The 56,334-nt window shown below is 42.9% G+C and overlaps 1 protein-coding gene across 4 annotated transcripts; it reads left to right on the top strand.

The window, feature by feature from the left end:
• Nucleotides 1–19,881: 19,881 nt before the first annotated feature.
• LOC113450851 (cholinesterase-like) lies at nucleotides 19,882–55,493 on the top strand. 4 transcript variants are annotated; one of them, XM_026722160.2, is made up of 5 exons: nucleotides 19,928–19,985; nucleotides 21,640–22,405; nucleotides 26,832–28,359; nucleotides 28,859–29,013; nucleotides 29,659–30,107. In XM_026722160.2, the coding sequence occupies exons 2-5, from the start codon at nucleotides 22,330–22,332 to the stop codon at nucleotides 29,691–29,693; spliced, it is 1,794 nt and encodes a 597-aa protein (XP_026577945.2). In that variant the 5' UTR covers nucleotides 19,928–19,985; nucleotides 21,640–22,329; the 3' UTR covers nucleotides 29,694–30,107. The 4 variants fall into 4 exon arrangements, with proteins under 4 accessions (XP_087779511.1, XP_026577945.2, XP_087779512.1 ...); XM_087923385.1 differs by lacking the exon at nucleotides 21,640–22,405 and having other exon boundaries at nucleotides 19,882–19,985; XM_087923386.1 differs by lacking the exons at nucleotides 21,640–22,405; nucleotides 26,832–28,359; nucleotides 28,859–29,013; nucleotides 29,659–30,107 and adding exons at nucleotides 51,066–52,593; nucleotides 54,245–54,399; nucleotides 55,045–55,493 and having other exon boundaries at nucleotides 19,971–19,985.
• Nucleotides 55,494–56,334: the final 841 nt, after the last annotated feature.

Here is a 56,334-nt window from a genome sequence, read left to right as displayed (position 1 = left end):
GATTATGCTCCTGCATATGTGCCCAGATCTGAGAGTGCTGTTCTTTGCGCCAGACAGCCAGTTCATGTTCGGGTACCCTGGTCTGTAGCCGCTTGGCCGTTTCCCCTACGTAATTGCTTGCACAATCACTACAGTTGATGCGGTAAACCACCGAAGATGTCTCCTCCTTGGGTAGTGCTTCTTTTGGGCTCATCACTCTCATTCTTAGAGTTTGGTCTGGTTTGTGCACCACCTTGACTCCATGCCCCAGGAGAATGCATGCAGCACTTTTAGATATATACGGGAGCACCCTCCATGTAGCTGTTCCACTGGCACCTTCAATGGGTTGTCGGGCCCCGGGCCTCTGTAATGGTAGCTTAATACTCTGACGATGTCAGCAGAGGCTGATGAAAGCTTAGTAAGTACATTCAATGTAATTTTAAGTTCCAGAGATTGCAGGATGTCTGTTTCTTCTTTTACAAGTATACCTGGAACTCGGGCTTAGTTGTTGGGGAGAAATATGAGAAAAAAAATCTGCCACTGCCTACCAGAATCCATCGGTATTCATCTGGCTGGCGTCCTGTAAGTGTGTGAGAGAGTTGAGGGCTGTTTGGAAACTGAAGCAGTATTTGCTGTGTGAGCAAGAAGGAGACAGCAAGGAGCTTGGGCATGGCTTAGGTCAACTGTTCTGTTTACTGTTTGTTCAAGCTGCTTGCTGCTGTGAAACTAAAAATAAAACTGAAACTCTCCTCTCCTCTGCTTGTGTTTTGCAGGTGGGGAGGGGGAGTAGCATTCCTTAGCATCAGAGGGTGTTAATAATAATAATATACAAAATACTAATGATCTGATGGTCATTTCAAAAAATCCTTTCTTAGTGAGCACCTAGAAGCCAAGAGGAACATACGTACCAAATCTCAAGTTTGTAGGCTTTATGGTTCTGAAGATTTTGTGATGATGCGTGAGTGGTATTTCACTTTTACACACACACAGAGAGAGAGAGAGAGAGAGAGAAAGAGAGAGAGAGAGAGAGGGAGAAGATAGATAGATAGATAGATAGATAGATAGATAGATAGATAGATAGATAGATAGATAGATAGAGATACACACACATATCTAGGTAGAAGATAGATAGAAGATATAGAATAGAATAGATAGAAGATAGAATAGATAGAAGATACATACACACATACACACACTTTTGAGAGCAGCCATTCAAATTTCATTTTTAATGTGTGCCATTGTGTGCACAGAAAAAGTGAAAATAAAGGTTATCTTATCTATGTGCAATCAGGTCTTTAATCCATAGAGTGAAAGGGGCTATACATTTATCTTTCCAGTGCTGCAACATCATCTTTTAGCCATAATAAGGGCAAAAAGAATCCTGTTATCAAATTCCAAGTACTAAATATATATTAAATTCAAAGTATGTAATTAAAAGTTATGTAGTTAAAAACATAAACTTTCTCGTTCACAATCCAAGCTGCTTGCCAAATTATGCCCTTTTTGAACCCAGCAATATTTAACAGATATCTTACAGTGAGAAGGCAGGAATTCTAATATCCATCAATGCTGCTATAAACCTACTGATTGGAGCATTTGTTTAAGCTTTTTAATCCTCATATACACCTGTCAAATCATTGTTTTAACTGATTGTGAACGAGAAGTTTCTGTGGAAGAGAAGAACTATTGATTTAGCTCTTGCCTTACTGTCCATTGGGCAAATAAGCTAATAGGCTTTCAGAGCTACTCCTAGTACAAAAATCCAATGTAAAATTATCTCTGGGCTTTCACTCCACAATTGTCTCAATTGTGCCATCTGCTGGCAATCTCCAGAAAGTTTTATTACCGCTAAATCAATGTTTTCAATCTTGTCAATTTCTCAAAAATTTACATCAATGGCCATTGGCTGTGGAATTTTAGGATTGACACTCCATATTGCTGAACTGTCAATAAAATTGCCAAGAATTGGAAACAGTACTCTAAATTAAGCTATGAAAAATGGAATCAAAAATGAGTTTTGGAGAAAGGAGGACCATAAGGAGTTTTGTGTGTTAAAAAAAATATAGAGATGGTTTTCATGCTGATTATTAACTCCTGAGCTGAATTTGTCTGTTCTGGGAAATCTTGTCCTGAACTTACAGCATGTGACCAACTGTCTGGGTCGCTATTTTGCTTTCAGCTTTACCTGCTGGTCTTCAAAGTTCTTCAAAACAAAACAAAACAGCAGAGCAGTTCCTGCAAGCCATCTTAACCCTATCCCAGTTATCTGAATAAAAGGGCACATTCAGCCACACTTATTAATAACACATCAATGTCTCCTAAATCTTCCTGAAAAGAAAATTGAGAATTCTGATTTACCACATGTAGAGAATAAAATATTGTACCAAAAGTAAAGGGCTCACTGGTCCTTCAGTAATTGTTGCTTTGGCACTGGGATGATAGTAGAGCGTTTGAAGCAAGAAGGAACATAACACATCTCTAGTGATTTATTAAAGATGCGGGTGAAGATGGAGGCTAGTTGTTTAACACAATCTTTCAAGCAAGAAGGAGTTATCTTATTTGGCCTGGAGCTTTTCCAGGCTTTTGTCTGTGACGTAGACTTTGCAGAGGTGGTATTCTACTGGTTCGGACTGGTTCAAGCGAACCGGATGTTAAATTTGCATCTGGTTTGCCAAACTGGTATTTGAACTGACTGGATGACTCCACCCATCCCTCCCCTCCCCTCCTTGGAGTCTCCATGTGGCCCATTTTCGATGCAGGTAAGTGCAGGGTCCGCACGGAGGCTCTGAGAGGGGAAAAAGTGGGCCTTCCGGAAGTCCAGAAATGGGCCTGTTTCTGGCTTCTGGAGGGTCTCCAGAGCCCAGGGGAGGCCATTTTCATTCTCCCAGAGGCAGAGGAAAGCCTCTGGACCCTTGGGAAGGCAAAAAATGGCCCTACCAGAATACAGGAAGTTGCAAAAATGGGCCTGTTTCTGGCTTCCGGAGGACCTCCAGAGCGCGGGGGAGGCCATTTTCACCCTCCCAGAGGCCCGAGGGAAATGTACAGACCCCTGGGAAGGCAAAAAACAGCCCTACTAGAAGTACTGGTAGGCCACGCCCACCATGGCCACGCTCACCCAGCAACTGGGCAGCGAAGCGGTTGCTGGGATTTTTGAATCCCACCCCTAAGACCTTGCACATCATTTTCTGTGATCACCAGAGGTGGTGGTGCCCAAAGATATGAGGTCAGTTGTAGGAGTCCTGTCTGTTGTTGGTTTTGTATTTGATGCACGGGAATAAGAGACAGAGGCAAGAGTAAAGGCTAACAGGCTTTATTTCACAATTTAAAGATTGCCATAGCTTGCCGCTAACAGGCAGCTGGCTGACAGGGCAACAGCTGATTCCATTTGACAGCTCCTTTTATACTCAGCTGTCAAATGGAATCAGCCAATCAGGGACGCTCCTGGCTCCCGCTCAAAGAGCGGACTGGAGTGAAGACTTCAGCTGAATGCTACACTCTTTCCCCCTGGTTAGGAGCATGCATAGTTCCTGAGATAGGCAGAACATCACCTGATTCACCCAGATCTTCTTAGTTTGCCCGGAGCAGTTGATGGGAGAGGACCTGTTGCAGGACTGGAGCTCTCTGCTGGGGGCGGCACTGGAACTTCACCCAGGAGCACTTCAGGAGATGGCAAGGATTCTTCTAAAGGCAGGCCGGCCTTGAGACACTGCTTGTTGGGATTCAGCTCCAGTTCATGTTCGTTGGTCTCTGGGGCATTCGCGTTGCTTTCTCTGGCCTCGGCTTCTTCCAGGGTCAGACCTGTAGGGACACTGCAACAACTTCTCAGTTGGTCAACATGCCTTTGCCAAATTCTCCCATCAGCCAATCTTATTCTATAAGATTTTGGGCCTGTAACCTCCTCTATCCACCCCAGTAGCCATAATGGGTTTTCCACATAATTCTTAGCATAGACCAGGTCATTTAAACTAAAAGTTCTAATTTTACTGCTCAAATCTAATGGGGCCACTGGGGTGTATGCTGGGTGTAGACAGTCAAAGTTAGTCCTCAATCGCCTGCCCTTAGTAGTTCTGCTGGTGATAGGTTAGTTGCAGAACTGGGGGTAGTGTGTTGTATTAGGAGGTATTGAGCAAACCCGGTAGGCCAATCCCCCTTGGTTATTCTCCCTAAAGCCTCTTTGGCTGATCTAACAGCTCGTTCAGCCAAGCCATTCGAAGCTGGGTGAAATGAAGAGATAAGGGCAATGTCTGATTCCCCTTTGGGCTAGAAATACACTGCTCAAAAAAATAAAAGGAACACAAAAAGAAGACATCCTAGATCTGAATGAATGAAATATTCTTATTAAATACTTTGTTCATTACATAGTTGAATGTGCTGACAACAAAATCACACAAAAATTATCAATGGAAATCAAATTTAGCAACTCATGGAGGTCTGGATTTGGAGTTACACTCAAAATTAAAGTGGAAAAAAACACTACAGGCTGATCCAACTTTAATGTCATGTCCTTAAAACAAGTCAAAATGAGGCCCAGTAGTGTGTGTGGCCTCCACGTGCCTGTATGACCTCCCTACAACGCCTGGGCATGCTCCTGATGAGGTGGCGGATGGTCTCCTGAGGGATCTCCTCCCACACCTGGACTAAAGCATCCCCCAACTCCTGGACAGTCTGTGGTGCAACGTGGCATTGGTGGATGGAGCAAGACATGATGTCCCAGATGTACTCAATTGGATTCAGGTCTGGGGAACAGACGGGCAAGTCCATAGCATCAATGCCTTCATCTTGCAGGAACTGCTGACACACTCCAGCCACACGAGGTCTAGCATTTGACAGAGTTCAAAGCTGCGTCTGCCGTATATTCTGATGCAGCTATAACTTTGTTAAAGTCTAAGTGGGCTCTTATAATGTCTGTTGGTACCTGCTGCTGCATTTGTCTTAGCCGTATCACAGAGGCCCTATTGAAAAAGGAAGCTGCTGTAGCAGGTTTGACTGCCCATGCAGCTTCCCGGTGTGTCTTTCACCACATTAAATCAGCCTTTTTCTCCTTTCCTTTTAGGACATCATCTTCATCGTTGAGATTAGTTGAAGAAGATGCTAAAGCTAGCACTAGGTCATCAACCTCGGGTAGCTGCAAAGTTGCTGCTAATGGTGTGTCAAAGACCCCAGGACCCAAACTGGGGACATCCAGCTGTCTCTGCACCATATTAAAGAATATTTTGTAGGAAGGGAAAACCTCTGCTTCCATTTTTTGGGTCCATGAAAAGAGCTTCATTGTCCCCTGTTTTGTGAGTAACACAAGGTGTCTCTTTGTTCAATTCTAGGCTGGCTGCACTCTTGGCCCTGGCTAATAATGTTTAAATAAACGTGGTTTAAACAAGCCTTTGGTATCAAATATCTCTGTTTCGGTTTCCTCTACAGAAAGAGATTCTATTTTGCCTTCCTCTACTGAATACTCAGATTGTTTATCCTCTGAAGTATCAGGAGACCATGCTTTGGTCATAAATGTTTGTCTAAGGGAGTGGGAATGCCTCCTACACTGGGAGGGACCTACTCTAGGGTAGGCTTGATTTGGACTGTTAGTCTGAAGTCCTCCCATCATTCCCTGACCAATAAGTTACGTAAAGCACTGCTGAACCACCAGTGGCATTAACTGCCCTCCTGTTTCAGTGTGTTGCATTTGCCCTTATCTAGTTAAAGGAGGAGCCATTGGTCTTGGATTTCTCAAGTAAAAACACCCTAGAGGTTCAGAATCCTGCATGTTAGAAACTACTTGGCTCAAATTGTCCATGTCTGATCCCACTTGGGATAGAATAGATTGACTTGTGTTATTCCTCCTTGGGAGTACTTAATTGCAGTTATTTCATTTGTTCTTTTGAATTCTCCTCTACTTACTTTACCAACTCATTGTGTAGTCTACGCTTGGCCTGCTTATCAGCTTTGGTTTTCCTAGTAGCTCTGGACTTGGCCCTGATTTTGTCAGCTGCCTCCTGAACTGATCCTCTGGTCTTACAGGTTCTTTTACCCCTGCCTTTCTGTTGATTGGAAGCAATCAGATGTGAAGACAGTGTGTTGGAAGATACCTCCATAATGTCTATAACTGACTGTAACATTACTCTGACTGTAACAAATAAAAATAGAAACAATAATTAATTGTCTTATTAAATTCTTTAAGAAAATCTTTTTCTGAGACTTTGACCCTGAGGAAAGAGTTTCACCAATTTCAAGACAATTAAATAGCTCAATAATCACAATCTTTCAAGGTTAACCATCTATAAGCAGTATAGCTCTAGTCGTGAGGCACACAGCACACAGGGGGTAGAAAAGCTGAAGAAAAATGCCTCTTGTCTTTTTTCTGAGGCTTTGCCCCTGAGGACAGAATTCCGCCAATTTGAAGTCAAATAGCCCAATAACCAGAATCTTTCAAGGTTAACTGTCTATGAGAGGTATAAATCAGGTCGTGAGGCACACTAGAGCTGGCTAGAAAATGGCTCCTTCTACAAAATGGCATTCCCGCCAATTTAAACCGTCACCAAGTTGATTTTACCTTTGCTGGAACCTCGTTGCGACTAACTCAGCAACTCTGCTTAGACTGCGCTCCCTTATTTGGGCAGGCTGTCTGACAGGCTTTTCATTTTCAGGCTGCGCGGTCTCTCCGTCAGCTGTTCGTCATGAACAAACCGCTCGGCGTTAAAGTTGAATAAAGGTACTGTTAAGTTTGAGCAATGAGAGGCTGAACCAGAGCATGAGTGCAACAGTACTTTATTTACAAATAAAGGGCTGACCGTGCTTGCCAAGCCTGGAACTGGCTCGCAGCAATCAGCAGCCAGTTGGACCCCGCAGCCTGCTTTTATAGCTGGCTGCTGGGGAGAACTGACCAATGGGAATGGGGGAAATAACGCCCACACAAGTGAGTGGACCTGAGTGAGAACTCCTTGAGTCCTCAGGACATAACACCCCTTCCCCCAGATGCGAACACGCATAGTCCTTGAGGTAGATGGGGGTTTGTGTTGATGCCGGAGCGGCGCAACTCGGGAACATTGTCTGACTGTTCGGTATCAGTCTGTGACGGTTGAGCTGGCATAGTGTCGCCAACACCCTCTCTGGACTGGGCATCCTCGGGAACCACCAGGTTGGTTTCTGGAGTCAAACTCTCGTGGGTTGGATCCGGTTGATCAACTCTCTGGGCGCTGTTGTCCGGGTTTGGGCTGACCGGAACGACTGCTGGTGTAGACTGGTCACTGGGTGCGATGTGGCTGGGTGGCGGATGGGACGGTTCCCCTTCGACTGGAGACTCTGGATCCTTGTTTGCGAGGTTGCTGAGGCGCCTTCTGAGTTGGTCTATGTGTCTCCTCCAGACGCGACCATCCTCCAGCCTGACTCTATATGATCTCGGCCCGGTGACGGCGATGACTTCGCCCGGAATCCAAAGTGGGTCCCCAGCGAAATTCCTTGCGAATATCGGCTCCTGTAACATAAAATGTCTAACCCCCGAAGTGGAAGCGAGGGGAGAGTCAGGGCAGTATTGCGGGTGCAGTCTATCCAATACAGTCCTCAGGCGCCGGCCCATCAGAAGTTCCGCTGGGGACTTATTGGTGACTGCACAGGGGTTGAGTGCTGGCTCATCAGGAACCGTGAGAGTTTGTGGTGCCAGTCATCTCTGCCAAACCTAGCGAGGGGCTCTTTGGTGGTCCTGACGGCCCTTTCAGCCAACCCATTACTCGCAGGGTGAAATGGGGCTGTTAAAATGTGGCGGATGCCTAGGTTGGCTGCAAAACGGCTGAATTCTACTGATGCGAACTGTGGGCCATTATCGGAGACCAAGGAGTCGGGTAGTCCATGGGTAACGCTAACAGGCGCGCATAACACGTTGGTGATTGCTAGTGTGGTTGTCGGGATAGCTGCGCCACGCTCTATCCACTTGGAATAAGCGGACCACTAGAACATCTTTCCATGCACGGGCCGGCCAGATCGAGCATATGGATTCTAGACCAAGCGGGGCGCTGGCGCTCATCCCATCTGGTAGGGGTGGCGATGGGGGAGCAGGACGGATTCCTGGCAAATGCTGCAGGAACTTACCCAATTGACAATGTCCTCGTCTAGACCCGGCCACCACACGTAGCTGCGTGCCAACGCCTTCATTCTCACAATGCCGGGTGTCCTCGTGGCAACGCTCCAGGACTCGGGCACGCAGCGAGGTCGGAATGATCACTCAGTGCCCCACAGTAGACAACCCTGCAAACTGGATAGCTCCTGCATGCGAGTCTTAAAGGGTGCGAATTTGTTATCAACATTGCCTCCTTGGCCACCCTCCTCACCCAGTCGAGCACCTGGGCGAGCTTTGGTCTGCCTTTGGTTTTGGCGGCGTATGTCAAGGGCAGTGATGGGCAGGTCCAACTGGGTGATTTCAAAAATGGCATTGACAGGAGCTGGGTCTTCAGCCGGAGGCGGGTAAGGCAGCGACTGAGTGCGCTCAGCGTGGGATAGAGTTTTGCCCGGGCGGTGGATAAGTTTGTATGAGTAGGCCGCTGAGAAAAAGCGCCCACCGTGTCATCCGAGGGAGAGGACTTGAGGTGTCTGTTTGTCGCCGGCCAGTAAGCCCAGGAGGGGTTTATGGTCGGTGACCAGTTCAAGAAGTGGCCAAAAAGGAATTCGTGAAACTTTTCACGGCTGCAACAGCTGCTAGGGCTTCCTTGTCTATTTGGCTGTACTTTCGCCTCCGTGGCCGAGAGCGTCCTGGAGAAAAAGGCGATGGGGGCCTCGGCGCCATTGGCCGGAGTCGGTGACTAAGGACCGCCCCAATTCCAAAAGGGGATGCGCTGCTGCCAGTACTAAAGGAAGGTTGGGGTCGAATTGGATGAGCACTGCCTCTGACGTAAGTAGTGATTTGACGGCGTTAAACGCCTGGTCTTCTTTGTGCCCCCAGTGCCACGGTGACTTTTTGTCTAGTAATCGGTGTAGGGGTTCGGCTATTGAGGCTTTATGGGGCAAAAAGGAGGCATAAAAGTTTAGGAGTCCCAAGAAAGCTTGTAGCTCCGTTTTGGAGGTCGGTGTGGGGGCTTCGTGGATCGCCCTGACCTTGGACTCCAGGGGGTGAATGCCAGAGGCGTCAATTTTATAACCCAGAAAGTCCACCTGTCTAGTGGCAATGGCGCATTTTTCTTTTTTTTTTTTAACTTGAGGCCATGCTGTCTGAACCTCTCTAACACTGCTCGCACTCTCTGGAAGAGTTGGGGTCTGTCCCTGGCCGAGACCAAAATGTCGCCGAAGTAGGGTACTACACCAGGGAGGCCCTGTAAAATCCGCTCCATAAGGGATTGAAAAATGCCCGGGCAACACTTACGCCAAATTGGAGACGCTTGCATCGAAGGCACCCCTGTGAGTGACAATGGTCTGAAGTTCCATTCATTTGGTTATCAACAGGGAACTGTTGATATGCTTGAGACATGTCCAATTTAGCAAAAATACTGCCCGGTTCGAATGTATGCAATAAATGCTGAATGGACGGGCACGGATAGGCGCTAACTTGTAAATATTTATTGATTGTTGTCTTGTAGTCCGAGCAAATTCTCAGGCTACCATCTTTTTAGGGGTGTGACAATGGGCGTCTCCCACTTGGCGAAATCTGTTGGCTCAATGACCCTTGTTTTAGTAGTTTATCTAATTCAGCGTCTAGTTTTGGTCGAATAGCAAATGGAACTCTCACGTGGTTTTAATCTGATTGGGGCTGCCTGGGGGTCAACGGTGAACGAGATGGGGTTCCATTATAACATGCCCAGCTCCTCGCTGAATACATCTGCGTAGTCAGCGAATAAGGAGTCAGTGTCTGAGGTTGGAGACAGCATGGACTCCTCGTTAACCCTAGGCCGAGGTGGGGAAACCAATCGAGCCCCAATAAGGTGGGTAGATTGCCGTTAACTACCACTAGAGGTAGGTGGCCTTTAAAAGCTCTAAAACTGACAAAGAACTTGCCTCTGCCGATCACGGGAATGGCCTTCCCTGGTAGTCCTTCAGACCGAACTGGCATCTCTGAAGCCGGGTAGTAGATAGGCTGGGGTGGAGTCTCTTGAGGGTGTTCCACGAGATGTATTGAGAGCGCTGACCCTGTGTCAACCTCCATGTGGCACTGTTTACCTTCTAGGGAAACGGAGAGAGAAATTTTACTAACAGAGTGGCAAGTACGCCTGGCAAGGCGGTGCGTGCGACAGTTTAATACTTGCCTCTGTGGTCCCGAAAAGTGCGCAGGACGGGGTCTTTGTACAGCGCTTTGGGGGCTTGGCAGACTCTCGCAATGTGCCCCCCTCTTATGGCAGTTGTTGCAAACGGCTCCTTTAAATTTGCAGGTGGCCCTTTGATGCGATCCCCACAGGCTAGGCACAGGGTGATGTGCTTGGGTGGACCGGTGTATTCTTGTTTGGCCCCTACCTGGGACCGTCTGTCATTGGTGAGGCGATGGACATCGTTCTCCTCGCTGTGGCCTTCCTCCGCTTCCACCTCTTCGGAATGGACTGGGAACGCTGTCAGCTTGGCGCTTGGGCCCTGAATTTCGTGGCTGAGTTCGCAGCTAGCTCGGCTGCTAGGGCCTCCCTCTACAGCTTTCTGCCGAGGTTGAGGTCTTTTTAGCTAGCAGTCGCCTCTGTAGGTTGAGATCCTTGACCCCACAAACCAATTGATCGAGGAGCATGTCCTCCAGGTATGTTCCAAACCCGCAGTGCAGGGCTGCTGTTCTGAGGGCGGCCATATATTGGTTGATGGTCTCCTTACTTGATTGCTTCCTCATTCGGAACGTGGGAACCTCCTGGCGATTTGTGAAGGTCTCAGGAGCGTAGTGGTTTGTGAGGATCTCAAGCAGCTCGGACCACGGAACATTTTTTAATTCTCTCGGCGCCACGAGTGCTGCAGCGGTATTGTAAACGGTGGCTCCGCAGTAGATTAGGAAATAGGATTTTTTCCGATGCTCTCCCGCATCCGACAGGCCGACTGCATCGATGTAATGATTGAAACGGTTCTTATACGATTCCCACTTCTCCTTGTCTGGTTTAAACTTTACCGGGAATACTGGATTGGAACTCATGGTGCTGGAACGGCTGGGCTACCTGCGGGAGAAATCTCTCTGGGACTACGAACGCCGTGGAGTTACAAGTGATATCAGCTCTGGAGGGTTTTTGCTACCCTCTCTTTCTCTCTCTCTCTAGTTACCACGTTGGCTCTGCTAGCCATTGGAGGTGTCATTGATTCGCGCCAAAAAAGTGGGCGTTAGTGACTCTCTACAGCGCTGTGCTGTGATTCTACCTGGGTCCGTAAAACCAAATGACACCCGCTTTGAATTTCATCGCCAAATGCAGAGCGTGCTGCTCGCAGCGCTTTCACTTTCCTCGTAGAGCGAGGCTAACAAACTGCCAGACGCTTAACTATTTGACTCAGACCGCTTTTTCTCCTTTCCTTTTAGGATCATCATCTTCATCTCTAGTTGAGATTAGCTTGAAGATCAGCTGATGCTAAGCTAGCCCACTAGGTCATCTTCCGGGCTGAGATGTTGCTAAAGCTAGCACTCAGGTCATCAACCTCGGTTGCACTGCTAATGGTGTGTCAAAGACACAAGGACTAAGCTTCAAGGACATCCAGCTGTCTCTGCACCATACCTTACAAGAATATTTTGTAGGAAGGAAAACCTCTGCTTCATTTTTGGGTCCATGAAAAGAGCTTCATTGTCCCCTGTTTTGTGAGTAACACAAGGTGTCTCTTTGTTCAATTCTAGGCTGGCTGCACTCTTGGCCCTGGCTAATAATGTTTAAATAAACGTGGTTTAAACAAGCCTTTGGTATCAAATATCTCTGTTTCGGGTTTCCTCTACAGAAAGAGATTCTGATTTTGCCTTCCTCTACTGAATACTCAGATTGTTTATCCTCTGAAGTATCAGGGAGACCATGCTTTGGTCATAAATGTTTGTCTAAGGGAGTGGGAATGCACTCCTACACCATAGGAGGGACCTACTCTAGGGTGAGCTTGATTTGGACTGTTAGTCTGAAGTCCTCCCATCATTCCCTGACCAATAAGTTACGTAAAGCACTGCTGAGCCACCAGTGGCATTAACTGCCCTCCTGTTTCAGTGTGTTGCATTTGCCCCTTATCTAGTTAAAGGAGGAGCCATTGGTCTTGGATTTCTCAAGTAAAAACACCCTAGAGGTTCAGAATCCTGCATGTTAGAAACTACTTGGCTCAAATTATCCATGTCTGATCCCACTTGGGATAGAATAGATTGACTTGTGTTATTCCTCCTGCAGGGTACTTAATTGCAGTTATTTCATTTGTTCTTTTGAATTCTCCTCTACTTACTTTACCAACTCATTGTGTAGTCTACGCTTGGCCTGTAGCTTATCAGCTTTGGTTTTCCTAGTAGCTCTGGACTTGGCCCTGATTTTGTCAGCTGCCTCCTGAACTGATCCTCTGGTCTTACAAGTTCTTTTACCCCACTGCCTTTCTGTTGATTGGAAGCAATCAGATGTGAAGACAGTGTGTTGGAAGATACCTCCATAATGTCTATAACTGACTGTAACATTACTCTGACTGTAACAAATAAAAATAGAAACAATAATTAATTGTCTTATTAAATTCTTTAAGAAAATCTTTTTCTGAGACTTTGACCCTGAGGAAAGAGTTTCACCAATTTCAAGACAATTAAATAGCTCAATAATCACAATCTTTCAAGGTTAACCATCTATAAGCAGTATAGCTCTAGTCGTGAGGCACACAGCACACAGGGGTAGAAAAGCTGAAGAAAAATGCCTCTTGTCTTTTTCTGAGGCTTTGCCCTGAGGACAGAATTCCGCCAATTTGAAGTCAAATAGCCCAATAACCAGAATCTTTCAAGGTTAACTGTCTATGAGAGGTATAAATCAGGTCGTGAGGCACACTAGAGCTGGCTGAAAATGGCTCCTTCTACAAAATGGCATTCCCGCCAATTTAAACCGTTAAGTTTGAGCAATGAGAGGCTGAACCAGAGCATGAGTGCAACAGTACTTTGAGTGCATTTACAAATAAAGGGCTGACCGTGCTTGCCAAGCCTGGAACTGGCTCGCAGCAATCAGCAGCCAGTTGGACCCCGCAGCCTGCTTTTATAGCTGGCTGCTGGGGAAGAAAACGACCAATGGGAATGGGGAAATAACGCCCACACAAGTGAGTGGACCTGGTGAGAACTCCTTGAGTCCTCAGGACATAACACCCCTTCCCCCAGATGCGAACACGCATAGTCCTTGAGGTAGAGATGGGGGTTTGTGTTGGCGCCCGGAGCGGCGCAACTCGGGAACATTGTCTGACTGTTCGGTATCAGTCTGTGACGGTTGAGCTGGCATAGTGTCGCCAACACCCTCTCTGGACTGGGCATCCTCGGGAACCACCGGGTTGGTTTCTGGAGTCAAACTCTCGTGGGTTGGATCCGGTTGATCAACTCTCTGGGCGCTGTTGTCCGGGTTTGGGCTGACCGGGCGACTGCTGGCGTAGACTGGTCACTGGGTGCGATGTGGCTGGGTGGCGGATGGGACGGTTCCCCTTCGACTGGAGACTCTGGATCCTTGTTTGCGAGGTTGCTGAGGCGCCTTCTGGGTTGGTCTATGTGTCTCCTCCAGGCGCGACCATCCTCCAGCCTGACTCTATATGATCTCGGCCCGGTGGCGGCGATGACTTCGCCCGGAATCCAAAGTGGGTCCCCAGCGAAATTCCTTGCGAATATCGGCTCCTGTAACATAAAATGTCTAACCCCGAAGTGGAAGCGAGGGAGAGTCAGGGCAGTATTGTGGGTGCAGTCTATCCAATACAGTCCTCAGGCGCCGGCCCATCAGAAGTTCCGCTGGGGACTTATTGGTGACTGCACAGGGGTTGAGTGCTGGCTCATCAGGAACCGTGAGAGTTTGTGGTGCCAGTCATCTCTGCCAAACCTAGCGAGGGCCTCTTTGGTGGTCCTGGCGGCCCTTTCAGCCAACCCATTACTCGCAGGGTGAAATGGGGCTGTTAAAATGTGGCGGATGCCTAGGTTGGCTGCAAAACGGCTGAATTCTACTGATGCGAACTGTGGGCCATTATCGGAGACCAAGGAGTCGGGTAGTCCATGGGTACGAACAGGCGCGTTAACACGTTGGTGATTGCTAGTGTGGTTGTCGTGGATAGCTGCGCCCACGTCTATCCACTTGGAATAAGCGTCCCACGACCACTAGGAACATCTTTCCATGCAGGGCGGCCAGATCGATATGGATTCTAGACCAAGGGCGCTGGCGCTCTCCCATCTGGTAGGGGTGGCGATGGGGGAGCAGGGCGGGATTCCTGGCAAATGCTGCAGGAACTTACCCAATTGACAATGTCCTCGTCTGAACCCGGCCACCACACGTAGCTGCGTGCCAGCGCCTTCATTCTCACAATGCCGGGGTGTCCTCGTGCAGCGCCTCCAGGACTCGGAGTGCATGCGAGGTCGGAATGATCACTCGAGTGCCCCACAGTAGACAACCCTGCAAACTGGACAGCTCCTGCATGCGAGTCTTAAAGGGTGCGAATTTGTTATCAACATTGCCTCCCGGCCACCCCTCCTCACCCAGTCGAGCACCTGGGCGGCGTTTGGTCTTGCCTTGGTTTTGGCGGCGATGTCAAGGGCGGTGATGGGCAGGTCCAACTGGGTGATTTCAAAAATGGCATTGACAGGAGCTGGGTCTTCAGCCGGAGCGGGTAAGGGGCAGCGACTGAGTGCGTCAGCGTGGGATAGAGTTTTGCCGGGCGGTGGATAAGTTTGTATGGTAGGCCGCGAGAAAAGCGTCCACCGTGTCATCCGAGGGAGAGGACTTGAGGTGTCTGTTTGTCGCCGGCCAGTAAGCCCAGGAGGGGTTTATGGTCGGTGACCAGTTCGAAGAAGTGGCCAAAAGGAATTCGTGAAACTTTTTCACGGCTGCAACAACTGCTAGGGCTTCCTTGTCTATTTGGCTGTAATTTCGCTCCGTGGCCGAGAGCGTCCTGGAGAAAAAAGCGATGGGGGCCTCGGCGCCATTGGCGAGTCGGTGACTAAGGACCGCCCCAATTCCAAAAGGGATGCGTCTGCTGCCAGTACTAAAGGAAGGTTGGGGTCGGTGGATGAGCACTGCCTCTGGCGTAAGTAGTGATTTGACGGCGTTAAACGCCTGGTCTTCTTTGTGCCCCCAGTGCCACGGTGACTTTTTGTCTAGTAATCGGTGTAGGGGTTCGGCTATTGAGGCTTTATGGGGCAAAAGGAGGCATAAAAGTTTAGGAGTCCCAAGAAAGCTTGTAGCTCCGTTTTGGAGGTCGGTGTGGGAGCTTCGTGGATCGCCCTGACCTTGGACTCCAGGGGTGAATGCCAGAGCGTCAATTTTATAACCCAGAAAGTCCACCTGTCTAGTGGCAATGGCGCATTTTCTTTTTTTAACTTGAGGCCATGCTGTCTGAACCTCTCTAACACTGCTCGCACTCTCTGGAAGAGTTGGGGTCTGTCCCTGGCCGAGACCAAAATGTCGTCAGTAGGGTACTACACCAGGGAGGCCCTGTAAAATCCGCTCCATAAGGGATTGAAAAATGCCGGGGCAACACTTACGCCAAATTGGAGACGCTTGCATCGGAAGGCACCCCTGTGAGTGACAATGGTCTGAAGTTCCGCTGTTTGGTTATCAACAGGGAACTGTTGATATGCTTGAGACATGTCCAATTTAGCAAAAATACTGCCCGGTTCGAATGTATGCAATAAATGCTGAATGACGGAGCGCAGGATAGGCGCTAACTTGTAAATATTTATTGATTGTTGTCTTGTAGTCCGAGCAAATTCTCAGGCTACCATCTTTTTAGGGGTGTGACAATGGGCGTCTCCCACTTGGCGAAATCTGTTGGCTCAATGACCCCTTGTTTTAGTAGTTTATCTAATTCAGCGTCTAGTTTTGGTCGAATAGCAAATGGAACTCTACGTGGTTTTAATCTGATTGGGGCTGCCTGGGGGTCAACGGTGAGCGAGATGGGGGTTCCATTATAACACCCCAGCTCCTCGCTGAATACATCTGCGTAGTCAGCGAATAAGGAGTCAGTGTCTGAGGTTGAGACAGCATGGACTCCTGTTAACCCTAGGCCGAGGTGGGGAAACCAATCGAGCCCCAATAAGGTGGGTAGATTGCCGTTAACTACCACTAGAGGTAGGTGGCCTTTAAAAGCTCTAAAACTGACAAAGAACTTGCCTCTGCCGATCACGGGAATGGCCTTCCCCTGGTAGTCCTTCAGACCGAACTGGCATCTCTGAAGCCGGGTAGTAGATAGGCTGGGGTGGAGTCTCTTGAGGGTGTTCCACGAGATTATTGAGAGCGCTGACCCTGTGTCAACCTCCATGTGGCACGGTTTACCTTCTAGGGAAACGGAGAGAGAATTTTACTAACAGAGTGGCAAGTGCGCCTGGCAAGGCGGTGCGTGCGACAGTTTAATACTTGCCTCTGTGGTCCCGAGTGCGAGGACGGGGGTCTTTGTGCAGCGCTTTGGGGGGCTTGGCAGACTCTCGCAATGTGCCCCCCTCTTATGGCAGTTGTTGCAAACGGCTCCTTTAAACTTGCAGGTGGCCCTTTGATGTGATCCCCCACAGGCTAGGCACAGGGTGATGTGCTTGGGTGGACGGTGTATTCTTGTTTGGCCCCTACCTGCGACCGTCTGTCATTGGTGAGGCGATGGACATCGTTCTCCTCGCTGTGGCCTTCCTCCGCTTCCACCTCTTGAATGGACTGGGAACGCTGCTAGCTTGGCGCTTGGGCCCTGAATTTCGGTGGCTGAGTTAAGTAGCTAGCTCGGCTGCTAGGGCCTCCTCTACCGCTTGCGCGAGGTTGAGGTCTTTTTAGCTAGCAGTCGCCTCTGTAGGTTGAGATCCTTGACCCCACAAACCAATTGATCGAGGAGCATGTCCTCCAGGTATGTTCCAAACCCGCAGTGCAGGGCTGCTGTTCTGAGGGCGGCCATATATTGGTTGATGGTCTCCTTACTTGATTGCTTCCTCATTCGGAGCGTGAACCTCCTGGCGATTTGTGAAGGTCTGGGAGCGTAGTGGTTTGTGAGGATCTCAAGCAGCTCGGACCACGGAACATTTTTAATTCTCTCGGCGCCACGAGTGCTGCAGCGGTATTGTAAACGGTGGCTCCGCAGTAGATTAGGAAATAGGATTTTTCCGATGCTCTCCGCATCCGACAGGCCGACTGCATCGATGTAATGATTGAAACGGTTCTTATCGATTCCCACTTCTCCTTGTCTGGTTTAAACGCCGGGAATACTGGATTGGAACTCATGGTGCTGGAACGGCTGGGCTACCTGCGGGAGAAATCTCTCTGGGACTACGAACGCTCGTGAGTTACAAGTGATATCAGCTCTGGAGGGTTTTTGCTACCCTCTCTTTCTCTCTCTCTGGGTTACCACGTTGGCTGCTAGCCATTGGAGGTGTCTTGATTCGCGCCAAAAAAAAGTGGGCGTTAGTGACTCTCTACAGCGCTGTGCTGTGATTCCTACTGGCCCGAAATTCAAATGACACCCGTTTGAATTTCGCGCCAAATGCAGAGCGGCTGCGGCTGCAGCGCTTCACTTTCCCGTGGCGAGGCTAACAAGCGGCTACAGACGCTTCTAACTATTTGACTCAGACCGCTTTCTCTGGCTGCGGATCTGCGTTTGCTCTTTTGATCGCTCGTTTAGCTAGCTGACCGCTCTCTCTAGGCTGCGGATCAGCGTTTCCCTTGTTGCCAGCCGATCGCTCTCTCTGGGCTGTAGATCGGTGGCTAGTGACTCAGCGGTTGCAAGGTGCTTCTGGTAGCCATCCCACCTTCGTCGCCAGTGTTAAGTTTGAGCAATGAGAGGCTGAACCAGAGCATGAGTGCAACAGTACTTTATTTACAAATAAAGGGCTGACCGTGCTTGCCAAGCCTGGAACTGGCTCGCAGCAATCAGCAGCCAGTTGGACCCCGCAGCCTGCTTTTATAGCTGGCTGCTGGGGAGAACTGACCAATGGGAATGGGGGAAATAACGCCCACACAAGTGAGTGGACCTGAGTGAGAACTCCTTGAGTCCTCAGGACATAACAGGTACCTTCTGTGCTCGGACTGCTTAGTGCTCCCTTATACAGGCAGGCTGCTCAGCTGGCAAAAGGTGCATCTTCAATGCCCCCCAAACCCTATTCCAGGTTTTTGGAAGCGATCTCTGCAAACTCTATGGAAGTCTGTTTGCTTGAAAAAACTGATGGAACAGAGGCTTGTGATCGTAAAAAGCACTGAGGCTTTTGAAAAGCCTAAGGTGCTATTAGTCCATTAAGGACTGTTGTGTGGTTAGTCCAAAATAACAAATCTAAATTAAAAATACTACAAACACCCCTCTATGATAAAGTATAGAGGAGCAAGATTAAAAACGTCTATCTCCACTGAGACTGAATAGAAGAACTGGAGACAGTGGCCCGGAAGGGGTGTATCTTCAGTTTTTCTATTCAGTCTATAGCTGAACAGAGCTGAATACATCCCATGCGTGGATCCTGTCGAAACTATTTTGGAGAAGACGAGGTGACATGATAGTTTTCCAAAGATCCTGAGTTGTATAAACAGAGGCATAGAATCAACATCATATGAAGCATTAGTGCTGCTTTACAAAACCCTAATAAGACCACACCTGGAATACTGCAACCAATTTTGGTCACCATACTACAAAAAAGATGTTGAGACTTTGGGAAAAGTTCAGCGAGAGCAACTAAGATGATCAAAGGCCTGAATATTAAAACATATGAAGAACGGCTGCAGATTTGGGTCTGGCTAGTGATACGAGATTCACCTGTTTGAGCAGAGGGCTGGACTAGAAGACCTCCAAGGTCCCTTTCCAGCTCTATTTTCTTCTCTTCTATTCAGTCTGAGAGGCTGTCAAGAGAAGAGGGGATCGACCTATTCTCCAATGCACCTGAGGGCAAATAACAGATGGAACCTTATCAAAGAGAGATCCAACCCAGAATTAAGGAGAAATTTCCTGTCAGAACTGTTAGGGATACACCCTAGCAAGGATCTGCAGGGCAGTCAGGCAGGCAGGCAGAATATGTGAGATATCGTTTTTTAGTAGCTTACACTCAGTAAAACAGAGGCACAGTGCTAATTAAATAGTTTTATTCCAGCAAGAGTTAAAGCATAGTCAAAACAGTCCATATATCATTCACTTAGTTCAGTCCGTCCAGGGATTATTCATTTGCAAATTCCAGTGTCGAAAAAGAGAGGTCAGTACACTTACAAATAACAGTCCGGTGATATATCTCCTCGCAGTAGAGAGATATGAAGAACTCAAAAACTCCTCTCTTCCTTATCAGCAACTCTTCAGTAGGGGAATGACGCAGCTAACAAACCATCAATGTAATCCAATCCAGTAATTGCCAGGGAATCGTCAGGGAATCGTCAGCGTCTCTTGTTCCCTCTTATGGTGGTTTCACACCACACCCAAAATTACATGCTTTGCAGTTTTAAAGTGACACACACTTAAACTAACAATCATAGCTTATATATATTATTTTACTCAAACTACGTTAGGTGACCTATGTTATACCTAACAAGAACAATTTAATTAGCAGAACAGACGTTGGGGGAAGAGATTGAAGAGCCATTTCTCTGTCATTGTATAGGATCTTCTGCTTAAGCAGGAAGTGGGTTAGAAAACCTCCAGGTTCCATTCCAACTCAGACATTCTGTAATTCTGTAAACTTTTAAAATGGTTTTTTATCTTTCCTGAGGTCCAAATGGTTAGCGACCCCCATTCTAATCCCACCCACTGTTTACGCAGAAAACCCTACACTACTTCGGACAATTCTTTCTCCCTGTTGAAAGGTAAAGCCTTTCCTTCCCTGAGTTTGAAATTCCCGGCTGAGAGGATGTTGCTGACTGGGTGGAGACTGAAACGAGCTGCATGAAACCCGGATCTTGTTTATGTTTTCAGGAAGGCAAGTGGCAAGAAAGACCAGCATTCCTGGGCTAGCTAGCAGAGTTTAAACTGTAAACACATGTTTTTTATACCCTTTATCCCTTTGAAATTGATTTCTAGGTAGTCCTATAGTTTTTGTGTGATTCTTTTGTGTTTGTGATTGCTTTAGTGGTTTTAATCTTATTTTGTGTTTGAGTCTCTCCACCCCGAGGGCAATCTCTCTCTCTATCTCTTTTAAATACATTATTTATTTTTTTATTTCTATAAATACATCATTGTGTGAACAGTGTGATTCCAGGTTATTTGACATTTTAAGACAAACATGAGCATAATTTCATATTCATGCTATTAACTTTCTTATCTAATTTAGTATTACTATGTATTATCCATTTTTATCATAGAATATTCTCATATGCTACTTTACATCAATCTCTATATTCTTAATATCATTTCTTTTGTTATGCATATTCTCTTAATAGTCGTATTTGCAGAATTTAACAAATTATATAGTTCAAATAATCATTGATAAATTCATAGTGATTTATATTGTCCAGTATTTATACCCTTTTTTAATGTTAATTATGTCACTATTATATTTTTAAAACAAAGTCCCTTTCTAATCTCATTGTAATACACAAATCGTATTTTCCATCTTATTTTCATTTAAAAAATTATACATTCTAATAATAATATAATCATTTTTATCATTTACCATATACTGTATTATTTTTCTTTTTGACATATTCCACATGTCATTTCTTTCCCTACAATATTGTATTAATTTTCATACATATTTCCATTAACAATTATAAGTCTTAAATAATAGTCCTATCATAAGGTCTTAATTTCATATTTGTTCCAATTAGAATCTTGAGCCTTATATTTATTATAATTAACAATTTATATATCTTTAATAACCCTATAATAAAATATTAATTTCAAATTTGTTAAAGTTAATAATTGTATATCTAAAATAATAAAATAAAATAAAATTCATGTGGAATCCTTATCCTTCCCCTCTTCAGCCATCATCTCTTGCTCTCCTTACAGTATTAGTTAATCTCTTCCTGGCTTGTCTTCCATTTTCTCTCATTTTTTGACCCTTTCTCTTATCCTTCCTCCTTTCTCTATTGTATTCCACTGTTTCTTTTCCCAGTCATCTGATTTTACCCTTATCCTCTCAAACTCCTCTTTCTGAAATTTCCTTTCCTGTTGCTTTGTTGAGAGCAATCTCTTGTGGGAGGAAGGGAGTGAGTGCTAGCGTGTTTGAGTGAGTAAGTGCTTGAGTGTTTAGTCCTTAGCTAATGGTGTTGTTTATAATTAATATTTTGTCTGTCTTTTGCAATACACCCGACTTTCTGTTTGCTCTGATTTCCTAATATTGTGGGTTAATTTCCTTCTTCCTGCATGTCCTGTTGCTTAATATAAGTTTTTGTATTTTGTAATGGTTTTTGTATTTTATAACAGCTCTTAAATGCGTTCTTTTCTAATGTGCCTAGAGTTCTAATTACCTTGGTTTGATTCTTTTCTTTGGGGTATTTGTTTTATAGCAATTCCTTATGGCTTTCTTGTTCTAATGTGCTTAGAGGTTCAATTTCTTTAGCTTGGGATATTTTGTAGGGTAAAATTTGGTGTGCAGTTTATGTTTTCCCAGAGGCTTCTGGTCTGGCTTTGTTTCAGTGGAGTTCAGGGGTTCTGACTTTACTTTACCATCCCTGGACATAGGTAACTATGTGGAACCAGGATAAACACCTCCATTCTAAAATCAGTCATTCTGTTCTTCGCTCTTACTTTGCAACTTGGCCTTCAGAGTTGGTGTGCAACTTGGACTTGGAGAGACAGAAATGAGTGAAACCCAAACATTTAGTTCCCAATGAAATATTGACACTCATTTCCAATGGAAGGAGAGACTGATTGCCTACAAAAGGGCTCCAAAGTTATATAGAGCGTTTTATTTTAATGCACTTTCATCAACAATGTAGTTGTGCGTTATTAGAGGCTCATCACCATATCCTGGAATGATTCATTCTGTTGCATAGGAGATGTATCATCCACAACTCCTTCCAACTACTTTCCCAATCCAGACACCGGAATTCTTCCTCAAGAGTTACAGTAAACACCTGCAATTAAGTTTACATAAAGGTTGGTAAACACTTTGGATAAAAACACCTCTCAGCCAACTATCCTATGGACAATTTCAAGTACCAATTCACTCCTGATGATTGTAACTAAGGAATAAGCTGGTCTCCTATCCCACTTGGGCAAAAATTATTTACTAACTTGGAGGCTGGCTTTGTAAAACCAGTTACACAATTGTATCGGACTAGCTGTTTGAAGAACCTCAAAGAACTGTCACTTCCTCTTGCGAAGACTATAAAGCTTGCTACTACCAAAAAAACCCAAAAGTTCCAAAAGATGGATGAAGATGGATATATAAGTAAGGATCCAAGTAAGAGAGACCACCCCTTGCCAGCTATTAAAGGAAAGAAAGGTAATATCTTACAGCTACTTATTTTTCTTTATTTTACTCTGCATATTGGCACTAAGGTCTTTTTTTAAGGAGATGTTAAGAAAACAGTGAAAGTGAATCTAGTCCCGATTTTTCCTGGGGGGGGGCACATTTGTTAAATGTCATTTCTGTTTAATAGAGAACACTTTCCTTGATTATCTATATGTCTTTTGCTTTAAGCTCTTTCTGTGTATCTTGCAATTATGAGAGGGAGGGAGGGAGAGGAAGGGGGAGAGAGAGTTTGGTCCAGTGGTTAAGGAACTAAAAACAATGAATTCTAGTTCTGCCTTAGCCATAAAAACCACCTGGAGGGTTTGGGGCTGGTCACTTTCTCTCAGCCCAACTCACCATACAGAGTTGCTATTGGGGGGGAAATAGGAGGAGGAAGGAGTATTACATATATTCGTCGCCTTTTTTTTTAAGTGAAGTTTTTTTATATAATGTTGCTTATACATATCAATGCGTTGAACAATGTGATACCTGGGTATCATACATTTTGGTACAAATAAACATAATATTATTACTCATAGTTATTACATTTCATTTTCATTGTTTCATATTGTTTAAACATATCTAATACTACCGCCATTCAATTTCCAAACCTCCCTCTTATTATTACATATATCTTGTTATGTTAATATATATATATATATATATGTTGTTATTCCCCTCTTATTTCTATTCTAACTTTTATTCATGTCACCATAGTATTCAAAGATGTTTCTTTTCTGTTTTCCATCTTTCATCTGCTTTATTATTCATATTATCCTTATTTAACACTTCACATCTGTGTATATTAAAGTTTTATCCTTCATTCTATCATTGTTCAGTGTTTTAATATATAATTCTAATACCAATCACACTATCATTTGAAGATATGGTAAATCTATTCGTAATCCTTCCATTCATCCAATCCATGTAATTCTACTATTAATACACATGCTTGTATTTAAGTATATTCTTTCATTATTAATAAATAATAAAATGGACCTTAGAATGTTAGTTTATGAGCCACCCCCTAATGGCCTCTTTGAGAGATCAACTGTTCAACTATATCATTGCTGCATGTCTGAATCCAGTTAAAAACACCTCAGCTAACTACCCTATGGGCAACTTCAAGCACCAATTCACTCCTGATGATTGTAACTAAGGAATAAGCTGGTCTTCTATCCCACTTGGGCAAAAAATTATTTACTAACTTAGAGGCTGGCTTTGTAAAACCAGTTACACAATTGTATCAGATTGGCTGTTTGAAGAAGCTAAAGGTAAAAATATGAGGATGAAGGAGAATTAGATATGTTTGTCGCCTTAAAAATAATAAAGGCAGAATATTAAATAAATCTATAACTTACATCCAGAAGCTAGAGACTAAAATAGAGGGATTGGCCGGCTGGCTGGCCGGATAAACAGTTGAGCTTTTAAAAATTGCAATAAATCTCATTTCCTACCATAGGACATCCACTTCTAATCCACTTCCTGCTTAAGCAGAAGATCCTATACGATGACAGAGAAATGGCTGTTCAATCTCTTCCTACAACGTCTGTTCCGCTAACTAAATTGTTCTGACAGGAAATTTCTCCTTAATTCTGGGATGGATCTCTCTTTGATAAGCTTCCATCCGTTATTTGCCCTCAGGTGCATTGGAGAATAGGCTGATCCCCTCTTCTCTTGACAAGCCTTCAGATTGAATAGAAGAGAAGAGAAGAGAGCTGGAAAGGACCTTGGAGGTCTTCTAGTGCAGGGGTCCCCAAGCACCGGGCCCCGGACTGGGACCGATCCGTGGAACATTTTCTACCGGGCCGCCAGTTTGCTGGGCGCTGCCATCTTGTTTTGATGAGAAAGTGCTTCCGGTGAGCTTTTCCAGTTGGAAAGCGGCATTTGGGTCCTGAAGGAATCCTCGCACCTTAGTTTCATCGAAGGGGGGTGGTGGCTTCGAACAAAACTAAGGCGCGAGGATTCTTTCAGCACCCAAGGCAAGGCGAGCCAAGCGACCGTCCCGAAGCCATCTCAGAGCCCATTGACAAAGGTACAAAGGAGGAGTTGAAGGTGGCGGGGAGAAGTGGGGGACGGCTGGCTGGCCGGTCGCTTCCCTCGCCTTGCCATGCGTGCTGATGCCGGTACCGGGCCGCGGATCATTTTGTGATGCCGGTACCGGGCCGTGGCACAAAAAAGGTTGGGGGCCACTGTTCTAGTCCAACCCCTGCTCAAGCAGAACCTCCTATCACTAGCCAGTGCCGTTCTTCATATGTTTTAATCTCCAGGCCTTTGATCATCTTAGTTGCTCTCACTTAACTTTTTCCAAGGTCTCAACATCTTTTTTGTAGTATGGTGACCAAAACTGGTTGCAGTATTCCAGGTGTGGTTTTATTAGGATTTTGTAAAGTGGCACTAATACTTCATGTGATCTTGATTCTATGCTTCTCTTTATACAACCCAAAGGATTCTATTAGCTTTGGAAAATGACTATCATGTCACCTAGTCCTTCTTTTTGTTGGATGAGACATACCCAATTCCTGCTACCCTTCTTCATCTTTTTTATCTTTGTTGCTCTTCTCTGCGCTCTTATCTAGAGTCGGAACATTTTTTTATGTTGTGGTGTCCAAAAACTAGACCCAGTATTCCAGGTATGGTTTTCTAATGTAGGATAAAGTGATACTAACCTTCATGTCATCTTGATGCTATCCCTTTGTTGATGCAGCCTAGGACTGTATTGGCTTTTTTGGCCACTGCAGCACACTGCTGGCTCACACTTAAGTGGTGGTCTGGTAGGACTTCAAGATCCCACTCAGAGTTTGACACTCATCATACCAGTGAAACACTAATATTCCACTATTTTTATACTAGTGTATTACTGGTATGTATTGTCACTATGGTAATATCATACTAGTGGAACTCGTTTGACAACTTGTCATGCCAGTGGAAGTTTTTATAGAACGAATTTCCTATATTAAGTTTCCTTCTCTCCCTGGCACAGCACTGTACCATGTGCTTGGTTTCTTGTTTTGGAAAATGTGCTTCAGAGAAATCAAGTAATCCCATTCTTGCCCCATCAAATTGTCTACAGTATTCTTTTCCTCTTTGTCTATCACCTAATGATCCAATAATCTTAGACAGAAAAAAAGAAATAAAATTGGAAGAAAAAGGAAAACAGATTCACATCCCTACGATCAGAGGTCTCTCAAGATAAACTTGCTTTCTTTGAGATTATAATTTCATCTATGTGGGAAGAAGAGAAATTTGCAAGTTTCCTTTTCTGGTCATTTCTACTTTATAAAAATAGCCAATTGTAGGGAAGAATGCATATGAAGAACATAATTGACTTCCCCCACAGGTTGAGTTTCTAAAAGTCTAATTTGTCTTCCTCCGTGTGAGTGGAAAATGAAGTTACGGTGTCCCATGATGGACTTTGCTGGTGCTGGCTGGAGAGAAGCACTGAGTGGAAAATTCCAGTAGATTCGCCTCTGTTCCAATATTTGTGTGGCATCTACTTTGGGTGCGTTTGCTTTTTCCTATAGAGCAGATGGTTCCAATGCAGTAGATGTGATTGATTGCTAAGGCTTTGTGATTGGAATGGGACTGTCTCTAATCAATGAAGTCCAAGTAAATTATATTGACAGCATTCCTCTGGTCCACTAATTTTGTCTCTTTGTCAAAGAATAAAATAAGATTAGTCTGGCATGATCTGTTTTTGACAAACCCATGTTGGCTTTGTAATGTTAGGTCTTCTTCAGGACTTTAACTCCCAAAATTCTGGGACTTGAAGTCCACACATTTTAAAGTTGCTAAGATTGAGAAACACTGATTTATAGCCTTTTATAGATTAGCTCTCTCCATTTTTTTCTGATGCTTTACAAGTTTGCTTATTTTGCCATTCTTAACATGACTGGTTTTTCTAAGGAATTTTATTGCACAGCACACCCAAAAGAGGGCACGCTTACCTTCATAATCCTAAATTTCAGTGACTCTTCTGGCTTGACATGATCGGTGGTTTAAAACAAGATCGGAGCAGTAAAAATGTTGATTTGGGGTAATTTTACATTGTTATTTATTTCAGCTATATCTTAAACCATAATTTACAAGATAGGGATTTGTACACCAAGTTCCAGAATTCTGGAATAAGTTAGAAAGTTAGATCGCAAATAATATATAACAACACTGTATTGGAGAAGATCTACTAGCAATTCTGTGTAAAACTCTCCATTCGCTGAACAAAGGGATCTTTAATCAAGAGTTCTAGAAGGTTGGAGATACATCATGGAGAAGCGCAAAGTTGACTAAGTCATTACCTGCTCGCCATTGGAAGCCATCAGGAAAAAAAGGAGCACCACCATCACAATAATCATGAATCGGCATAAGGTGGGCTTATTCAGTATTGGAATAATCTTATATTGGTTGTCATTTTTTCCAGGTCCACTGACTTGTCCTTCTGTTGCAATGCCTTGTCTGCTTTGCCCGTCCCTCTTGTGCTGCCTCCTCCTCGTCCTTCTCCCCTTTCCACTGGCCTCCAGTTGTGCTTCTAATGGAGACACAGTGGTCATAACCAGCAGTGGCCCTATTAAGGGCAAGCAGTTCCTGTCTGGCCTTGGACCTGTGACAGCCTATCTCGGCATTCCTTATGCTGAGCCTCCCCTGGGGAAGTTGCGTTTCCAGAAACCTCTTCCACATCAACCATGGAAGCAACCATTGGAAGCCACTAGCTTTGGCAATTCCTGTCCTCAATTTATTTCCCAGGATGTCCCTGAAGCACATATATGGTCTCCTAAAACACCACTGTCAGAAGACTGCCTTTCACTCAACATCTGGGTGCCACACCCACAACCTTCTGCCCCAGTGCCTGTTTTGGTCTGGATACATGGAGGAGGATATTTCATGGGCACGTCTTCTGTGGCCGTGTTCAATGGGGCACCCTTAGCTGCCACTGAGAATGTCATTGTGGTCACCATCAATTATCGCTTGGGAGCCTTAGGCTTCCTTTACTTTCCACCAGCTGCCCCAGGGAACCTAGGCTTATTGGACCAACAGCTGGCCCTGAAGTGGGTAAAAGAGAATGCAGCTGCCTTTGGGGGAGATCCTTCTCGGGTGACCATTTTTGGCCAGAGTGCTGGAGGAGCTTCTGTGAATTTCCATCTCCTTGCACCAAAAAGCCAGGACCTTTTTGCCCAAGCGGTGATACAGAGTGGAACAGCCAATGCCTTCTGGGCTTGGAGGTCACCTGAGGAAGCCAAACGGATATCTCTGGAATTCCTTCATTTGCTAGGTTGCTCCGAGGACAATAAGATCAGCCTAGGGCACTGTCTGCAAACAAAAAATGTTTCTGAATTGATTCGGCATGAAATAGCCATGTCCTTGAAAGGTGGCTTCCTTCTGAATTTTCCCTTCAGGCCAACCACAGATGGGGACTTTTTACTTGGGGAACCAGAAAAGCTCATGGAGGAGGGGCAAATTCAGGTCAAACCTGTCGTCATGGGTGAAACCTCTGACGAAGCCGCCCCATTTGTCCACTATGTTTTCTCCAACGTCACCCACAATCTCATCAATCAGGAGCAGCTTCTGAAAGGGATACAGCTGTTGGTGCCAAATGCAACTGAAGATGTGGTTCAGAGTATAGCACTGAGGTACAGTGAAGGAAATCACGGTCCAGCAAAATACCGCTCCGCTCTGTCCTACTTCTATACAGATTGGATATTTGCATGTCCATTCATTGAAGCTGCAGGAAATATCAGGAAAACGGGGAGTCCTGTATATGCCTATTTATTCACACATCGCCCTTCATGGTCAGTTTGGCCTGAATGGATTGGGGCATCCCACAGTTCTGAGGTTCCTTACGTTTTTGGGACCCTTGAATCAGTGATGCCTGTCAATCAAACATACACAGAGGCTGAAGCCAGACTGAGCCGTAAGATGATGCACAACTGGGCAGAGTTTGCCAGAACTGGGTAAGTGGTTTACTTTATTTCTATCAATTTGTATTTTAAATCCAAAGAAAGCCCCCCCACACACATTCAACAAACGCATTTCATATCTAAAGTAACACCATAAAGTAATGCACTCTATTTCTTTGCCTATGTTTACAGGTTGTGTTAATACATGTAGCTCATGATTTACGACCATAGTTGGGACTAGAATTTCTGTTGCTGAGCAAGATTAAGTTAAATGAATCTTGCCCTTCCTTACTACAGATATTAAGCAAATCACTGCAATTCTTAAGTAGGATATACGGTTATGTGAATCCATCCCCTGCTCAAGCAGGAGACCCTACACCTTGTACTTCAGACAAGTGACTTCTTGAAAGCCTCCAGTGATGGAGCACCCATAACCTCTGAAAACAGGCTGTCCACTGATCACTTGTTCTCACTATCAGGAAATCCCTTCTTAATTGTAGATTAGATCTCTGCTTGATAAACCTTCCATCAATGTCCTTATCTTCCTCCCTAGGAATCCTTCCGGGTCAGCAGCCACCAAGGATAAATGGCCACTCTATGATCCCACAAAGCACAATTTATTCCTTTTTAATATTGGGCCATTCCAGGAAAGGGTGAAAGAGCACTGTGCTTTTTTAAAGAGCCTTCTTTCAAAGGATGAAGAGCCACGTAAGTTCGTCTATTAGTTCTGCCTTTGGAAGGGAGTAATGGTTGATGAAAAAGCTGTTTTTAAAAATCATTTCTATATCAAATATCTCATTCATAGCGCAATTTCTAAAAATTGATGCTATTGCCTGTGTTTGCTAAAACATACGCATTTGATTTTGCACTGGGCAGTTTTGTAATGCTAGCGATACATTTTGTAGAGCAAGCATATTTCAATGACACCACAAGAATTAGGTCTCTAGTAATGTCCTCTAAGTAAGCCTTAGTTGCTCACATAAAGATAACAACAACAATAACAAATCCCAAAACACCTGGATCACCCCTTGAGCACCATGGGCATTGACAAAATCCCTCTCAGTCAATTGCAAAAGGCAGCTTTATTTGGGATAGCTAACATCCTGCAATGATACCTCCAACACCCTCAAAACGTATCTGCCCATCCCGGCTTTTGAGAAGGACTGAGTTGGTGGACCTCCAATCTAAACATTTGGCTGATCATGTGATGAACAGTAATGTTTTGATATCTATTTCATAAATATATATGATGTCATGAATCATGGAATCGTCAGAATCCTATTTCTAGATTCAGATTCTTCAGTGATCAGATGTACACCTTATCTTGATATTTCATTTTTCTTTGTTCTGCAGAAAAGTCCGAAGGTGATTCTGTTTCATCAGACTAGGAAGAAGACAGGAGGTGTCCCTAACAGTGATACTGTCATTCAATAGGGAGAAGTGGGAGCCCCTGAATTTGATTCATTACTATTGCTTATGACAACTGTTATTTTATTACTTGTATCCTGTCGCCAAAGCGCTTTGAGATTTTCTCACCTCTTGGGAAATGTTTAGGGCGGGGGCAAGTGGGTTGTTTCACTTTGAAAGCCAGCGGAGATGGCCAGGGGAATGTATGCTTATCTGTTTCTCAGAGTGGCCCGTACAATGACATCTTCACACCTGTGGATTGGCTGAAATCTGCATCTGGCTAAAGGGAGGGGTTTTTACTGCTTTCATTCTACTTGTTTTGCCTAAGGGTATTCAGACTCTGCTTGGAATGTATTGCTATCACTTCTGCTTAATAAAGGGTTCCTTTAGAAATACTTTGGTTCAAGAGTCTTCACTTTCTTAAGTTAGGAGGAGAGGCAATCCTTACAGGAGGTGGGAATCCAGTGCTTGGTTGTAGTAATGGCCATCAATCGGGATCAAGTTGGATGATTTCCGAAGGGGGCTAGACTTCTTTCGAAATAGCATTTTCACATCGGCATTCCAAACCATTTTAAGTAGCACTTTTGTGGCTCAGCTTTGCTGTGTGGAGTGGAAGGTCTCCAAGCTGATGCCAATGGCCTTTGTGGAAGATGAACCTGGAGGCACCTCTAGATCTCAGCATAAACAAATACAGATCTTGGGCATAGGGTAGGAAGGAATGAGCCATGAAGAGTAACTTACACAGAAGATTATGCAGTGCTGAGAAAGAGAAAGTATGACAATGAAACTCAGCCTTTGGGGGAAATCAGTTTTCAGGTGAATGGGACTATTTAACAGACAAATGGAGAGATCTGGAATGTCTCCTTGTAGACCAGTGATAAATGTTATCAGAACATTCCCATAGGTACCCCTGAATCTCACGATGCAAATATTTCTTCTAACAAAGACCATTGTCCTCTCTAGATAACAGAAGGGCAGGAAGTAACTTGAGATCAGTTATGTTATTAATTACCAATATGTATGCATGCATATAAATCCCCCTCCATTTTGAAACGTATAAATATGAGTGAATCTGTCCAGTCTGCCACTGTAATGGCTTCAAACTACTTTGCTTCGCTGACATCCTGCCGTAAAATGAGGGGAGGGGGAGAAGGGGGATGTAGGGAAGGGGGATGACAGGATGACAGAAACCAGAGGTGTCAATCTGGAACAGACCGGCTGATCCAACAACATGAGCATCAGAATGGAATGCAAAACTCCACCAAAGAGGCACCAAACTTAAAGCTGTTACCAAAACTCCTAATATTATTGGGCTCTTAAAATTGGTCAAGATGAGAGGACCCAGGAGAATGGGGGAAAGAAGGCTTTGAGCGGGAATACTCAGATTTAGCTTTTCTTGCGCTATAACCAAACAAAAGTATACCTTTTGCTATAAATGGATTTGAGGGTCTTTCTTTCCTAAACATCCAAGCTGGGTGAAGCTTGACAGCATCATTTTCTCCCACTATTTTCTGAAGGGAATTTCTCCAGTGCACACTGATAACGGTAAACACTGCAGCAAGCCATAAGTACGTACTTTGGGTCCTGCATTTGGATTCCATAAACTCCACAATGTTTAGTATGAGGAGAACACAGAGCACCTTAGATGGACTTTTAAGGTTAAGATTAAAGCATCAGACTAGATATCAGGAGACTGTGAGTTCTTATTCTGTCTTAGCCATGAAAGCCAGAAAGGCTGTGATTAGAACTCACAGTCTGGGAACATTTAGCCTGGTGCCTTAATCTCAAAAATCAATCTAAGGGACTCTCTATTCCCCCTTATACTAAATAGGACGATTTTAGACTAGTCACTCTCTCTCAGCCCACCTCACCTCACAGGGTTGTTGTTTTCGGGAAAATAGGAGAAGGAAGGGATGTGGGTATGTTCTCCACCTTGGGTTATTTGTGAAAATAATAACAGCGAGATATATACTAAACAAAAATAAATAAAGTTCCCTTATTCTACTTTACTACAGAGAATCTCTGCTTTGCCTGTGTCTTGAACTATGAAGGGCTGCCACTTATGTTGAACCTCTTTGAAAATGGCATCCATATCTCAAACACTAAATCAGATTATCATAATTTATTCACAAGTGATAGTGCCATCCCCATTCAGAAACAAAGTTTGATTAAAATATCTATTAGATGGTTGATACATCCCCCAATCTTTTTACAGCAGTGGCAGAAGACTTTACTATCCGCATAGGGAAATCCCTAAACTAAATTGCATGTGACTTTTAAAATAAAAAATAGACTATATCAGTCACAATAAATGCTTTCTTCCGAAGAAGAGTTACATTGCTTAGATTGTCCCCCCAGGAAGGTTTTTTATGCCTTATACTAAAATGTGTTAATCTCCAAAGTTACTTTCTGATTTTTGCCTACTATAGATTAACATAAGTTGAAAAGCACAAGCAAAAGAGAGGCAAATAGGATCAAGGAGATATTCGATAAAGCACAGAGAGATTCCACAGAAAAGGTAAAAAACCCAAAATGGTGGCCGTAATAGTGTAACACACATAACAAACTGATCTTTGATCATACTTGGGGGCTTACCATTTTGATTTTTTGTTTAAATAATTCCCTGCAGACACCCTTGTTTAAAGTGAAGAAAGACAAAGTGTGCACACTGGAAGATGTAAGGGGGGCATGAAGCATGAAACACCTTTTGAAGCGTGAGGGAAAAGACGGATGAAACCATTCTCTTCACATTAAGAGAATGTTTGGCTGCAAATGTTTTTGAAGCAATACAAGGAATAATTTAAGGAACAGTCTCTTCCCATAGTCTCACTTTTTCTACAATATGAACAGTATTTGTCCAAATAAAGCTTACAGATCATTTGTGTAATAAGATACTGAGCTCCATAGAAGATTTCTTTTAAGCAACCAGATGGGGGAACCCTAATTCCTTCCTAACATAGTCTTGCCAGATTTGGGTATGTTTTTTGTCTTATTACACTGTCTTTAATGGATTTAACATTAGAATGGTCTTACCATTTTTATAAATGTTTTGTATTTTTTAAGGAGGGAGTGATCAACATTTTTCGGTGAAAAATCAATTTTTTCTGATAGAATACCTTAACCCAGTGTTTTTCCCCAGTGCTGGCTGGGGAATTCTGGAAACTGAAATCCACACTTCTTCAATTATCCAAGGTTGAGAAACATTGCTTTAACCCTGATGTAAACATATATCTAAACATATATGCAAGAAATTCAAGTAACTTAATATGCATTTTGCTATACATTTTCTGATTCTGACTTTCTGCTACTGCTGAGTTTATGTGCTATTTACCATTCCTTGAGTGAACAGTTGTGTCTGGGTTAGTCTGAAATGACCAAGTGCTTTTTACTACTGATCATCTGACTTTGCCTCTGATAAACAGGCAGTCCTTAACTTTTGATCACAATTGTGACCAAAATTTCCATTGTAAGTCATTGTTGTAAGTAAAGTTGGGCCCAATTTTATGATGATTTTTACACCATCATAATTAATCACTGCAGTCATTAGGTAAATCAAATTCCCCCATGGGCATTTTTTTGCTGGAAGTTAGCAAAAAAGGCTGCAGAACATGTTCATGTGACCACAGGACACTACAACCAGTTGTAAATGCAAGCTGGTTGCCAAGGGCCTGAATTGTGATCATCTGATTATGGGTGTGTGTGTGTGTGTGTGTGTGTGTGTGTGTGTGTGTGTGCAACGGTCAAGTAAGAGTACTGGTCATAATTCACTTTTTCTAAGGCCAGCGTCACTTTGAACCATCATTGAATGATGTTGTAGTTTATTAAATGAACTTCATGGAGACTACATAGAATGAGTAGCCAATTATCATAGATTTTACATGCCTTGCAGTTGTTGAATCCTGCAATAATAGAGGAAATATTATTTTAACTCTAGTACAGCTAAGAGTAACTTAAACTTATCTCATAGGGGGATGAAAAGTTAGCAGTTAGGTCAACATATTCTCCAAAGTGAAGGCAAGCAATGGAGGGCAACTCATCAAGGAAAGAACCAACTTCGAATTAAGGAGACATTTCCTAACAGTGAGAACAATTAATCAGAGGAACAAGTCACCTTCAGCAGTTGTGGGTGCTCCAACACTGCAGGTTTTAAAGAAGAGATTAGACAACCTTTTGTCTGAAATGGTACAGGGCTCCTGCCTGAGCAGGGCGCTGGACTAGAAGACCTCCACGGTCTTTTAACTCTTCTTTTAACTCTGTTATTCTGTTGTTGAGACAAAACAAGGTAGTTGCCAGGGGACATTTTGGTGTGATACTGGACAAGTGGAGACATGACCTAAGCTGAGTTTACATTCAGGCCAAGCGTCTTGTTCCTTAACACTGTGCCCTTATAAACATTTAGTCCTTCGGCCTTTGGTCACAAGACTGAAGTGCATATGTTGCCCTTTAAAAAGAAAAGCGTTTGATGGAAGATTCCTATTTTTGCAATGTTTTAGTGAGTGGGCTGTCTACTTCCTTTCTGTGCCAACATATGCTGCTTTCCTGTCTCTGTTCTTCTCTTTTCTTCATACTTCTTTTACCAGAGGATTTGTCATGCCCATGTTGGAATCTGATTCCGAGGGAGAGGTGGAACAGTTGACAGGGAGTGGGAGTGTAGCTCTGGTGGCTGTGGAGGAAACTGGGGAAGGGCACAGTCCAGCTGGGCATTCAGAGGAAGACCCAGGCCCACCCCCTCTTCATCCTAGGGCACGCCGGGGGGAACGGATAAGGGAGCAATGTGGGTTACAGGGGAGAAAAAGGCCCTGATTCCCTTCATTAGCTGCAGCTGGGAAAACAGGATAAAGAGGATGTTTGCGCACAGCTCCTTGCTGGAAGCAAAGCGTGAATTATTTTGGTTTATCATGTCTCACCTGAGTTCTGGCATCCTCCCAACTGTGTGTGTTTCATTATCTTTTGACGTCTTCAATTCCTAATCTTGCCCTGTCTCGTTAATTGCTGCAGCGTGGTTTGTGTTGGTTTTTATTTATCATTTATATGTACTTTGGGTTCAGATGGAATTTTTTCCCTTTAAAAACTGTTCTTGGGACAGTTTTTTTCTCCAGCCGATGATACAGGACATTGGGGGGCAAGTTGGAGGTATTACCTAATTTTGTGACTTTGTTGCTTTTGTGCGACGCCCTGGGTCATCACAGGATTTCATTAAAGCAAAACAGTCACTTTAAAACTGCGTCTCGATATCAGCCTCCTTGCAGTGACGTTTTTTCAAAAACAGAGAGGAAAGTTTATTGCTTTAATGGAGGCATATGTGAAGTAAAATTTAAACTGAAATCTACAAATGGGTTAGGCTTTAACTTTCCCAGCCAGGAGTCCCGAAATCTAAGTTAGAAACCAACAGTTGGGAACACACATTGACAAAACCTATTCACATCCCAATGAGTTTGTGCCATTGTTTACCTCTCGGTCACCTTCCTGATGCGTTGAGTTTCAACTCCATGCAAAGCCAGCCAGACCCTTCTTCTGGAGAGATAGAGTCCTGCCCAGAGGTGGTATTCAGCAGGTTCTGACCAGCTCTGGAGAAGCTCCGTTAAGCTCCCATAAGCTCCGTTTTTGCTGGCAGAGGGCTGCAGGAGGCTATTGTGGCCAAAAATGGAGGTCAGAAGGGGTAAGTTCCTTTTTTTTTTTTGGCAGAGGCATCGCGGGCTGGTCCTTTGCTGTTTCCATGTGGAGGTTAATGGAACATACCATTTATTCATGGGAATTAGTAGACAATCAGATAATGTGAGCTTCGACCATCACCTCAATAGGAATCCAAATGGGAATCAATATATATATCAATTCAGCAAGAATTGTGGATAAATTGTACTTGGAGTGATTGTGTGCTTCTGGAAAGATGTTTGTATACTAGATTTTAAATATTGGTTCTGTGAAATTGGTCAATTCAATATAGAAAATAACCAGGAGAAGCCTGAAGGTGGGGTCAAATATGCCATCAGTTTGGAAGTTCTGGGCTCCCCCAAAAATGCTAAATTTAGGTCCCCCATGAATTCTGATGACTCTTATCTCACTCCAATTTACCTCGACTATTAGTAGATCAGATTCAGGTGTATAGGTAGTATGTAATAATCTTGTGATGCCGTACTTTGAACACAGCTCCTGTTTCTGATTACTTCCACCTGACATTAAGCTATCATTTGACTTAACTTTGTTCTGGTGGAGAGACAAGGCCAGGCAACAATTTTAATTGTAATGATACATATTTAAGAATTTATAATGAAGAAAAGTAGCAACATCTTGACATTTTGGTTTCCTGTTTGGACTCATCAAGTGTTGGATTTCATACTGGAGTTGGGAAATATTGGATTTTTTAACTTATCTTTTTTCTGTCTTTCACTTCTTTTTTTCTGTCTTTCACTTCTTTTTTTTCTTTTCAGGAAAATTTCTTATTATAGAATCATTCAGCTGCTGTCATCAACTGTTATGTTTTCATAAAACATGGATTTTTTTTTTAAAAAAAGAGCTCAGTAAAATACAAATTTTTCTGGATGGTTCTGAGGAATGAGCTACCTTCAAGAATAGTCAGAGGTGGGATTCTACCGGTTCTGCCCTGTTCTGCCAAACCAGTCGCTCCAAAGATCAGCTAAGAGGGAACCGGTTCACTCTGATTATCTTCTGTTCTTCTGTTTGGCGTACTTGACCACCCGGCCTCTAGGCTGTCCTTTATTTCCTGATTTTTCAACCTCAGTTGTTTTGTGCGGCACAGCTGATTGCTGCGCATGCTTGCAGGAAAAGATGATTTTCAAACGCTGCTTAAAATGGTGATAGTTTTCTTTAAAAAAAAACTATCATCTAGTATGATCTCCTCTCCAATAATCTTGTAGCTATTTTATCTGGGATTCAAATAGATGGATTAAAAACTTTTGAAGGGGAAATTCCAGTTCAGGACAATGAGCCTTTTAGTTGAAAGAGAAAGCTTAAGAAATAGCATTTAAATGGGCTGATGTCCAGTTTAATTTTTATTCTAGGTTACTGGAAAGGAACTTCCAACATATTTTTGCCATGTTAATAGCCATAGAGGAGATCAACCAAAAACCCCTGCTATTGCCCAATATTACTCTTGGCTACAGCATCTACGAAAATTGTTTCAACACAAGGACAACCTACGAAGCCACCATAGATATACTTTCTTCTAGTCATGGGAAGGTCCCTAATTTAAAATGTGGAAGGGTTAGGGTTAGGGTTAGACCCTTGACTATGATTCAAGGAGGAGCTTTTTATTGAAGTCTGCCACAAATAAATTGTGTGTTCATAAGAATATGAACTGACAGAATTTGACTGGTGGTTCTGGACGTTTGACTGAAGAAGGAAGTCCATATAGAGTGGATCTCTTAGGGCTTCCCTTCTGCCTCTGTCAATGAGGCTCAAGAAAGAACACAGGATGGAAATCTTATGAATTGTTCTTTTTAAGAACAATGGAAGAAAATAATTTCTACTTTACAGATTGGCTTTCAGAACTGTTTCTAAATTTCCTTTGGGTATTATTTATTACGTATACAATCTTCTTATACAACATAGCTGATATGAATATATTTTAAAGCAATATCAACAATATGAAAGAGAGAGGATTGTACTGTATTTGCTCTCAGTTTTTATATTTTGCATGCCGTGAAGTATATGCAAACTGGAGTGGGCTTTCAGTATGAATTTTTTTTGCAATATGGTATTAACAAAGTTAAATATTTCAATAAGCATAAGCATAGAAATGTATTAGACTGGGGGAAATATGCAAAAATATATGATTACAGAAGGTCATTTGTAAAAGTGACCATACATAAAAATGCATGTACTAGAAATAATGTGTCATGGCTTTCATATAAAACACAATCCCGTATGAGATATTTTCACAGAATGAAAAACACAGTTCAGACCAGTAGACAGAAATGCAAAGCAATTCCAATTTTTAAACTTCAGAAAAACAATAATGAGCAATTGGGGTTTGAATATAAGATTGCCTTTTGTTGCTTTCTCAATTTTAAATCTGACATTATGCAAATTGAAAATTATTATAAATATATAGTAGGTTAATATGGATTTTGAAAATTAATTTAAGCATTTAAAAATGGCAGGTAGATGAGCATTATGTTTCTATGTGTTACTCTAACATGAAATGTATTATTTATTATCCTGGAGCTACTGCTACATCAAACGTATCTTAGAATATAAAAAAATAAATAGCAATGAAAATTATGCTGAAAAACAATCCATTTGTAAGAATTAATTATATTCTGGTAGTAAAATCTGGTGCAGATCCACTCAAAAGATTTAGAAGATCTGTAGTCCTTATGGGGTCTGAGAATAAGGAGCTACAACTAAGAAAAACTACATTCTTTTTTAAAATAAAAAATTAAATTACATATATCCTTTTTATGTCTAATGCTTGATTGGTACACTACCCAGTGCCCCTCTGTGAGGGAGATGGTCAGTTTTAAGATTTGATGAATAAAATAAAAATCAATTCATCTAAATAAAGCTGAATCAATCCAAAGAGCTGGACTTTTCAATGCCCCCTGATCAGACTTCACAGAAGAAGCTAAAGATTCAGATTGTTTTTTTTTTTAAGAGACTGAATGCTATTTTCAACACGAAGCATTGATTCTTTTCCTGACTAGCTCACTAACGGCTCTGTTAACCACATTCTGAGTGATAAAGCCCAGTTCCCTTCCTCTTTCTGGATGAGCCCAAAGGAAACCCCACAGTTTGTGGGGATCATGAAGCTACTGCTGCATTTTCAGTGGACATGGATTGGACTCATTGCCCCAAAACATGATGGCAAGATTGGTGTTTGACAGTAGTGGCTAACCTTTTTGAGCTCCTGTGCCAAAAATTGTGTGCATTTGCACGCTCACACTCGCGTTCCAGCACCCAGAAGGCATTACACCCCCCACTTCCCTTACACATGTGTGCGCAATCCCCCACAACCCCTGCTGCCCCCTTACTTGCACTGCACCTCCCAGCTAATTTTCAGCCAGTTTGAGGCCTTTTTCAGCCTCCCAAAGGCTTGGGGAAGGCTTCTGCAGGCTTCTACAAGCTTTGTAGGCCGAAATCTAACCCCGTTTCATCACTTCCTGTTTTTCCTGTTTTTTTCTGAAAAGGCCTCAAACCGGCTGAAAATCAGCTGGGAGGTATGCACTTGCGCAGTGAGATAAGTTTGCCTGCAGCTCGCATGCCGGCACAAATGGCTCTGCGTGCCACATGTGGCACATGTGCCATAGGTTCACCTACACAGGTTTATGACGACCATTGAGACAATGGTCTTCAAGAGTGAGATCTGTGTAGCTTTAATTTAAGATTTCACAAATTCATACTGAGAAGGTGAATGATTTTTCTGAGGAATTCTTGTGTTTTGAGGCTGTCCTTACACACTGGACAAGCAAGGTGCTCTTTTATTATGGGGATCTTGACACAGTGCTTCTCTTACCTCTTATATTGTCCAGCATTGAAGAAGCCAATCAAACCCCTCTGGGGAAAGTTTGGATCTCCACAGCTTTGTGGGGTTTCACCTTAAGCACAACTTTTAAATACTGAGACATCAAACCCTTCCATAGAGCACTAACCTTCTCCATCCAGGGAAACCAAAGATCCAAATTCCATGATCTTATTTTGATTCAAGATGATTCCCTTGAATCAGTTTGGTCAGAAATGTTTGACTTCCATGATTCCAACTACAGATTATCAAGGAAGACATGGAAAAGGGGTGTTGTGAGAAGGAACATGGCAGGCTTCCTCCCAGGTTGGCCTGAGAAAGGAATGTCCCCAGAGCACTACAACATGCAGTCTATGCTGTGGCACATGCCCTCCAGGATATCTTCACATCCTTATCTAGCTATGTTGTCATTCCAAGAGAAGACAAGGTAGATCTTCCAAACCTTCTACAGCCATGGCAGGTAAGAGTGAATTCCACTTAAATGACAGCTGAAGTGAATCTTACCTGTTGGATGGGTTTTCTTTTCCAGAAGCATTTTATTTCATTCCAACTCTGGGAATGTCTTCTGCTGTTTCCTTCCAGCATGTAGACTCTAACATTCTTTTTTTTTTAAACAATGGGTGATTGGATCCTTCGTTTACCAAAAAGTCTGGAAAGCACTTTCATAGACTCTATTTGTGATGACCCAGGATGAAACACAAAAGCAACAAAGTGAAGTCCCTTTAATTCTTTCAACTTGGCTTTAAAGGTCCAATTATAATTGACTGGAGAAAAAACTCTCCCACAAACAGTTACAAAAAGGAAGAACTTCCGTTCAAACTCAAAATACATATAAATTTGTTGTGACTGGAAGGATCGATCCTGCTGGGAGTTTGACTCTGATGACTGATAGATCGTGGATTGACGCCAGAACTAGAAGAACCAGGAAACGTCAATCTGAAGGGAGGTGTCAGGACAAACATTGATTGGAGAGACTGACACGCCTATCCAGGTGATTTAAAGAGGCGTGCTGACTCTCAAGCTTTGCTTGGAAGCAAAGTGTTTGATGAGTCGGAAGAATACATTTGAAGTGGCCTTGTGAGTTATGGACAATTCTGATTAGCCTGACAGGTTCCGGGAAGTCTGCCAAGGACTGAACAACTGTGCTAATTTAAGCCTTTTGAATTCGGTTTTGTTTCTGCTTGAATATTTTGAATTTTGAAACCTTGTCTTCTCATCTATGAATATAGGTGAGACATAACATAAATTATAGATAGAAAAAAACAACACAAACCACACTGAAGAATTAATGACACAAGGCAGGATAAGGGCTTGAAGACGTCCACAGATATCAAAATACACACACTGGGAAGGACTCCAGAACTCAGATGAGAACTGACAAACTAGAAATATTTTCATGCTTTGCTTCCAGCACTGGCCCATGTGCAGTTTGTCCTTTTAAACAGTCTTCACAGCTGCAGCCCATGAAGGGAATCAAGGCCCTTGCCTCTCCCGTACACCATACCATTCACGTTTCTCCCTTATCCGCTGCTCCCTGCATGCCCTAGGATGAAGACGGGCCGGGCCTGGGTCTTCCTCTGAATGCCCAGCCGGCCTGTGCCCTTCCCCAGTTTCCACCACAACCTCCGGAGTCACACTCCCATTCCCTGTCAGCTGTTCCTCCTCTCCCTCAGAGTCAGATTCTAATGGGCACAACACTATCGTCCTGTGCTGTGAATCGTAAATAGCAGGTCAATGCAGGTTGACCTTCTGTTGGTACTGGGTATTGTTGGGTATTTGGAGAGTGGTCATGTTTATATACCTGAAGATTGGGACAGGTTGGCATGGACAATTCTAGGGTAGACAGGTTGTGGTTTTGACCAGATCTACGGATGTTTCCCAAGACTTGCTTTGCTATGGGAGAGATATATCACAGGCTTTCGTAAAGGAGGAAACTCACAATGAAACATGAGTTGTGACAGAGTGATGCAAATACTGTGATTTACAGTGAAGAAAAGTTTCATTAGGCAGGAATGAGTGCGGCTGAATGTGAAGAACATATGTGAAAGGGTAAGGTTTATGATGTAATGCCATGGTTCATCATTTTTGTTCCCATCAGTTAATAGCCAATGCCCATCAGGGGCAACCACCTAAATCAACTTGTGCGCCAGGACATCAGGGTAACCTTCATTTTTTCTTAACATGTCATCAGAAAGAAAATTCATTGAAAACTCAGCATTTTTCACAGTGTGATCCAAGAAACCACATACAGAAGACATTCTTCACACAACAATCATGTTCATATAACACATTAAAGCCACATAAATTTCAAAGGGTCAACCAACCACATTTTTGCGCTAAATGTTGGATGAATCGAGACCTATGTGGTTAGGTTATGGCTTAGTGTGTCACCCAAACTCAGAAACTGATTAAGGTATTTGAGGGATTTTGTTTGGTTGATTGATTATTGAGTTTTATCTAGCATGATGAGCCAACAAAAATCTCCTATAATTACAGCAAAATTAATAAAGCAAGCAAGCAAGCTAATCATGTAAAAACATTGTTCAATTAAATTATCTGAAAAAATATCCAGTATGAGCTGATACTTATTGACCAGCAAAGAGATTTTGAGTGGCTAAGATCAAACAGCTATAGAATTACTAAGTGCTATAGAAAAGAATGTACTTATAAAATATGTCCATATTTGGAATAGTATGTTTGATTTATTAAACTTGCTCAGAGCTTTATGGAGAAATTACAGAAAATAAAGCTGGAACAATTTTCCCATAATGTAAACAAGGCCAGCTGTATTGCTAAAGAAAACCATTTTAGGCATCCATTTCTTTAAAATGGCAAATTATTCCTCCTTATCTTCAGTGGTGGGATTCAAAAAATTTTACGGCCAGTTCTGTGGGTGGGGCTTGATGGGGCTTAGTGTGGCTTGGTGGGCATGGATTGGTGGGCGTGGTAGAGAAGGATACTGTAAAATCCCTATTCCCTCTCTATTCCTAGGGGAAGGTTACTGCAAAATCTCAATTTCCTCCTCACCCCACTAACCTGCTTTCCAGCCCTGTTCTCCTGTGCAGGGCAGCAAAAGAAGATCCAGCCAATCAGCTGAGATTTGGGAAGCAGAGAATAGATGGGACAGGGCCAGTCAGAAGTGGTATTTGCCAGTTCTCCGAACTACTCAAAATTTCCACTACCGGTTCTTCAGAACTGGTCAGAATCTGCTGAATACCACCTCTGCTTATCTTGTTATTTACTGTACACAAATACACTGTACAGTAACAAAACAGCCAGTTTGGTGTAGTGGAATTCTAGCCCTGACTGGGCATGAAACCAGTAGAGAACCTTGGTCCAGTCATTTACTCTCTGCCTTAGGAAGAAGGCATTATGGCAAACCACTTCTAAAAAAAACCTTGCCAAAAAACCTGCAGGGGTTTGTTCAGGCTCTCTCTAAAAATCAGACACGATTGAACGGAATAAACGAGCTAATATAAAAATGAACCTAATATGTTGATGATATCATTTCAGTCATGTCCAAGTCTTGGCAATTCTATGGGCCAAATATCTCCACATCTTCCGAAAACCTAATATAGCTTCATTTTAACCCCACCAAAATGTTGTGTTTTTATTTGATACGCATTTGTAGCAGCACAAAAACCATTTTGCCCCACAAGAGTTAGAGATGGATTGGTCCAAAGTCTTGCAGAGAGATTTGAGGGTAAATGAAACCACCCACTTAATTCCCCCATTCTCCCACTCACAGTCTATTACGTTCATTCGTACCCTATCCTTGGACCAAGTGCCTGTCTCCTTGAGGGAGGTTCCATGGTTTAAGAGGGACTAGAACACGGATTTCATTGAGGACTGCATCAGGGTTGTGTTTGACCTTGGGAGGCCAGGGTGGGTGTGGCCATCTTGACATCACTTGTGTCTGGGGGGGGTGCCTGTGGTGGCCTGAGCACTTCTGCCAGCAAAAACAAGCTCTCAAGCTTCGTTTTCAGCTGCAATGGCCTCCTGCAGCCCTCTTCCACTCAAAATGGCGCTCAGGAGCTCCATTTTCACTGATAGAAGGCTGCAGGAGGCCGTTCCAGATGAAAATGGAGTCTGGGGGGATCATGAGTGGCCCTTCCAAGCTCTGCTTTTGCTGGCAGAGGCACCATGGGCCAGTCCTTTGCTGTTTCTATTGAGCCTGGTTTCACCCAGTCTATATGTGTACTTTTGGTTTTTCTTGCCTAAGTGTAGGACTTTGAATTTACATTGAATTTCATTTTTTAAGATATGGCCCAGTGTTCTAGTCCGTCAAGATCCATCTGGATCTTGAGCCTATCTTTTTGGGTGTTAGTCACTCCTGCCAGCTTAGTATCATCTGCAAATTTGGTAAATTCCCCTTCTATTCCCTCATCTAAGTCATTAATGAAGATATTGAAGAGTACTGGGCCTAAGACGGAACCTTGTGGCACCCCACTGCTTACTTCCCTCCATGTAGACTTGGACCCATTAAGGACTACTCGTTAACTTTTATTTCTGGTCTGTCTTTTATGTTTTTGGTGGGTTGAGCTAATTTAGTATTACTATGAATTATCAATTTTTATCATTCAATATTCTCCTGCTACTTTACATCAATCTCTATATTCTTAATGTCATTTCTTTTGTTATACATATTCTCTTAATAGTCATATTTGTAGAATTTAACAAATTATATGGTTCATATAATCATTCATAAATTCATATTGATTTATATTGTCCAGTATTTATCCCTTTTTTAATGTTAATTATGTCACTATTATATTTTTAAAACAAAGTCCCTTTCTAAGCTCATTGCAATACACAAATTGTATTTTCCATCTTATTTTCATTTAACAAATTATATATTCTAATAATAATATAATCATTTTTATCTGTTACCATATACTATTTATTTTTCTTTCTGACATATTGCACATATCGTTTCTTTCACTACAATATCGTATTAATTTTCATACATATTTCTGTTAACAATTATAAGTCTTGAATAATAGTCCTATAATAAGGTCTTAATTTCATATTTGTTCCAATTAGAATATTGAGCCTTATATTTATTATAATTAACAATTTATATATCTTTAATAATCCTATAATAAAATATTAATTTCAAATTTGTCAAAGTTAATAATTGTATATCTAAAATAATAAAATAAAATTCATGTGGAATCCTTATCCTTTCCCTCTTCAGCCATCATCTCTTACTCTCCTTACAATTATAGTTAATCTCTTCCTAGCTTGTCTTCCATTTTCTCTCATTTTTTGACCCTTTCTCTTATCCTTCCTCCTTTCTCTATTGTATTCCACTGTTTCTTTTCTCAGTCATCTGATTTTACCCTTATCCTTTCAAAGTTGTGGTAATATATCCATCATATTCTGCAAGTTCTTGTACAGCTTTGTAAGATCTGGGGGTATCACAAACGCTCCTCATGAGGGCAGTAGTGTCTTTATGATGAGAGTTTGATCCTGTTATCTGCTAAGCTCAGAGGCCAGGAATCTGTGTGGGAGTTCACAGTACCTATCCGAGCCATTCCCATGAGACCTTTGGTGCCCTGCTTTCTCACGGGAACTTTATCACCTTCGCCGAGGCCTAGCTAGATAATGTTGCTGAGCTAATGTTGAAGTCATTGTTTTGATTTTGTATTTGTATTTTCTTAATAAATACTGCTACTCGAGGGCTCTCGGGGCTGGCAGTTGCTCAGACGTCTTCCCTGCGTCTCCCATCATTTTTCAATTGCCAGTCCATCACAAGTGGTGACCCCGACGTGATAGTTTGGAAGGCTATACGTTTTGGCGTGATAGCTTGAAAGCTATACGTTTCCCGCATCCCATACTCATCGTCGCGGACGTCGACTGGGCCCTCATCTTCTTCGCTGGACGGAGATAGATTCTTTTCGTAAGTATGGGGGGAGATTTCTCGAAGGCTCAGACAGGGCACATTAGGGAAATGAGAGAAATCACAGGGAATAGTTTTAAGTTTGGAGTTCATAGTAGAGGACATGAAGTAGGAAAGAAAGAAATTGAGGATTTATTACAGTATGTTTGGAAACATATTCCGTGTTATCCAGAGGGAGGTAGTATTAAAGTAGAGCGCTGGAGAAAGATAGGGAAATTTTTGCACGAGGAGCCTCGTGCCCCTTCTTCAATTTTGTTAACCTGGAGGGTGGTTATGGATGCATTAGCTACGCATGAACAACCGCTCCTATCACCCCCCGAAGAAGGTTTGCCGCCTTACAATGCGGTACGTATATTGCCACCGACAGCACCTCCAGATAAATCCAGAGGGCTGTCAGGCACTGAAAATACTTTGTCAGAAGAGAAGAGTTTGCCTTTAAGAGTTCAAGTAGATGCAGTTACTGCAGCTATTCAAGAAGCAACAAATAGAGGGGAATTATCAGGAGATGATTTGGTAGATTTTGGAGTGGAGATTCAACTTAATCCAGTAGAAATTGGTGTAGATGCTGCTTTAAATCCACAGAGAATATGGAAGCCTCTGCCTCTTAAGATTTTAAAGGAAGTTAAGCAAGCAGCAAAAGAGTATGGTATTAGATCGCCATACACTCAGGCATTGTTAGAAGCAGTTGGCTATGGAAATAAAATGATTCCAGCTGACTGGAGAGCTCTATTTAATATGATTCTAACTCCAGCTCAATATTTGGTGTTAGATCAGAAATGGAGACAGCTGGCAGTTCAAAGGGAACAGCAAATGTTACTCCAGATCAGCTTTATGGATCTGGTAATTTTACAACAGTGGAATTACAGCGAGATGGAATGCCTGAGGAGGGGTTCGTTCTTCTCCCACAGTTAATTTTTCAAGCCGTACGGACTCTCCCTGACGGCGAAGGTGGTGAGAAGACCTTTACTAACATCAAACAAGGAAACAATGAACCCTATGAAAATTTCATTAGCAGATTGAAAGTGGCTATTGAAAGGCAAATTGACAATCAATTTGCCCGGAATGAATTGCTTTTGAAGTTAGCAGTAGATCAGGCTAACGCAGATTGCCAAAAGGTGGGGAGTCAGACTTTTAACATGGAGACTTTAGTTCTGGCTCTCCAGGCAGGAAATGCTAAAAAAGAAACTTTTTTCAATTGCGGGAAGCCTGGACATTTTAAAGCGCAATGTCGGGCTCCTGGGGGGGGTCAAAGTCAGCAAAATGAGAGATCAATGGGACAGGGTGTGACCTAAATCAGTAAATCAGTATATCAGATGCTCCTAAAGTTTTTACTGATGGAGAAATTTTTTTTTGTGCTTTAATTCATTTACATTATTGTGTTTTTTATACATAATTATGAGCCTAACATTACAAGAACTGTTCATGATATGGAAGACCGCATAGCTGAACACGAAGCAGGAAAAGATGGCTTCAATAAGTCACTTTGGGCTTTGCTATGGGATTGGCTTCCTGACAGCTCATGGTTACATTTATTGTTTCAATTAGTTGTAATAATTGTTATTACACTTATTATGTTATGTTGCTGTATTCAATGTATTCCTAATCTATTTCAAATGTGTGCCTCAGCCTTAAGTGTACGAAACCAAGTTTGCGAGGGAACTGTGTATTTTGCCACTGAAACACCCCCTATCTTTGAATAAATAAAAAAGGAGGGAATGTGGTAATATATCCATCATATTCTGCAAGTTCTTGTACAGCTTTGTAAGATCTGGGGGTATCACAAACGCTCCTCATGAGGGCAGTAGTGTCTTTATGATGAGAGTTTGATCCTGTTATCTGCTAAGCTCAGAGGCCAGGAATCTGTGTGGGAGTTCACAGTACCTATCCGAGCCATTCCCATGAGACCTTTGGTGCCCTGCTTTCTCACGGGAACTTTATCACCTTCGCCGAGGCCTAGCTAGATAATGTTGCTGAGCTAATGTTGAAGTCATTGTTTTGATTTTGTATTTGTATTTTCTTAATAAATACTGCTACTCGAGGGCTCTCGGGGCTGGCAGTTGCTCAGACGTCTTCCCTGCGTCTCCCATCATTTTTCAATTGCCAGTCCATCACAAAAGTCCTCTTTCTGAAATTTCCTTCCCTGTTGCTTTGTTGAGGGCAATCTCTTGTGGGATAGGAAGGGAGTGAGTGCTAGCGTGTTTGAGTGAGTAAGTGCTTAAGTGTTTAGTCCTTAGCTAATGGTGTTGTTTATAATTAATATTTTGTCTTTGTCTTTTGCAATACACCTGACTTCCTGTTTGTTCTGTTTTCCTAATATCGTGGGTTAATTTACTTCTTCTTCGTGCATGTCCTGTTGCTTAATGCAAGTTTTTGTATTTTGTAATGGTTTTTGTATTTTATAATAGCTCTTAAATGCTTTCTTTTCTAATGTGCCTAGAGTTCTAATTACCTTGGTTTGGTTCTGGCTTTGCTTTTGTGGCAACGCTGTCTTAGTGTCCCTCTTTTTCTTCTTCTTTACCTTCTACGATTTTCTAGGATCATATCTAAGTATACCTGGTATTCGTGGTCAATTTGGACCATCATTAGGGCTGCCTGTTTTTCTGGGATGCTTGGTTGAAAGGGAGCAGGACTACAAGTTTTTAGGCAACTGAGGCAAGGGGAAATGCAGTGACAGAGACAACACAACACAGGAGGGCTCCTAGAACAGGGACAGGGACAATGCTTTCAATGGGGATTTCAAATCAATGGAAATCTGGTAGCCATGAGAAGAGCCAGGAAAGATCTAGGGAGAGTTGATTATGGCCAATATTCTGGGCCAGCTCTTTCAAGTGGCAGATGTCCTTCTCCACAAGTTCAGAAGCCTGATCCAGATCAAAGGAACATAAACCCCTAAATTCCTCGCAGCCATGATTATTCCTTAATAATAGATAATCTATTGCCGCTCTATTTTCCACAGCGCTGGGAGGTCCTTCTGCGTCTTGTAGCGCTGCCTGGGATGCAGCTGAAAAGGTGAGGGAGACTTGCAGGCTTACCTGGCAGGTGGAGTTCGGCCGCAGGCAGGCAGGTGCAGGCAGGCACGCCACAGAGACTGTGTGGTCAACAAACGCAAGCAAGAAGGCACACAGATTGTGCTGCTATGACGTTGAAACTGGGAGATGAGAAAAGTAGTGGCAGGGCAGGGGTGGGGCCATCACTCTCTTAGAACCAATCGAGAGACTGCTTCACACAGGTGCAGCACAGCACTCAGAGACCGCCCTCTGTGCCGTTTTTTCACTCATCTGAGGCGGGCAATAAGCTGAGGTGGAGGTAAGAGCACGGCAGAAAGGTAGGGCTAGTCAAAATTTTCCCTACCGGTTCTCTGAACCAGTCAAAATTTTCCCTAAAGGTTTGCCTGAACTGGTCTGAACCCCCTGAATACCATCCCTGGACATAGGTAACTATGTGGAACCAGGATAAACACCTCCATTCTAAAATCAGTCATTCTGTTCTTCACTCTTACTTTGCAACTTGGCCTTCAGAGTTGGTGTGCAACTTGGACTTGGAGAGACAGAAATGAGTGAAACCCAAACATTTAGTTCCCAATGAAATATTGACACTCATTTCCAATGGAAGGAGAGACTGATTGCCTACAAAAGGGTTCCAAAGTTATGTAGAGCTTTTTATTTTAGTGCACTTTCTTCAACAATGTAGTTGTGAGTCATTAGGGGCTCATCACCATATCCTGGAATGATTCATTCTGTTGCATAGGAGATGTATCATCCACAACTCCTTCCAACTACTTTTCCAATCCTGACACTTGACTTCTTCCTCAAGAGTTACAGTAAACACCTGCAATTAAGCTTACATAAAGGTTGGGAAACACTTTGGCTAAAAACACCTCTCAGCCAACTATCCTATGGGCAATTTCAAGTACCAATTCACTCTTGATGATTGTAACTAAGGAATAAGCTGGTCTCCTATCCCATTTGGGCAAAAATTATTTACTAACTTGGAGGCTGGCTTTGTAAAACCAGTTACACAATTGTATCGGACTAGCTGTTTGAGGAATCTCAAAGAACTGTCACTTCCTCTTGCGAAGACTATAAAGCTTGCTACTACCAAAAAAATAAAAAAGTTCTAAAAGATGGATGAAGATGGATATATAAGTAAGGATCCAAGTAAGAGAGACCATCCCTTGCCAGCTATTAAAGGAAAGAAAGGTAATATCTTACAGCTACTTATTTTTCTTTATTTTACTCTGCATATTGGCACTAAGGTCTTTTTTTAAGGAGATGTTAAGAAACCAGTGAAAGTGAATCTAGTCCCGATTTTTCCGGGGGGGGGGCACATTTGTTAAATGTCATTTCTGTTTAACAGAGAACACTTTCCTTGATTATCTATATGTCTTTTGCTTTAAGCTCTTTCTGTGTATCTTGCAATTATGAGAGGGAGGGAGAGGGAGAGGGAGAGGAAGTGGGAGAGAGAGTTTGGTCCAGTGGTTAAGGAACCAAAATCAATGAATTCTAGTTCTGCCTTAGCCATATAAACCACCTGGAGGGTTTGGGGCTGGTCACTTTCTCTCAGCCCAACTCACCATACAGAGTTGTTGTTGGGGGGGAAATAGGAGGAGGAAGGAGTATTACATATATTCGTCACCTTTTTTTTTAAGTGAAGTTTTTTTATATAATGTTGCTTATACATATCAATGCGTTGAACAATGTGATACCTGGGTATCATACATTTTGGTACAAATAAACATAATATTATTACTCATAGTTATTACATTTCATTTTCATTGTTTCATATTGTTTAAACATATCTAATACTATTGCCATTCAATTTCCAAACCTCCCTCTTATTATTACATATATCTTGTTATGTTATATTATATATATATATATATATATATTGTTATTCCCCTCTTATTTCTATTCTAACTTTTTATTCATGTCACCATAGTATTCAAAGACATTTCTTTTCTGTTTTCCATCTTTCATCTGCTTTATTATTCATATTACCCTTATTTAACTCGTCACATCAGTATATATTAAAGTTTCATTCTTCATTCTTTCATTGTTCAGTGTTTTAATATATAATTCTAATACCAATCACACTATCATTTGTAATCCTTCCATTCATCCAATCCATGTAATTCTACTATTAATACATAATAATACATAATTTAATAATACTATTAAAACCTGAGTTACTGCTTCAGAGTCAGACATTAAAAGTGTGCTCTTTTATCTTTTCAGTTGTACCTCACTTTTTATAACATTATTTCTCAACCTTGGCAACTTTAAGATGTGTGAACTTTAACTCCCAAAATTCTGGGACTTGAAGTCCACACATTTTAAAGTTGCTAAGATTGAGAAACGCTGATTTATAGCCTTTTATAGATTAGCTCTCTCCATTTTTTTCTGATGCTTTACAAGTTTGCTTATTTTGCCATTCTTAACATATCTGGTTTTTCTAAGGAATTTTATTGCACAGCACACCCAAAAGAGGCACGCTTACCTTCATAATCCTAAATTTCAGTGACGCTTCTGGCTTGACATGATCGGTGGGTTTAAAACAAGATCGGAGCAGTAAAAATGTTGATTTAGGGTAATTTTACATTGTTATTTATTTCAGCTATATCTTAAACCATAATTTACAAGATAGGGATTTGTACACAAGTTCCAGAATAGGATTCTGGAATAAGTTAGAAAGTTAGAACGTGAATAATATATACTGTATTGGGAACCCTGGAGAAGATCTACTAGCAATTCTGTGTAAAACTCTCCATTCGCTGAACAAGGGGATCTTTAATCAAGAGTTCTAGAAGGTTGGAGATACGTCATGGAGAAGCGCAAAGTTGACTAAGTCATTACCTGCTCACCATTGGAAGCCATCAGGAAAAAAGGAGCACCACCATCACAATAATCATGAATCGGCATAAGGTGGGCTTATTCAGTATTGGAATAATCTTATATTGGTTGTCATTTTTTCCAGGTCCACTGACTCGTCCTTCTGTTGCAATGCCTTGTCTGCTTTGCCCGTCTTTCTTGTGCTGCCTCCTCCTCGTCCTCCTGCCCTTTCCACTGGCCTCCGGTTCTGCTTCTAATGGAGACACAGTGGTCATAACCAGCAGTGGCCCTATTAAGGGCAAGCAGTTCCTGTCTGGCCTTGGATCTGTGACAGCCTATCTCGGCATTCCTTATGCTGAGCCTCCCCTGGGGAAGTTGCGTTTCCAGAAACCTCTTCCACATCAGCCATGGAAGCAACCATTGGAAGCCACCAGTTTTGGCAATTCCTGTCCTCAATTTATTTCCCAGGATGTCCCTGAAGCAAATATATGGTCTCCTAAAACACCACTGTCAGAAGACTGCCTTTCACTCAACATCTGGGTGCCATACCCACAACCTTCTTCACCAGTGCCTGTTTTGGTCTGGATACATGGAGGAGGGTATTTCATGGGCACGTCTTCTGTGGCCGTGTTCAATGGGGCATCCTTAGCGGCCACTGAGAATGTCATTGTGGTCACCATCAATTATCGCTTGGGAGCCTTAGGCTTCCTTTACTTTCCACCAGCTGCCCCAGGGAACCTAGGCTTATTGGACCAACAGTTGGCCCTGAAGTGGGTAAAAGAGAATGCAGCTGCCTTTGGGGGAGATCCTTCTCGGGTGACCATTTTGGGCCACAGTACTGGAGGAGCTTCTGTGAATTTCCATCTCCTTGCACCAAAAAGCCAGGACCTTTTTGCCCAAGCAGTGATACAGAGTGGAACAGCCAATGCCTACTGGGCTTGGAGGTCTCCTGAGGAAATCAAACGGTTAGCGCTGGAATTTGTTCATCTGCTAGGTTGCTCCGAGGACAATAAGATCAGCATAGGGCACTGTCTGCAAACAAAAAATGTTTCTGAATTTATTCAGCATGAAATAGCTATGTCCTTGAAAGGTGGGCCCCTTGTGAATTTTCCCTTCAGGCCAACCACAGATGGGGACTTTTTGCTTGGGGAACCAGAAAAGCTCATGGAGGAGGGGCAAATTCAGGTCAAACCTGTCCTCATAGGTGAAACCTCTGACGAAGCAGCCACATTTGTCCACTATGTTTTCTCTAACGTCACCCACAATCTCATCAATCAGGAGCAGCTTCTGAAAGGGATACAGCTGTTGGTGCCAAATGCAACTGAAGATGTGGTTCAGAGTATAGCACTGAGGTACAGTGAAGGAAATCACGGTCCAGCAAAATACCGCTCTGCTATGTCCCACTTCTATACAGATTGGATATTTACATGTCCATTCATTGAAGCTGCAGGAAATATCAGGAAAACGGGGAGTCCTGTATATGCCTATTTATTTGCACATCGCCCTTCATGGTCAATTTGGCCTGAATGGATTGGGGCATCCCATGGTGCTGAGGTTCCTTTTGTTTTTGGGACCCTTGAATCAGTGATGCCTGTCAATCAAACATACACAGAGGCTGAAGCCAGACTGAGCCGTAAGGTGATGCACTACTGGGCAGAATTTGCCAGAACTGGGTAAGTGGTTCACTTTATTTCTATCAATTTGTATTTTAAATCCAAAGAAAGCCAGCCCCCCCACACACATTCAACAAACGCATTTCATATCTAAAGTAATGCAGCCATAAAGTAATGCACTCTACTCCTTTGCCTATGTTTACAGGTTGTGCTAATACATGTAGCTCATGATTTACAACCACAGTTGGCACTAGAATTTCTGTTGCTAAGCAACATGGTTGTTAAGTGAATCATGCCCAATTTCCAAACCTTTCTTACTGCAGTTATTAAGCAAATCACTGCAATTCTTAAGTACGATATATGGTTATGTGAATCCAGCTTCCTCTACTGATTTTGCTTGTTGAAAGTCATCTGGGAAGGTTGCAAATGGTGATCATGTGACCTCGGGACACTACAGCCATTGTAAATATATGCCAGTTGCCAAGCAGCCAGATTTTGCTCCCGTGACCGTGAGGATGCTGCAATAGTTGTAAGTGTGAGAAGTCACTCTTTTCAATGCAGTCATTCAATGAATGGCTTTAAGTCGAGGACTACCTGGACTGATTTTAAGGATGCTGAATGATGTCAGTTATAGGCGATCATTCCTTTTTGATTTCAGTGGTATCAAAACTATTTCAGGGCATGTTATTTCTACAAGTGAAATAAAGGAGGCAAAAGGGAAGTAAGGAACAGGACATTATTACTGTACCATTAAGAGAACAAGCAAAGGCTTGCAAGGGAGTCAAGTAATGAAGGGGAAACTGACAAGATACAGGGTGCCCAGGAGTTTGAGGAATGGGGGAGTGGATTGGGACGGGCAGGAGTTGACCAGGCTTTGGATCAGAAAGGAACAGACACAAGAGATTTTATCTAGTCAAACCCCACCCTTCTTTCAATTTTCCCTTTGGGAATTTCCCAAAGAAGAATTACACAGCTACTTCAAAATAACAGAGGTGGAAGGAATCCTGGAGCTCTTTTGTCCATCCCCTGCTGAAGCAGGAGATGGCGAACCTATGCCACCTGTGCCACAGGTGGCACGCAGAGCCATTTTTGCCATCACACGAGCTGCAGGCAAACTTACCTCACTGTGCATGCGTGCACCTCACAGCTGATGTTCAGCCAGTTTGAGGCCTTTTTCGGCCTCCCAAAGGCTTGAGGAAGGCTTCTGCAGGCTTCAGAAGGCCAAAAACTAGACCCGTTTCATCACTCCCTATTTTTCTGAAAATACCAAAGTGATGAAACGGGGCTAGATTTTGGCCTACAAAGCTTGTAGAAGCCTGCAGAAGCCTTCCTCAGGCCTTTGGGAGGCCGAAAATCAGATGTGAGGCACAATGCATGTAAGGGGGCAGCAGGGATGGGTGGGTGGGGATTGTGTGCACATACATAGGGGGGCATGGCGGGCCACACATTGCCTTTTGGGTGCTGGCATGCAAGCGTGAGCATGCATGCGCGTGCAAAACTTTTGGCACAGGAGCTCAAAAAGGTTAGCCACCACTTCCCTATACCATATACAAGTGACTTCTTGAAAGCCTCCAGTGATGGAGCACCCATAACCTCTGAAAACAAGCTGTTCACTGATCACTTGTTCTCACTATCAGGAAATCCCTCCTTAATTCTAGATTAGATCTCTGCTTGATAAACCTTCCATCAATGTCCTTTTCTTCTTCCCTAGGAATCCTTCTGGGTCAGCAGCTACCAAGGATAAATGGCCACTCTATAATCCCACAGAGCGCAATTTCTTCCTTCTTAATACTGGGCCATTCCAGGAAAGGGTGAAAGAGCACTGCGGTTTTTTAAAGAGCCTTCTTTCAAAGGATGAAGAGCCACGTAAGTTCGTCTATTAGTTCTGCCTTTGGAAGGGAGTAATGGTTGATGAAAAAGCTGTTTTTAAAAATCATTTATATATCAAATATCTCATTCATAGCGCAATTTCTAAAAATTGATGTTATTGCCTGTGTTTGCTAAAACATACGCATTTGATTTTGCACTGGGCAATTTTGTAATGCTAGCGATACATTTTGTAGAGCAAGCATATTTCAATGACACCACAAGAATTAGGTCTCTAGTAATGTCCTCTAAGTAAGCCTTAGTTGCTCACATAAAGATAACAACAACAATAACAAATCCCAAAACACCTGGATCACCCCTTGAGCACCACCGGCATTGACAAAATCCCTCTCAGTCAATTGCAAAAGGCAGCTTTATTTGGGATAGCTAACATCCTGCAATGATAACTTTAACACCCTCAAAAAATATCTGCCCATCCCGGCTTTTGAGAAGGACTGAGTTGGTGGACCTCCAATCTAAACATTTGGCTGATCATGTGATGAACAGTAATGTTTTGATATCTATTTCATAAATATATATGATGTCATGAATCATGGAATCGTCAGAATCCTATTTCTAGATTCAGATTCTTCAGTGATCAGATGTACACCTTATCTTGATATTTCATTTTTCTTTGTTCTGCAGAAAAGTCCGAAGGTGATCCTGTTTCATCAGACTAGGAAGAAGACAGGAGGTGTCCCTAACAGTGATACTGCTATTCAATAGGGAGAAGTGGGAGCCCTTGAATTTGATTCATTACTATTGCCTGTGACAACTGTTATTTTATTACTTGTATCCTGTCGCCAAAACGCTTTGAGATTTTCTCACCTCTTGGGAAATATTTAGGGTGGGGGTAGGTGGGTTGTTTCACTTTGAAAGCCAGCGGAGATGGCCAGGGGAATGTATGCTTATCTGTTTCTCAGAGTGGCCCGTACAATGACATCTTCACACCTGTGGATTGGCTGAAATCCGCATCTAGCTAAAGGGAAGGGGTTTTACTGCTTTCATTCTACTTGTTTTGCTTAAGGGTATTCAGACTCTGCTTGGAATGTATTGCTATCACTTCTGCTTAATAAAGGGTTCCTTTAGAAATACTTTGGTTCAAGAGTCTTCACTTTCTTAAGTTAGGAGGAGAGGCAATCCTTACAGGAGGTGGGAATCCAGTGCTTGGTTGTAGTAATGGCCATCAAGTGGGATCAAGTTGGATGATTTCCGAAGGGGGCTAGACTTCTTTCGAAATAGCAATTTCACATCGGCATTCCAAACCATTTTAAGTAGCACTTTTGTGGCTCAGCTTTGCTGTGTGGAGTGGAAGCTCTCCAAGCTGATGCCAATGGCCTTTGTGGAAGAGGAACCTGGAGGAACCTCTAGATCTCAGCATAAACAAATACAGATCTTGGGCATAGGGTAGGAAGGAATGAGCCATGAAGAGTAACTTACACAGAAGATTATGCAGTGCTGAGAAAGAGAAAGCATGAGAATGAAACATAGCCTTTGGGGAAAATCAGTATTTTAACCTTCGCAACTTTGGATGTGTGGACTTCAACTCCCAGAATTCCCCTCTACATTGGTTGGCGAATTGTGGGAATTGACATCCTTAAAATTGCCAAGAAGAGAAACACATGGTTAGACCAAGATAGAACAATATTTGTACTGGGGATTGACAAGAAGGTCCAGGTCTGTAGGCTGTGTTATGTAACGTTACGTTACTTTACATTGTGTTGTGCTGTGTGCTATGCTGTTATTAGTCTGCAGACTATACTTCACTCCACTCCAGTCCACACCACACACACCACACACCATACCATACCACATCATACAATACTATACTGAATTAATCTGTAGACTCTACTATACTGAATTAGGAGCCATGATGCCTCAGTGGTTAGAGTGCAGTACTGCAGGCTGTTTCTGCTGACTGCCAGCTACCTGCAA

Source organism: Pseudonaja textilis, chromosome 2 (assembly GCF_049901715.1).
Source record: "Pseudonaja textilis isolate UNSWEBS1 chromosome 2, rPseTex1.2, whole genome shotgun sequence".
NCBI lineage: Eukaryota > Metazoa > Chordata > Lepidosauria > Squamata > Elapidae > Pseudonaja > Pseudonaja textilis.
Note: the sequence above shows the minus strand (reverse complement) of the source record. Positions and strands in the feature narration are given on the sequence as shown.

What these genes read in the sequence shown, in the direction of transcription:
- LOC113450851 (XM_026722161.2), top strand. Translation starts at nt 49,216, where the DNA reads ATGGATGAAGATGGATATATAAGTAAGGATCCAAGTAAGAGAGACCAT. An exon ending in AGCTATTAAAGGAAAGAAAG is followed by an intron (nt 49,292 to 51,065) that starts GTAATATCTTAC and finishes CATTTTTTCCAG; the next exon opens with GTCCACTGACTCGTCCTTCT. An exon ending in GCAGAATTTGCCAGAACTGG is followed by an intron (nt 52,594 to 54,244) that starts GTAAGTGGTTCA and finishes CTTCTTCCCTAG; the next exon opens with GAATCCTTCTGGGTCAGCAG.